At 37.0% G+C, this 72,089-nt stretch overlaps 4 protein-coding genes and 2 long non-coding RNA genes across 6 annotated transcripts; 2 read left to right on the top strand and 4 right to left on the bottom strand.

The window, feature by feature from the left end:
• Positions 1–17,375: 17,375 nt before the first annotated feature.
• Positions 17,376–17,969, bottom strand: LOC140182382 (uncharacterized). Its single transcript, XM_072228566.1, has one exon. It carries the CDS (start codon positions 17,967–17,969, stop codon positions 17,376–17,378), a length of 594 nt encoding a protein of 197 aa, XP_072084667.1.
• A 25,666-nt stretch (positions 17,970–43,635) lies between these two features.
• On the top strand, positions 43,636–46,352 carry LOC112776652 (copper transport protein ATX1). Its single transcript, XM_025820881.2, has 3 exons — positions 43,636–43,898; positions 44,761–44,836; positions 46,008–46,352. The coding sequence occupies exons 1-3, from the start codon at positions 43,890–43,892 to the stop codon at positions 46,145–46,147; spliced, it is 225 nt and encodes a 74-aa protein (XP_025676666.1). The 5' UTR covers positions 43,636–43,889; the 3' UTR covers positions 46,148–46,352.
• A 979-nt stretch (positions 46,353–47,331) lies between these two features.
• On the top strand, positions 47,332–50,720 carry LOC112780111 (exocyst complex component SEC15A-like). Its single transcript, XM_025824452.3, has 2 exons — positions 47,332–47,612; positions 48,162–50,720. Exon 2 carries the CDS (start codon positions 48,190–48,192, stop codon positions 50,560–50,562), a length of 2,373 nt encoding a protein of 790 aa, XP_025680237.1. The 5' UTR covers positions 47,332–47,612; positions 48,162–48,189; the 3' UTR covers positions 50,563–50,720.
• A 2,925-nt stretch (positions 50,721–53,645) lies between these two features.
• LOC140182381 (uncharacterized) lies at positions 53,646–59,103 on the bottom strand. Its single transcript, XM_072228565.1, has 12 exons — positions 59,007–59,103; positions 58,837–58,907; positions 58,686–58,713; positions 58,160–58,572; positions 57,912–58,018; positions 55,969–56,513; positions 55,775–55,885; positions 55,204–55,682; positions 54,857–55,156; positions 54,466–54,529; positions 53,886–54,352; positions 53,646–53,819 (listed from the first exon to the last, which is right to left on the bottom strand). The coding sequence occupies exons 1-12, from the start codon at positions 59,101–59,103 to the stop codon at positions 53,646–53,648; spliced, it is 2,856 nt and encodes a 951-aa protein (XP_072084666.1).
• A 286-nt stretch (positions 59,104–59,389) lies between these two features.
• LOC112779463 (uncharacterized) lies at positions 59,390–61,299 on the bottom strand. Its single transcript, XR_003190718.2, has 3 exons — positions 61,205–61,299; positions 60,997–61,125; positions 59,390–59,478 (listed from the first exon to the last, which is right to left on the bottom strand). It is a non-coding gene; the product is annotated as an uncharacterized lncRNA (long non-coding RNA).
• A 5,135-nt stretch (positions 61,300–66,434) lies between these two features.
• LOC112779346 (uncharacterized) lies at positions 66,435–69,598 on the bottom strand. Its single transcript, XR_003190664.2, has 4 exons — positions 68,755–69,598; positions 68,406–68,505; positions 68,198–68,326; positions 66,435–66,680 (listed from the first exon to the last, which is right to left on the bottom strand). It is a non-coding gene; the product is annotated as an uncharacterized lncRNA (long non-coding RNA).
• Positions 69,599–72,089: the final 2,491 nt, after the last annotated feature.

The raw sequence follows: 72,089 nt of genomic DNA, 5'->3' as shown, positions 1-72,089 counted from the left end.
GTTTGAAGCAATCTATGGTTATCTTGTAAATCTTAGTCAGGAAGTCAATTATGTTTATCAGTTGAATTGCAAATAAACAATAGAGCATGGATCAAAGGTTACTTGTTATGCAGTAATGGAGAATATGTTGGAGTTTTGGAGATGCTTTGTCTTCTGAATCTCTGCTTTCCACTGTCTTCTTGTTCACGCACGCACGTCCTCCTATGGCAAGCTGTGTGTTGGTGGATCACCGTTGTCAATGGCTACCTTCCTTCCTTCCAGTGAAAACTACGCTCACGCGCTCTGTCACAGCACGGCTAATCACCGGTTGGTTCTCGATCCGGTTGGAATAGGATTTACTATCCTTTTGCGTCTGTCACTAACGCCCAGCCTTCAGGAGTTTGAAACTCGTCACAGTCATTCAATCCTTTAATCCTACTCGGAATACCACAGACAAGGTTTAGACTTTCCGGATTCTCATGAATGCCGCCATCAGTTCTAGCTTATACCACGGAGATTCTGATTAAAGAATCTAAGAGATACTCATTCAATCGGATATAGAACGGAGGTGGTTGTCAGGCACACGTTCATGGTTTGAGGAAGGTGATGAATGTCACGGATCATCACCTTCATCACAGTTAAGCGCGAATGAACATCTTAGATAGGAACAAGCGTGTTTGAATGGAAAACAGAAATACTTGCATTAATTCATCGAGACACAGCAGAGCTCCTCACCCCCAACAATGGGGTTTAGAGACTCATGCCGTCAGAGAATATAAAGTTTAAATCTAAAATGTCATGAGATACAAAATAAGTCTCTAAAAGTTGTTTAAATACTAAACTAGTAGCCTAGGTTTACAAAAAATGAGTAGACTATGATGGATGATGCAGAGATCCACTTCTGGGGCCCACTTGGTGTGTGCTGGGGCTGAGATTTAAGTGAGTCACGTGCAGAGGCCATTTGTGGAGTTGAACGCCAGTTTTTGTGCCAGTTTGGGCGTTCAACTCCAGCTTTTGATCCTTTTCTGGCGCTGGACGCCAGAATTGGGCAGAGAACTGGAGTTGAACGCCAGTTTACGTCATCTATCCTTGTGCAAAGTATGGACTATTATATATTTCTGGAAAGCCCTGGATGTCTACTTTCCAACGCAATTGGAAGCATGCCATTTCGAGTTCTGTAGCTCCAGAAAATCCACTTTGAGTGCAAGGAGGTCAGAATCCAACAGCATCAGCAGTCCTTTTTCAGCCTGAATCAGATTTTTGCTCAGCTCCCTCAATTTCAGCCAGAAAAATATCTGAAATTACAGAAAAATACACAACTCATAGTAAAGTCCAGAAATATGAATTTTTCCTAAAAACTAATGAAAATAGACTAAAAACTAACTAAAACATACTCAAAACTATATGAAATTAACCTCAAAAAGCGTATAAAATATCCGTTCATCACATAACCACCCATTCATAAGTGCCTAATGCCCCAGGACAACGAAAAGCAGTTTTGGACACATCATCTTTCGCAATAAAGATTTGGTTATATCCTGAATAACCGTCCATAAAACTAAGGATTTCATTTCCCGTTGCAGAATCAATTAACATATCTGCAATTGGCATAAAATATTCATCTTTTGGAGTAGCATTATTCAAATCTCAAAAATCAATGCGTACTCTTAACATCCCATTTTTCTTCATTACAGGGACAATATTCGAAACCCACTCAACATAGCGTGCAGTTCGAATAAATTTTGCCTTAATCAAGCGTTCTATTTCTTCTTTAATTTTTTCATTGATTTCAAGAGCAAAACGTCTTGGAGTTTGCTTCACGGTTCTAGCATTCGATTTTGATGCTAATCGATGTTCCACCAATGAACGATCGAGACCAGGCATCTCATGATAATCCCAAGCAAAACAATCCTTAAACTCATGTAACAGATTAAAGAGTTCACTCCAAAAAGGATCAACAAGATCTTTGCAAATATATGTAATTTGAACATCATCAAGAGTCCCTAAATTAATTTCTTCTAAGGGATCTTGAGATTCAAACCCTTTATAATGATCATCATCTTTTACTGAATATTTTTCAAAACCCAATGGTTCCAAATTATAGATGCAATCAAAAGTGAAATCAATAATGTCATTAGAAATAGAAGGAACTTGATCATTTAACAAATTAATATTACTTTGATTTTCTACACAATGAGCCTCAGCTACCAGATCGGCAGTTTGGCTTGCATCATTACTTTCATTACATGAAGCAGTAGAACTATGAATAAACTCGATTGAAGATACCGAGTTGATACAATTATAATTAAAAGAACTACTAACCCTATGTGATTCTACTTCATCAGAAGAATCATCTTTATTTTCTACAAGATGAAAATTACTTAAATAATTACGTAATGTTACCAGGTAATCAGAAACTTCCTCAACCCGGTCCATAGAGCAACCTTTAGAAGATCTTCAAGACAGACAATCCCAACAAGTTGGAGCAAGTCCTAACTCTAGGTAGCGTAACTTCACTGACAATCCTTCTGAAGACAAATAGCAACCTTCACAATTATAAGAGGTTAGTGTCTGGTCAACATTCAGGGGTTTCAATTTAGGATTATACATCCTGAAATCAACATGCAGCTGTTCGACATAAAGGTTCGAATCTGCTTTGATGACTTCAGGTTTCCCTTCCTTCGACCAAAGAAGCACGCTTTGATGCACAGTAGAAGGCACAACCCCTACACCGTGGATCCAGTCTCGTCCCAGCAAAGCATTATAGCTCGCTCTCGATGGAACCACCACAAACACAGTGTTGCGCTCAGATGAGCCAACCTTCACAGTCAGAGTAACTAGCCCTTTTGCCGGGGTTGAAGTCCCACTGAAATCCATTACAGAAATGTTTGTGGGGACCAAATCATCAGGATGTTTTTCCACTTTCATTAACATCCTCTCAAGCAACAGACTGATCACTGCCCTACCATCAATCAAGACTTTGTTTACTTTGATCCCACTCAAGGTAGTGGTTATATGAAGTGGGCGGAGATGAGACATTTGTTTTTCAGTGGGCCGAAGGAAATACCCTGGCTCATCTTCGATTCGAATAAAGGAAAAAGCTTCCTCATCCTCCACATCATAATCTTCTTCTGGGTCACCTTCATATTCCCCCAGATATTCAGTTGGAATGATCGAAATCGTTCCAATCATGTCATCATCCCCTTCATCAAAATATTCTTTGTCGGCATCAACTTCTTCGTTTTTGTTGACCCCTGAGGATTGAGCTATTGCTTTGCCTTTTTCCATCTTTGCAGGAAATGGAATTCCTTTCGGACAAGTCTCTCCATCAGAAGGAAAGATAATACGAGAATGTACAGAGGGTGTTGCCCCCTTTCTTACTTCCACCTGAGGCTTCTTATTCTGATTAAAATTTCTTCTACCTCCTCTGCCTCTTGGATACCCTCGGACTCGACCACGATAGTAAGGGTATTGATTTTGAGGAGGTCTCCGATGTCCCCATTGTAGGTTACGTCGATAAAGGGGGTCTCGCTTCTGAAACTCTTGACAGTTTCGAATCCATTGAACACCAATAGCCTGAGATCAACTTAAAGGTGTAGCCATATTCTATTGAGGTATCTTAGAACTCTGACCTTCTATGCGCTGAATCGGCTGCCTCTGGCGTGCTTGTTCTTCCCTATGAGCCAGTTGTTTCTTCATTCTCTCCTTTTCGAAAATCACCGCTGCCTCAGCATCAAAAATGGCATTACACTGTGGACACAGAGATACGTCCTGGTCTTTAATCTTTTGCTGAACTAGAAAGTCCAATAAACCATCTCCCGCTCGGGGATATACTGATCGAACCTGTGACTCAAAATCATCAAGAGCCACATCAAAATCATAGGACATTCCAACCATGTTCACTCCGAAACATGGTTCAACAAATCTGGCATCCGCCTCGAAGGGATCAACATCAATCTTCATCTCCTTCTTGCCATCGTCGAATTTCAACCGTCCTTCCATTATTGCTTCCTGAATTAAGTCCTTGAAACAAACACAACTGTTAGTCGAATGACTTGTTGCTTGGTGAAACTTACAATAAGGTTTTCCTTTCAAATCTTTCACCGAAAGTAAAGTTCTATCCTCAGGCAGAATTAACTGTTTATCTTTAAGCAACACATTGAAAATCTGATCAAATTTCGAAATATCAAAACTGTATTTCTTTCCACTTTTTAGTTTTGAATCATTCGACTTTTCATTACTAGGAAGCTTTTTAAATAAGGAACAGACATATGGAGGGCCCTTCTTAAGTTCGGCCAAATCGACCTCTGTTTCGAAATCAAGTTCCTCTTCTGAGGTCTTCATTGTCACGTAAGCAACTTTTTTCTTCCGAGTAAAAGGTTTAATCTTTGATCGTTGCTCACTCCTATATTTCTCCTTCTCCTTTTTCATGAGTTCAGTTTGACGAACCTTTTCAGCCAAATGGGCTAAATCAGGGATATGCACATTAAGCAGCTTCCTGCGCATATAAAATCCTAGCCCTATAGTGGCTATATTCACTACTTCGCTCTCAGGTAATGAAACATAGCATCTACTTCTAGCATTCTTGAAACGTATCAAATAATCATCAATGGTTTTACCATCTTCACGTTTCAAGGCCACTATATCAGTAACTGCCACATTCATTTCCCCTCGATAAAATTGAGCGTGAAAAGCAGTTTCCAACTGACTCCATGTCATTATCGAATTTGGTCTAAGATTCAAAAACCAAGTAAATGCATTCTTCGTTAACGAAGAAGGAAAAAACTTCATTTTCAAATTTTCATCATTGACTACATTTCTAATCTCAACCAAATATCGAGTAACATGTTCAGTGGTTGATTCTCCAACTTCCCCAGCAAACTTTGTGATTATCTTTGGATTCTTCACCCCTCTTGGCACTTCAGCCATTTGATCAACTTGGGAAAATGCAGACACAAAGTGAGGTTGATTCATAAAACTGACATTCAAACCAACTCGATTAAGTACTTTTTTCATAATTCTGGTGACTTGATAACGTTCACCACCATGATTAGCGCGTAATTTGGCTAGAAAGTCATTAGCATTTTGATCCCGAGGAACTACATGAGGATTTTCTTGATTAAAAACACTATTTTCATTTTGAAATATATTTTCAAATCCTTCATTATTTCCCCTGACATTATGGCTTTCACCTTCCTCATAATCTACGATTCGAGCAATCCGCTCGACTTGTCTAGCAAGACGTTCGAATTTTGATTCGTGATCAGCCATCATTGGATTCAGAATTGTGGTCATCTGTTGAATCAGCAAGTTGACCAAGTCATGATGATTTTCTTCTACTTGTTGTCGATATACTGCCATCGAATTAGTAGCATTCGAAGTAGAGCCCACATATAATCACGAGAATACTCGAAATGATGTTGTGGGTTTTGGGAATTACTTCCTCCATTTACATTCCCAAATCAAACGGGAGGAACAAAACTACCCACTGGCGGAACATAACCAGGAGGAAGACCATAAGGAGGCCAACCAGTGGTTAATGGAGGCTGGGTTGGTGGTATAGTACCACGTGGACGAATATTACGTCCAACATTCCCAGTTTGCGCGGTAGTAACCGCTATACATTCACTTCCAGTTACACCTTTCGAACGTGAAGTCACGTCCGCTTGTTGCACAATTATTGGTAAACTATCATTGGTGGAGGAACCACCATTCACATTTGACACTTCATCAGTCATGTGAATGATTTTTTCACTTCTCAATCGCATACACCAAATGATATAAAAATTTTTTGACACACTTCAATTTTAAAACTGTCCCACTGGGCGTGCCAATTTTTTTTTTCGATTTTTAGCAAATCGATGGTGGCTATAAACATTTTGGTAACCGTTACCCCCTTTTGGTAACTGTTCCCCCCTTTTGGCTATAAACATTTTCCATGATTTCCTCGCGTGACGAAAGCCTCTAACTTCTCCATTACCATAACTGCTCGATCTACTTATTCGAATATCTTGTTCGATTGTCTGTCTCGAAAATCTTGTTCAATTCGGCCTATTCGATTTAGTAAAGTAAATGTAATCGAATCCGCATCGATTACCTCCAGCCCACGCTTGCGTGTATATCTTTTCGAAAACTGTTTGAATTCTTCGATTTCTTCATCACTTTGAATTACCTCGCCTTAATCGAAAAATATTTTTCGATCAACAATATAAAATAATTTTAGATATTATTTTTCTAACATTGTGATAATTTATTATATGTCGAGTAAAATTTGTTAGGAATTCATATTAAATTGAGGAGGGAAAATAGTAAAGACCACGCTTCACTTAAGATAATCCTAATTAAAATGTGTTTTTATAACTAAGTCTCTGATCAAGTTCACAAGAAATTACTGTTTTTGATTTATTTTTAATTTTAGTTTAATTCATATAACATTAAATTATGTAAAAATAATACAAAAATTTTGGAAGAGAATGAAAAAAAGAAAAAAAAAAAGATATCTTAGTAATTCGATTAGTTGAAAAAAAAGAGGGAAAAGCTTGAAAAAGGAAATTTAATTTTTTTTTTTTTTTGAAAAAGGAAATTTAATTTGTTGAAAAAATATTTGTTCAACGAACACTATTGATTGAGTAAACAACTAACAACCCCCTCCCCTCCCCCTCCCCCTCCCCCTCCCCGTCCCCCTCAACCGATACACGTCTGACGTACAGTCTTTAAGACCAATTCAAGTGAAGAAAACAAAATTAAAAAATGATCTCCCCAATTCGTTCATCTTCTTATTTGATTTTTCTATAAACTTGGTATTATACTGCATAATTGATATAAATATAATTTATTTTTATTTTAAAAAGAAAATATGTTGCGATATGTTGACATCCCATAACAGTACAAAAAAGATATTTTAAAGGGTAACAAACAAAAAGATAAAACAGAAATAAAAGTATTAATTAACACAATTTATGGAGTCCACGTCTAAATAAATTAGTAATGTATGGAACCATATTTAATGTACATGTTCATGATAAGTTTAAAAAATACTGAATTAAAACTACATTTTTTAATATAAAAACCAATTTATTAAAAATCATATTTTTTAGTTTTAGTTTGGTTTTAAAATTAGGTTTAATTACTCTGTTGATCTCTATAGTTTCGTGAAATTTTCAATTAAGTCCCTATATTTTTTTTCTTTTTAATTGGGTTCCTGTACTAAATTTTTTTTTTCAATTAAGTCCCTCTTAGTAGTAATTGGTTTAATTTTATAGGGATCCAACTAAAAAAAAAGAATTGGTACAGGGACCTAAATAAAAGGACAAAAAAGTGAAGGGACCCAATTAAAAAAAATTTTGGTGTAAAGACTCAAATAAAAAAAAAGTATAGGAACCTAACTAAAAATTTTGCGAAACTATAGGTGCAATGACTCAATTAATTTTGGTGCAAGGACTCAATTAATTGAGTCATATTTTTTGGTGCAAGGACTTTTTTTCAGAAAAAAATTTTGGTGCAATGACTCAATTAATTGAGTCATATTTTTTTCAAAATCGCTCCTATATATACAAGATATAACATACATAAAAATAAGCTTATTATATTGTTTTAAAAATTTATCTTGTACTAATTATTACATCAGAGAAAAAACAATAGCCATAGTATGCTTGAGAGATAGAATAAATATTGTTCTGTGGATTACCTGAAATCGAATGATGATTGGGCTTATTTGTGAGGCTCAAGCGCTCAAGAAAGGTGGTCTTCGACTTCTTCTAGTCAGGGAGTCGTCATCCGAGTTGTGTGTTTGAAATGATGGGGGTGGTACCTGCAAGACACTTCAATGCCTAAGTCAACAAGGGATTAGGCAGGTTTAAGTATATTGGGACTTAAATGTACCTGAGTGTGTCAGGGTATTTATAGGAGATGAGCCAATAACTACCACTGAAGTAGTTCCACTTCTAATGGTGGATAACCGCCCCTTTATCTTGGGATTGTTGAGATCTCTCTTCTAAAAGTGGGTGAGAGATTCGGAGAAGTAGATACTCTTGTGGGTAGGCATGGGTTGCATGTTTCCATCGAATCCGACCTCTTTAGGAGGTTGGATGAGTGTTAGAGGCCATCCTTGTAGTTGGGTCTTTCACCCTTATTGGGTCTGGCTTACGTTTTTTGGTTAGGGTATGAACAGTGCCCTTACTTGAATCCAGCCTCTTTAATACGAGTCGGATTCAAGTATAGAGTAAGTCAGAGATATTCGAGTCGGTTTCTTCCTTCAAGTCGGAAAACCGATGTGATTTTGATTTAAAAACTGACGTGATTTCAAGTTGCCAACCATCGCGTCCGTTGACTTTTCGCATTAACACGTCGGGGCAGTTACATTGGTAACGGCACACTCTTTAAATAAGTGGGGTTTTTACGGTTTTTCCCCTTGTGCCTTATAAATACTTTCCCCCTTTTTCTCCTTCTTGGTTTTCGTCTTCCTCTGTGAACTTCTTTCTCTCTTTCGCGCCTTCTTCGTCTTCATCCCATCCTTTCGTTTTTCAGCATTTGGTAGCTTAAGACGTTCGCTTCTCCTTCGTTAAAAACTCTCTTCCCTTCATCCTTTTCCAAAGAAAGGTTAGTTTCTTACTGCTATGCTTTTTACTGTGATCCCATTGTTATTGTGATCTCTGCTTGCTGGATTAGTAGTTTTTATGTACCTTTGTTGTTGTTTTGATGCTGTATGCATTAGGGACCTTTGCTTTTTCTATGAAAGATTATTTTTTTCTGGCTATGGGCTGCTTTTTTTTTTTTGAAAGAAACCGCCTCTGTTTCGAACTTGTTGTAATGATTCTTTTTCTTTTTGTGTAATGTAGGTATACCATCCTATATGTCTCGTCCATCTGTTTCCAAAATGTCTTCGAGGATTCCTGAGGATTTGTTGAGATGGGTAAATGCCTCAGTCCTTTGTAAATTTTCTTTAGTAGATAGTGTTTTTATGGATGAGTTTCGAAAGCACCATAGGCTTTGTATTTCTAGGGAGGACAAGGTGAAGTACGAGTTAGTTGTCCCTAACCCAGAGGACCGAGTCTGCTTCGGCAGAGTTGTAGATTCTGAATCCCCCTTTATTTTTATGTATGATTGTCTTTTCACCCGACTTGGGGTCACGTTTCCTTTTCCTGATTTTGAGACTAAAGTCCTTTCTTACTATAGAGTTGTTCCTTCCCAATTACACCCAAATTCTTGGGGTTTCATAAAAATCTATCATCTTGTCATTCGTGAGCTTGATTTTTCAATTTCTTTAAGGATATTTTTCTTTCTGTTTCATCTTACCAAGCCTTTTACCGCTGCTTCTAATAAAAATAAACAACAGTGGATTTTCTTCCGAGCCATTCAAGGTCGGAAAGTTTTTTCTATTTTTGACGAATCCTTCCATGATTTCAAGAATTTCTTTTTCAAAGTTCGAGCCGTAGAGGGTTACCATCCCTTTTTTCTAAACGAGAATAATGCCTCGCTTCCCACTATACTGGATAGAGGCAGCCTCTGTTGAAAAGTATAATTTGGTGGATTTGGATGAAGTCGAAGAGGTTATAGTCGAATTCTTCTGAGAGGCTTGAGGACGGGCTCCAAAAATTTCTGCTCGGGACTCCGAGCTTTGTCTGTACCGAGCTAGGTAGCCTTCTTTATTGTTACTATCTAGGCGATTACCCATTTTTCTGACTTGTTTGATGATACCTTTCTATTCTTTTTGTAGAAAAGATGAAAAACGGGTCTAAAGCATACCAGAAGGTCTAGGAGGTGAAGAGAAACGCCCGTGTCCGAGTTGCTCAGCTGCAGGAGATAACAAGTCGAATACATCCTCTCCGACCAAGTCTGATTCAGGGACATCTTCCTCTTAGAACAAGTCGGTAAACCCTCCTCTTCCTCCTCCTTCTTTAGTTCCTACTCCTCCAGTTGGGGATGGAAACGGGCCCCATGGGCGGGGACCCCACCTCCAAAATCTGTCCCCGTCCCCGTTCCACCCCGCGACGGTAATGGGGACTGATGAGCGGATAATTTATACGCTTTTTGGCATTGTTTTTAGTATATTTTTAGTATATTTTAATTAGTTTTTATTATATTTTTATTAGTTTTTAATTAAAAATCATAATTCTAGACTTTACTATGAGTTTGTGTGTTTTTCTGTGATTTCAAGTATTTTCAGGCTGAAATTGAGGGACCTGAGCAAAAATCTGATTCAGAGGCTGAAAAAGAACTGCAGATGCTGTTGCATTCTGACCTCCCTGCACTCAAAGTAGATTTTCTGGAGCTACAAAAGCCCAATTGGCACGCTCTCACTTGCGTTGGAAAGTAGACATCCTGGGCTTTCCAGCAATATATAATAGTCCATACTTTTCCTGAGATTTGATGGCCCAAACAGGCGTTCCAAGTCAGCTCAAGAATTCTGGCGTTTAACGCCGGAACTGGCACAAAAGCTGGAGTTAAATGCCCAAACTGGCACAAAAGCTAGCGTTTAACTCCAAGAAAAGTCTCTACACATGGAAGCTTCAATGCTCAGCCCAAGCACACACCAAGTGGGCCCGGAAGAAGATTTCTGCATTAATTACTGATTTCTGTAAACCCTAGGCTACTAGTTATCTATAAATAGGACCTTTTGCTATTGTATTTAAAATCTTTTGATCATCCTGGAATCATGTTTTGATGATTGAACCCTCTTTGGGAGGCTGGCCATGCCTAGATCTTTTGTTCTTATGTATTTTCAACGGTGGAGTTTCTACATACCATAGATTAAGGTGTGGAGCTCTGTTGTTCTTCATGAATTAATACAAAGTACTATTGTTTTTCTATTCAACTCAAGTCTATTTCTCCTCTAAGATGTTCATTCGCACCCAAGAACATGATGAATGTGATGATTATGTGACACTCATCACCATTCTCACCTATGAACGCGTGACTGACAACCACTTCCGTTCTACATGAACAAGCTTGAATGCATATCTCTTGGATTTCTGATCTAAGATTGGAACCTTCGTGGTATAGGCTAGAATTATTGGCGGCCATTCTTGAGATCCGGAACATCTAAACCTTGTCTGTGGTATTCTGAGTAGGATCTGGGAAAGGATGACTGTGACGAGCTTCAAACTCGCGATTGTTGGGCATGTGACAGACGCAAAAGGATCAATGGATCCTATTCCAACATGATCGAGAACCGAAAGATGATTAGCCGTGCGGTGACAGCGCATTTGGAACGTTTTCACTAAGAGGACGGGAAGTAGCCATTGACAACGGTGATGCCCAACATAAAGCTTGCCATGGAAAGGAGTATGAATGATTGGAAGAAGGCAATAGGAAAGTAGAGGTTCAGGAGGAACAAAACATCTTCATACGCTTATCTGAAATTCCAACCAAAGAATTACATAAGTATCTCTATCTTTATTTTATGTTTTATTTATCTTTTAATTATCAATTCTCCATCACCATCTGAATTCGCCTGACTGAGATTTACAAGGTGACCATAGCTTGCTTCAAGCTGACAGTCTCCGTGGGATCGACCCTTACTCACGTAAGGTATTACTTGGACGACCCAGTGCACTTGCTGGTTAGTTGTGCGGAATTGTGACAAAGTGTGATTCATGTTTAAGAGCTCCAAGTCCTTTGGCACCATTGTTGATGATCACAATTTCGTGCACCAGGGACCCTGTATCCACCGGGGACCGGGGTCTCCATGGATATCCACAGATTTTTATAAAAAATAATAAACATCGAAAAAAATGAAAAAAACAAAAAAAAATAGAAAAAAAAAGATCATTCCCAATTGTTATTACAAACATATTTTTTATTGTCTCCAAATACTTAAAAGAGCAATAAACAACAAACATCTCTACTAAAACATAATTCTCAAGCCTTCTTTTATCCTGTGATAGTAGTGATGTTAAATTCTGATTTATTTGAATCCTACATCAAACAAAAAAACACAAATCATAGGACTTATAAAACTTCAAAGAAATCACAAAAATTAAATCACATAAATCACAGAAATATAAATTGTAATGAACAGAATCAAAATGAGGAATAATCAGAGTCATAAATAATACTATATTAATTAACAAGCTCTTCAAAGTAAATTAAAATTAACAAGTTGTTCAAAGCATATTAAAATAAATCAGAACAAGTTCTTCAAAGCAAATTAACTAGTTCTTCAAAATAAATTAACATTAACAAGTTTTTCAAAGCAAATTAAGATAAATTAGAATAAGTTCTTCAAAGCAAAATCAAATTAACAAGTTCTTCAAAACAAATTAAGATAAATCAGAACAATTTCTTCAAAGCAAATTAAAATTAACAAGTTCTTCAAATCAAATTAAGATAAATCAGAACAAGTTCTTCAAAGCAAAATAAAATTAACAAATTCTTCAAAGCAAATTAAAATAAATCAGTACTAACTTTGCAAAGCAAATTAAAATTACAGAGATCATATGATAGATGAACCCTAAAACCACAACTGAATAAATTTAAATGGTAGTTCACAAAACTTACCGGGAGGAAGAGCAGCCGAGCTGACGGTGAAGATCAGCGACAAGGCGAAGAGGCAAAAATGTGAAGACGAGAAGAGGCGAAGAGGCGAAGATGCGAAGGTTGGCGAAGGAGCTCTGTAGCAACGCTGGCGCTGTTGCCTCGGCTGGGTCATGCGGCGACGAAGATGCTCTCCTCGACTGGGTCAGGCAGAGACGGCGATGTTCTCCTCGCTGGTCAGATGTGACGACGATGTTGCGAATGCGAATGGGATGACTAGTGAGACTCAGACGCGCGAGAAGAGGGTAGGAGCTTCATGTTGGCGGCAGTGAGGGGGTAGGAGATGGCGGACGGCAATGGTGAGTGGTAGTGGTAGAGGAGTGGAAAGGAGAGGGTGAACGAGTGTGAGTAACGGCTAGGGTTGAAATTTTGGAATTTTCAACTATATTGAAGGGGTATTATTGTCTTTTTATATATATGGGGATTATACAGGTCCCACGGGGCAAGGACCTCTATCCCCGCCTCCGCCCTGTATAATAAACGGGTCCCCGTCCCCCGTCCCTGCGGATACAAAATTCCCCTCGTATCTGCCCCCGGCGGATAAATCCTGCGGTACCCGCCCCGTTGGGGATTTTCACCATCCCTACCTCCAGTTCCTCCCTTCTCGGAGCCGACCTTTAAAAAGAGGAAGACTTCGAAATCCAGCATCGTTAGTATTGATGCTGGGTTCGATGGGGTGAAATTTTGTGATAGGCACTTGATGATGGCTCAAAGTGGGTTTGGAATTTTTCTCAAATTAGAATTCCTTCCGTTGCAAGTACAGTCCAAACCCAACAATTGACCATCGATCAAAGTTTAGAAGAACACAAATTGTCACTATTCAAACCAATTTAATTCCGAGAGTTTTAATTCTCGGGTCGTCTCCCAAGGACTAGTGGTCAATGAGTGCGCAATTTCGGTTGTGAAGGCGAAAGATATTTTCAATGAAGAGATAAAGAATTAAAGGAATGAAAGAACACTCAAAATTGCAAGTAATGAACTAATAAAGGAATTAAAGAACTAGCTATGTAATATGAACAAGTAAGATATAAAAGTGATTGATGTATGTATGTGTGTGTGTGATTCAAAGCATAAATGGAGTCTTGGTTTGGGATGAGCTAGGGATTCCCTTCCTTGTTGCAACCACAACTATAACAATTGTGATGGATTAATCTCATTTAGTGAACTCTTACATCGAAGAGTAAGTCAAGTAAGCATAGTTGTTCTTAATCCACAAATCCTAACTCACTTGCTAATTGCCTTAGCAACAAGTTAGTGTTAGTGGAAACAAGAATAATTAACAATCCAAGAATTATCACTAAATGTTGGACATTCCAACTCTAGGAACCCAATTGCTCATTTCTCCAAGCCAAGAGGTGGAAATTTAGCCCATAATCAAAATTGACATTTCCACAAACAGTTGGTGGGCATAAACACTAAACATGGAAAAATTGAGAAAATACTTGAAACTATGAGCAACAATTAATCAAAATCAACAATACTAACTCAAACAAGCATATAATAATCATCAATCATCAAAATCATCAATAAGAGATCAAAATTGTAAAAAGTATATATATTAACACTATGACTTTAACTACAAGAAAGAGTATCAAAATTGTAACTAAAAAGAGTAGTAATTAAGAGATACTTACAATGGAGACTAGCAAAATCCAAGATCAAAAATGGAAATGGCACTTGAAATGTAAAACCCTAATATAAACCCTAATGGTGTCGAGAGAAAACTTAAAGAGAAACTAAAACCTAAAGCCTCCTACTACTATCTAAAAACTATACTAATGATATGCTATCCTTCTCCAATGTTTGCCCTTTGCAATATGAGCTTTTGGCTTCAGAATTGGGCCTCCAAGCCCCTCAAAATGCGAGTCACGTGTGTTTTTAATGAAGGCATGCGCGGGTACTTGTGCGTACGCACAGACGTGTGCGCATGCACACTCGGCCGAAATCTCAGGGTGTGCGTATGCACAAGAGGCTGTGCACACGCATACTTCGCGATACTTTGAATGATCGTGCGACGCACAAGATGCTATGAGCTCGCACACTTGGCTCTGCTTTGCTGCCTGTGCGTACGCACAAGGGGCTGTGCGCACGCACACATCGCTTTGCTCTTCTCCTTTGTTTCTTCATGCTTCCTCCTCCTTGCATGCTCCTCTCCCATTCTCACCAAGTCATTCCTACCTTATACATCTGAAATCACTCACAAACAACATCAAGGTATCGAATAAAAGGTAAATGGAATAAAATTGACTAAATTAAGCACAAAAGAGCATGTTTTCATAATCAAGCATAATTTAGGAGGAAAGCTCAAAAGCATGCTATTTAATAGAATAAGTGTAGGTTTATATGATGAAATCCTCTCAATCCTAACAAAAAATTATCGTAAAATATGGATTCATCAAGCACGTTCTTCCTCATAGCTTTATTGCTATGGACGATGCTTCTATCAAAAATCACCTTAAAGTCTTAATTCAAGGGGGGATCCAGATTGCTATAGTATGCTCTGCCCTCCTTAAGGAATTTGAAAAGGCTCCTCTAAATGCTACACAGCATTCTTTGGAGGCCCTTCAGGCTGAGGTGGCCACTCTTAGGGAGGGTAAGAAGGGGCTGAAAAAGGAAAAAGTAAGTTTGGAGGATGAGCTTTCCAAAGCTCGGGATAGGGAGAGGGAGTCTGCCGCTTCCTGTGCTTTAGCTAAGGGGTTGCTGAAGAATTCTCAAGAAAATTATGCTAGGTTTTTAGGGAGAATCTGGAGCTAAAGAGACAAATAGAGCAACTTAGGGAGAGTTACATAGATTTGGAGGAATCGGTTGTGGAAGGGACGGAGGAGGTGTTTAGAGTGTTGAAGGACCAGGTTCGAGTTATTGCTCCTGACCTTGACTTGTCTCCCCTTCATCCTGATAAAGTCGTAATTGATGGGGAGATAGTCTTTTCTCCTCAGCCTTCTACCGACTCAGAGCTAAAAACTGCTGGGCAACGCTTGGTGGAGTCTCTTCCCCAAGAAGCCGCCACCTCTTTAGAAGTCCCTCCGAGTTCTTCAAGTCTGCCTGAGGTTGTTCCTTCCGAAGAGATTCTCCCGACCCCTCCAACTACTGCTGCTGATCCGACTTCTTCTTCAGTTGATGATCAAAACCCTCGTATTGGCCCTGTTTAATTTTTTTTATTAAGGCCCGACTTGTGGGACCCTTTTTTATGAACACTTTTATGTATGCGTTGAATGTTGTTGGTTTGTTTATTTCTGACTCTGACCCTTTGGAAGGGATCTTTAACAACTTTTACTATGAATGCTGATCCTTTTTCATAGGATTTTTCAACTATTCTTTGGCTTGCAGGTGTTTTAAAAAGATCTTTCAGCTATTGTTGAGCTATTTTGGTGGCTGTTGATGAGGCTTTTCACGAAGCCTTTTAACATTTTATCCTTTATTTTTAGGATGTTATTAATCTTATAAAAACTGATATATCTTCTATTTAAACTATTTGTGAGGCTTTTGACGCCAGCCTTCGTTGAGTATCTTAGATCTTTAAGACTTGAAGAAGTGAGCTCTTCCATTACTTAGCACGAACGTTCAATTTGTTTTGTTATTGAATCGTTTTCATAACTTAGGCTATTTTTGTGATGCATTTTGATTTGCTCGGGCATTTATCGACTTGTAAGTCGTTTACTCACGAGTTTTATATGATCGTCTTTTATACCCTCTTTACACCGACTTATACCTCGTCGCTTCATCTTGCCGACCACATAGGTCGGGCAACAGATTTTTGCGTTTTTTCGAGCTTAAGTTAATGTGTGTCGTAGAAATAATAATGGAACTTGAGAAAAGGAAATATTATCGTTAGTGAAACATGACTTTACAAAGATGCTTTGGCTACTAAGGGTATAAAATTCATGCCCCTTGCCCCGCTTTGATGCCTCGTTAAAACCCCCTTTAGGAAAACCCTTCTTAGAAAAAAACCGTGAAGTCGGAAAAAGAGTACATCAGAGAACGGAGCACGCTTCTAGATATAATTCTCTTTAAATTGCAAGCATGCCATGACCTGGGGAGCTCAGTTCCATTCAGGTCAGATACCTTGTAGTAACTTTTTCCCAAGACTTCAGTTATCTTGAAAGGTCCTTTCCAGTCGCAGCAAGTTTTCCTTCACTCGACTTGTTCACTCCGATGTCATTTCGTATCAGGACTAAGTCATTTGTGGCGAAGCTTCTTTGAATGACTTTTTGATTGTATCTACATGCCATCCTTTGCTTTAACGCTACTTGTCTTATTTGTGCTTGCTCTCGGACTTCTGGAAGTAGTTCGAGTTCTTCTTTTTGGGTTTGAACATTTCCGAATTGATCATAAAATTTCACCAGTGGACTTTGCTCATTTATCTCTACTGGGATCATGGCTTCTATTCCATATGCAAGTCGGAAGGGTGTTTCTCCAGTCATGGAGTGAGGTGTTGTTCTATTAGCCCATAGTACCTGAGGGAGCTCTCAACCCAAGTTCCCTTCGCCTCCTGCAACCTCTCTCTTAACCCTGCCAATATGACTTTATTGGCAGCTTCGGCCTACCCATTGGCTTGAGGATGCTCTACTGATGTGAATTGATGCTTGATCTTCATGCTGGCCACCAAATTTCTGAATATTCTGTCGGTGAACCGTGTGTCATTATCTGTAGTAATGGAGTGAGGGACTCCAAATCGGGTAATGATATTCTTGTACAGGAACCTCCGACTTCTTTGAGTTGTGATGGTGGCCAGCAGCTCTACTTCTATCCACTTGGTGAAATAATCCATTCACACAATCAGGTATTTGACCTGCCCAGGAGCTTGGGAAAAAGGTCTGAGTAGGTCCAATCCCCATTTCGCAAAAGACCAGGGAGAGGTCACGCTAATGAGCTCTTCGGGGTGAGCGACGTGGAAGTTCGCATGCATCTGACAGGGTTAGCACCTTTTTCACGAAGTCGATGGCGTCCTTTTGTAAAGTCGGCCAGAAGAACCCAGCTCGGATCACCTTCCTAGCTAAAGACCTTGCTATGAGGTGATTCCTACAAATACCGTTGTGCACTTCTTCTAAGACTTCCTCTATCTTAAAAGTCAGAACGTATTTTAACAATGGTGTAGATATCCTTCTTTTATAAAGGACGTTTTGTGCCAAAGTGTAGTTTTGTGCTTCCTTCAGAAGTTTCTTGGCTTCCTTCTGATCCTCGGGGAGGATGTCGAATTTCAAATACTCGACTATAGGGGTCATCCATCCAAGATTTAAGCCACAAACAGGTAGAACGTCCAATTTGTTATCCGTCTTCGTAACCGAGGGCTCCTGGAGAGTCTCTTGTTTCAAACTTCTGTTGTTTTCTCCAGGCTTGGTACTTGCTAACTTGGAGAAGGCATCGACTCTGCTGTTGAGTTCCCAAGTTATGTGCTTAACCTCGGTCTCCTGAAATTGCCTAAGATGCTCGAGTATTTTCTCCAAGTACCTTTTCATATTGGGATCCTTTGCCTGGTACTCTCCATTGATCTGAGAAGTTACTACTTAGGAGTCACTGAAGACTATTACCTTGGTCACACCGACTTCTTTGGCGAGTTTCAACCTTGCTATTAAGGCCTCATATTCAGTTTGGTTGTTGGAAGCAGCGAATTAGAACTTCAAGGAGACTTCTATTTGAGTCCCCTCTTCATTCACTAAGATTATACCAGCGCTGGTCCCGACTTTATTAGAGGATCCATCCACATAAAGGCTCCAAGTTGTAGAGGCTTCGCTTTTGTCGCCTGTGTATTCTGCTAGGAAGTCGGTAAGGCATTGGGCTTTAATTGTTGTCCGAGTTTCATATTTCAAGTCGAATTCGGATAGCTCTATAACCCATTGAACCATACGACCTGTAATGTCTATTTTTTGAAGGATTTGCTTCATGGGCTGGTTTGTTCGGACTCTTATAGTGTGAGCCTGAAAGTAAGGTCGGAGTCTTCTGGACGCCAGAATTAAGGCGTGTGTGAATTTTTGTATCTTTTGATACCTTAATTCGGGTCCTTGTAAGACTTTGCTGGTGAAATAAACTGGATGCTGTCTGACCTCATCTTCTCGAACTAAGGCTGATGCTACTGCTTTCTTAGCGACAGCTAGGTATAGTACGAGGTCATCTCCTGCCTTAGGCCGGGTAAGGACTGGTGGCTGGCTCAAGAACTTCTTGAATTCTTAGAAATCTTCTTCACACTCAGGGTCCATTCAAATTGGCACCTTTTTCTTAGTAGAGAAAAAAGTGCAAATACCTTAAGGCCGATCCTACCAGAAATCTGAACAGTGCTGCAAGTCGGCCGTTCAATTGTTGGACTTCTTTGACGCATGTCAGGCTTTTCATCTCTAAGATAGCTCTACACTTGTCAGGGTTAGCCTCAATCCCCCTTTGTGTGAGCATAATACCCAGAAATTTTCCCGCCTCCACTGCGAAAGTACATTTGGTGGGATTTAGTCTCATCCCATGTCTTCTTATGGTGTTAAAGACTTGTGAGAGGTCGACTAAAAGGCAGGTCTCATCCTTGGTTTTTACTAATATATCATCCACACAGACTTCCATTAAGCTTCCGAGATGGGGTGCGAACATCTGGTTCATCAGCCTTTGATATATGGCCCCTGCATTCTTTAATCCAAAAGGCATGACCACGTAGCAGTAGTTTACTCTGGGTGTGATGAACGATGTCTTTTCCTGGTCCGACTTATACATCAAGATTTGATTATATCCCGAGTACGCATCCATGAATGATAGGTACTGGTATCCTGAGGAAGAATCCACCAAAAAATCAATGTTGGGCAAGGGATATCGGTCCTTAGGACACGCTTCGTTGAGGTCGGTATAATCGACACACATCCTCCACTTCCCATTTTGCTTTTTTACCAGTACCACATTCGCTAACCATGTCGGGTACTTAACCTCCCTTGTGCGTACGCACATGCCCTGTTTTTCAACTAAAATCTTGTTTTTAACTGTTTCACTTTCCTAACAAGCTTGTAAACTTCTGTGACACCTATTTAAGACTTTTTGGCTTGTTTTGGATGTTAACCATAGAGAAGGTCTTGGGTGGATTTATTTGGGTATTACTTTGAAAAGTTAGAGAACGGAAGTTTATGTTTCTGGTGTATTAAGGATGAGTTTGGTTGAGAGAGAAGGAAGAGTAGTGCACTTGGTGAATACTGACAACAAATTGAGAAACTGATGAACTAATGAGTTCGGAATGGAAATTATGAATTGATGATGGTTGTGATGAGTCGAGGACTCAACAAGGAATGATGATCTTGATGAATGTTGAAAGTGTGCGAGGCCTATATCCCCAGCGTAGCAGATTTTTCTGCTGCATGACTAGTTGTTATTGAAAGTGTGCGGAGCCTATATCTTCGGCGTAGCAGATTTCTCTGCTGCATGATTTGTTGATGTTAAGAGTGTGCATGGCCTATATCCCTGGCGTAGCAGATTTCTCTGTTGCATGAGTGGTTGTTGTTGTTTCCTTCTCTGCTACATGAAGTGTGCGGGGCCTATATTCCTGGTGTAATAGACTCCCTACTGCATGAGTGTGTAGGGCACTATATCTCTGGCGTATTAGATTTGCTGCTGCATGAGTGTGCAGGGCACTATATCTCTGGCGTGACAGAAAAGGCTACATCTAGAAGGATGTGTCGGGTTGGCATTTACAGACCGACAAGTGATATCACGAGCCAATAGGACAGGCATTCATCATATGCATCTCTTATGTGCTTGTTTGCTTTGATTACTTGGGTTTGCATAATTGTATAATATGCCTACTTGCTTCTTGAATTACTTGTTATATATATGAATAATACCTGTGTTTTCCTTGCTTGCATTATCAATGTTTGTCTGGTGCTGAGGAGGTTAGGTAGGCGCTAGTGATGGGATCGCATAGAGGGTAGGTTGGTGAAGACTGTGGGACAGTGGTGACTAGTTTTAGTTAGAAATCCCCTAAGTTTAGATAACCATGCTGATGGTTTATGGTTTAATTTATTTATTTATGTTAAGCTTGAATATCTGTTTGGTGTGAAGTTTTAGGATTGCCTTGGCGTCTCGAAACCTTACATCTTACATTATTGGGCATTGTTACGATACTGAGAACCTCCGGTTCTCATTCCATACTTTGTTATTGTTTTTCAGATGCAGGTCGTAATTCACCTCGGTGAAATTGCGGACATAGTAACAGAGCGGAGTATGATTCTTTCCTTATTTATTTCTGTTTTACTTTGGTCGTAGTATTCTCTCACCTTTTGTATATTTAACTTTGTTGCCTTAGAAGCTTGATTTGAGAGGTAAGTTGTATAAGCTATTTTAAACTTCAAAAAACTCTTTGAATTTCAGTTTGACTATTCAGCCTAAACGCCGCAGGCTGTGATTAGTCCTCATTTGTATTTTATATTTATATATATCTTGTTTACTATAATTATTGTCTTGTGTATCCTGGAGCTATCTACAAGGTTTATATGTATTATGTCTTGTCCTGTTTGTGCTTACGCATTTAGTTATTGTATGTGGACGCTTCGCGTTTGGTATTTCCGCTTTACGTGACCTTGAGCTTTTATTCTTTCATCGGGCTTCTAGTAATATATATATATATATATATATATATATATATATATATATATATATATATATATATATATATATATATATTATATGAGCCTTAGAACTGTCGTGACACCTTGTTATCCCTTGCTTTACGGCGCGAGGTAAGGCTTAGGGTAACGGGGTGTTACATATTTAGTTTTAAGTTGTAGTTTAGCTTGCTTGATAATGTTTGGTATTGTTTTGGTAGCTTGTTAGGTGCTCAAGAAGCTTAATATGTTCAAAAGAGAGAGAGAAAGGGAGAGAGAGAGAGAGAGAAAGGTCACGCGTACGCGTGGCCCACACGTACGTGTCGCACCGTCAACTTTGATAATGCGTTTGCTATGCTGGAACTGTGCTACTGCATGGCCTGGACAGAGAGTTGTGTCGGGACCATGCGGGAACTGTGTAATGGGCACGACTTCATGTCACGCATACGCATGCCCCATGCGTACGTGCAGATCCTCATTTTCCCATGTCACGCGTACGCATGATATTCTGCGTACGCGTGACTCCCCACTTCACATACTTTTCTTTTCTTCTCTTCGTTCCATTTTTTATCTTCTTTTCTCTCTCTGACTCTTCTTTCCCTCCTTCAACCATCATCCATCACCACCATTCAGCATCTACCACCATCTCCATTTGTTAATTAGTTAGTTTAATTTTCTATTTTAGTAGACTAGGTTGTTAGTATAGGTTAGATTTTGGTGAAAAGTGCCGGATTATTAATCTGATTAGCTATTTTTTACTGCTGAATATTCATTGTTGGACTATAATTGAGGTTGTAATTTGTTGCTTGGTATTGAGTTTTGCTTGTTTGATACTAGTGCATACCAAGTACTTCTAAAATTGTCTTCAAAGCTTTCTAAAATTTTTGAATTGCATGTTTTAGTCACCATGTGATTTGATTTTATTATATATCATTAGGCAATTTAGTTCTATTTGATGCATTTGTTGTTAAGTGATGCTTGATTATATTGACTTTTATTTACATCACCAAGTTTGTGCATCGATATTGTGGAATTATGAAATTGGATTGTAAGCTCACCTAGGGACATCTCTTTGCTCTTTTCAAGCTATATAGACCATGCTTGCTATGTGATTGATTTCACCTTATATCTCTCTTTTCCTAAGTTGCATAGCACCCATGTTTCCCACTTTATGTCAATTAGGTGATGTGAAACCAAATTGCAAGTGTGGTATTGATTGATGTGTGAGTTCCATATGTTCTTTGGTTCATTGAATTCTCTTGCACATCAACCAATGGCCATTCATTATCTATTTCACAAATGCTTGATTCTTGCTTGAGTACTTTTATGCCCTTTTATTACTTGTTTGTTTATCTTAACCTACAAGTTTCTTTTAAAGTATCTAAAGCACACTAGAATGAGTGAAGTGTATACTTCTTTTGGGTAATTATGGCATAGCTTTCAATGCTACTGGGTGTTCTAAACTGCGCACAACTTAGAATTCACACACTTATTTTCATCAATGTCACACACTAATTCACTCACTTCATTTTAGTGATCATCACTTTATTCCAACACTCTATGCTTTCTTATCTTCAAATTCACTCATCTTACTATATTCTATTTCATATTCTCAGGATGAGTCTCCATAAGCAAAAAGAAAAGCAGAAGAAAGAACTTGCAGTAGCCGGATGATCCACCAGCTGAAGGTGGCGATCCGTGTAGTCGTTGTACCCCCTTGCTCATCTTTGAATGCACCGAGGACGGTGCAAACTTTTAAGTGTGAGGAGGTCGTCCGACCGATCGACCAATCTTGGGTGAAAAATTCTAATCCCAACACTTTCACATTTTAATTCTTCTGTTATTACCATGTCTTTTAGAAGTTTTAGTTGCATTTTCTTGGTTTTCATATATATAATAACTTAGTCAAAATAATAAAATTTTCCAAAGATTTTATATATAGGGCATTCCAAATTGATTTGAGTTAAGCTTTTTCATTGAAACTTGCTTGAATTATATATTGTGGAACATGTTTTTGAGCTAAAAACATATAAGCTTATGAGTTTTGAGCCTAATTGTGTGGTTGCATCATATAACCACTATTTTCCTTCTTATGTGTTATTCTCTCTCTATGATTGTAATATTTGACTTGTTTGATTCATTATATCCATTATTTTGTGTATAAATGCATTTATATGATTGAGGCCTTTATTTCATTTGAGCTTACTTACCCAAATGCCTTACCCTTTTATCCACCTTTGTTAACCAATTTTGAGCTTGTTTAATTCCTTTTGTTCTTAATTTTAGCACATCACTATCCCTAAGTGAAAAAAAATAAATGTCCTTAATTTAGATCTTTGATTAGCTTAGGCTAGGTGTGAGAAGTTTGGGAATATTGGTTGAGATAAAAATGTATTTTTGAATTTTTATTAAAAATCTAGGAAGTTGGGCACATACTCATGCATTGAATGTTAAACCACATGCATTAAACTTTTTGTATATATTATATTATTGAAAAAAAAAAGAATGGAAAAAAATAATATAAAAAGAAGGAAAATAAAAAAACAAAAAAAAGAGAGAAAAAGAAAAAAAAAGAGAGAAAAAGAAAAGCAATAAAAATGGGACAAAATGCCCCAAGAAAAATATTAATAACAATGCATATGTGTTATAGTTAAAAAAAGAATGCATGCGTATGTGAAAAAGTGAATAATGGGTAGTTAGGTTTGCATTTAAATTGTATAGGTTGTTATATGTGTTAGGTGAGAGTTTAAGCTAATAAAAAATTCAAATTTTAGTCCACTTGACCATTTAACTTGACCTTAGCCAGATTACAACCTTGTGAAAAGTCTTCATGATATTTGTATGCATGTATTGAATAACTGTTGATTGTTAGATGAAAAACAAATCTTAGAAAACCAGATTAGAAGAGAATTGAGTGAATTAACCCTAAACACTTGAGCGATTAGAGCATATACACATCCGGTGAGGGGTTCTATTGCTTAATTCTATGTTTCCACCTATGATCATCTCTTATCTTGCAAGTTTATAAATTCTTTTCTAGAACTCTAATGAATTGTTGGATTTGACTTGGGTGTGATTGCTTTAACTCTTATGTTCATATATGTATTCTTGGGAATTGATTTATTTTGACCAAGTAGTTGCATGCATGTAGATAGGTTGCATTTAGATAGTTTACAAACTTTACATTGAATAAATGTTGATACTCCTTTCTTGTCTTTCTTGAGTTTAGCATGAGGACATGCTATTGTTTAAGTGTGGGGAGGTTGATAAACCATAATTTGAAGGTTTATCTTGTGTTGAATTTAGTGAATTTTATCAACTAATCTCATATTTATTCAATGAAATAGCATAATTTTGTGAATTTCTCCTAGATTGTGCTTAAGATTAAAAATATGCTTTTTAGGCTCTTAAATTGCTAAATTTAATTTCTTTTAATTCCATTTGATGTCTTGATGTATTTGTTAAGTGATTTCAGGGTTAAAAGGCAAAGATTGGATTGAAAAAATGAAGAAAAAATATGTAAAAATAGAGAATTCATGAAGAAATAAAGTTTTAAAAATCTGCCGATTGCACGTACGCGTGACACGAAACACGTGACTCATTTAAAGAAAACGTGGCTGGCAATTTCTGGACTCCTTCAAATCCAAATCTAACTCATTTCTAAAGTATTTGAGGCCAAATTCAAGAAGGAACAAAGGGGGGAGCAATTATTGTAGCTTAGGAACCATGTTTTAGGCATTTTCTAGAGAGAAAAGCTCCTTCTTCTCTCTAGAATTAGGATAGATTTAGGTTAATTTCATCTTAGATTTATGTTTTAATCTTGTCTTGATTTAGTTTTTCTTGTAATTTCTTATTCTTACATCTTTGTTCTCTTAGTTTACATTGTTAATTTCCCTTTTATATCACATTTATGTTTATGAACTCTTGTCAAATTTGATTCCTTTAATGCAAATTGATGTTTCTATATTTATTGTTGCTTAATTAAGTTGTTATTGTTATTTTCTTGTATTTAGTAGCTTTAGATTTTATTATTATTACAATTTAATATGCTTTTCTTTTTATACACACCAAGTGTTTGATAAAATGCTTGACTTAGTTTTAGAGTAGATTTTTTAGCATTCTTAGCTTGGAAAGAAAAACTTGGTAATCTTGAGTCATTAATACCCAACTTATGTTGGTAATCTAGAGTTGTTAGTTAATCTTGTTTCCATTGATGCTACTTACGGATTGGGATTAACTAGGTCTATTTGACTTTATCTCAATACGGAGATAACGTAATAGGCTTAACTCTTGATAATTATTGTGTTATGATTAATGACTAGGGTAGAAAACCTTGATTCTCAATCCTTACCATGAATGCCACTTTAGTATTTGTTATCTTTAATTGTTTTCTTTATTTTATTTTTATTTAGATTATTGTCTTCTTATCTGCAAATCCCGTGAATCTCATAACTGATAATACGCACACCTCACTGCAATTCCTTTAAGAGATGACCCGAGATCTAATACTCTTAGTTTTCATTGGTTTGCACTCGTGACAAACAAATTAAACTCTGATGTGGGTTAATTGTTGGTTTGGAACTATACTTGCAACGAAGCGGTTCTTTTATTGAGAAGAAATTTCGAACCGACGTTTGGCTTGTATCAAAATGCAATAAAAAGACTCATTTTTAACCTAACCCAAAATACCCTGAGACACGAGAGGACGCAATTTTCCTAAGGAGCTGTGGGCAAGACGGTGATGCCACAAAAGAATGGTAGATAGAGAAGAAGCAGCACAGAGATTTAGCACCGGGGGAATATGAAGATTCTCGAGTTCAAACAACCTTCCGACCATATGTCCAATCCCGATAATTTGTCCTGTCCGACGATCCTATACACGACAACCAGAAAGGAAAAAAGTGACATCAAAACCGAGATCAACAAGTTGGCCAACAGAAATAAGATTGAAGTTCAATTTTGAAATATAATAAGTATCAATGAGATTAAGAGTTGACTGAGAGATAGAACCCTTGTGTGTTGCGTGCAAGAGGGAACTATTAGTAGTATTGACAGAAGGTGCATTTGTAATGGTAGGCAAAGACGAGAAAAGATTACGCAAAGGAGTGATGTGATTAAAGCAATCAGAGTTAAAACACCATTTAGAATTATCTGGAGGAGTCGAAAAATCAGCAGGAGTATTACTAGAAAGCGAGAGAAGGTGCTTAAGAAGAGACACAATATCAAAGAGAGAGACAGAAGACGGGTTGAGAAGAGAAGAGGTGGTAGATTCAGTAGTAGTAGCAACAGTAGAAGCAGACATATTCTTGGAGAAACTGGGATGAGAATGATACTCGAGGTGACCAAGACGTGGTGGGCGAGTAGGACAGGCAGTAATAAAATGTCCTGAAAATATGCAGTAATGGCAAAACGCTTGTGGACAATTGTACCTAATGTGACCTTTCTGTTGACATTTGTGACATTTATCAAAAGGACAGTTTGAGAATAGGTGCCCAAAACGGTTACAGTTTCAACAGAATTTACCCTTTCTATCTGTGACAGCAAAAATATCTGACTTTTCCATACTAGTAGAGACAAAGATCAAAGAGAGGAGAGAAAAACTACAAATTAGGGGGCAAAAACGAGAAACAGACTACAAAATTGAAAAGAGCTCACAAAAAATCTTAGGGAGGGTCCCACTGTCTGCCACGTCAGCGCCACATCAACAACCATGCCAGCAGATGGATGACACGTGGTGACGTCTGAGTGGATGAAGAAGACACGCTGGTGATGGAACGCGGGTCAACTAGCGGGTCGGACCGAGTCACGCGCGGGTTGCTGGGAGGCTTTGCGGCGTAACACGTGAAAGCTCTTAGACCGTGCGAACGTCACCAAGATCCAACGGATGCTGAAGCGTTTGGAGATTAGGAGAACCTGATCGGATACCGATCTTCAGGCGGCGCGTGAGAGCGCGTCCGGCGGTGGAAGACGGTGAGTCTGGAGGCATTGGAATCTTGATGAAGAGACAAACATGATGGTAGTGGCAATGACGAACCAAAGCGTCAGAAAAAGATCGAAAAACGAAGGCAAAGAGCACTAGCAAAAGAGAAAAAAGCAAAGGGACTATGAACGAATTTTCTTCAAAAAAAAAACATATGTTCTTGATACCATGTTAGAAACGAGAGATAAAACTGGAGAAAGGATGGTATATTATTGCGTGTGTCTCAAAGGTACAATACATAGGAGTATATATAGGTGTTAGAAGAATCAAAATAATAAAAACATACAATTCTATAATTAATATACAGATAGTCTATATAAATATAAATGATACTAATTGAGGATTTTTTATTTTTATAAATAAAATAAATGTAATATTTTCGAAAATATTTTTTAGAGAAATTACCGAAATAAATTCCCCTGCCATATCTCGTTCACACTGTAAACGAGATATGACACGTTAGCGTGACACATGTATATCTCGTTTGCAGTGTAAACGAGATACGTGTAATGCCATTTCGTTTACACTGTAAATGAGATATGGCCAGTACGCTCATATATATAAAAGTCGTTTACAGCTGACTTCTGGGCCCCAGTTTCACTTTCTCGACATCCTTTTCCTCTTTTTTAACCCTCTCTGACTATACTTTTGACCCGAGCAATGATGGCGCGCCAAGTGGGGAATGATTGGGACATAAACAGGCTGAATGAGACGACACATTACGCTGGGACGGCCGACTTCGAGGTTAGTTTCGTTATGGTTGTTAATTTTAATGATTTTGGCATTGTTAGGATAGTCATGTATATCTGGAACGTTGGTGTATGAGTTAAGAGTTAGGCTTGTAGACTTAATTTAGAACTCTATCTGCTTGTGTTAGGTTCGTATGACATAAATGTTATTTGTAGACTTAATTTAGAATTGTTTATGTTATTAAAGTTTTCTATTTTTATTTTATAAGAAATATAGGACTTTATTATGTTGTATTATGTTATTTAATTTGTAGTAAAATTAATAATAAAAATAATTGATCTTGAAATTTTTGGGAGATAAATATTATCAAAGGTAAAATTAAACGTTTTAAATGTTAAAAAAAATTATAAGTTATAATTAATTCTACATATTGTAAACATTATTTTTTTTTTGTAATTAATCAAAGGCCTCGCCTGCTACTGCCCCAGCGAGTGAGCCATACTTTACCTCCATCGGACGCCATCGTTCCGTATTTGGTCGAGGCCGAATTCGACAACACTGTGCCACTCAGGAATTTTACTTTTAACAACTCCCTGATTTCAACACTGGTGGAGTGATGGCGTCCAGAGACGCACACGTTTCATCTCCCGTGGGGTGAGGTCACTATCACCCTGCAGGATGTGGCGTACCACCTGGGCCTACGCGCCCACGGTAACCCCGTGGGGGGTGCCTCCGTAACTTTGGTAGATGGTACGATACGGAGACGTGGGCGTTGGTGGAGCAGCTACTCGGCGCGCAGGCCTCCCGTGGCAGCACAGCAGGCGGCTCAGAGGAAGGAGTCATTCACGCTGAAGCTTGTGTGGCTACGGGATCGTGTTCGCCAGATGTCCCAGACAGACAATCCCGAGACCCTCCGATACTATAAACGAGATATACACGTCTCTAACATACTTACCATATCTCGTTTACACAACAGGATTATTTAAAACGATAAATACTCATAAAAATATTTATTTTGGTAATTTTAGTATTTATTTAATTTATAAAAATAAAACATCCTACTAATTGATCTAAATTGATTCTAATTATTCTCTAATAGTTATAGTTTTAATTTAGTTTATAAAAAAATTGAACTATAAACAAATCTTTCTAAACATATGTAGTATTGATCTATTAGTAAAAATATTTAATTTTAACTAAGAATTAAATTTTGGACGATTTTTTAATTAACGTTAATTAATTTTTTAATTTTAGATTTGAAAATTTAAATAAAAATATTATGTATATACGAAGAACAATAATTAAATTAACCATAATATATTTTATAAATACACGTGCTATTTTATTTTTTTAATATATTTTATAAATTAACATATATTTTATATAAATAACTGATTTGTTAATAAATTTTTTTATATAATAATATAATTAATTTTAAATTTTAAATTCTAGTACTAAATTTTAAATTTTAAAAATTGATTTCTTATATTTATTCTTTAACTAATTATTATTGTTTTAAAAGTCTTATATATTATTATATAATTTTGTTGAGTAAAGATAAATTAACATGAAGCTTAGAAATAGGGTAAAAAACCATAATAAGCCAATGCCAGGCCGAATTTACGTAAATAAGCCAAAATCAAAATCGTTTCAGTAATGAGCCAAAGCATATATTAATATAATTCGAACCATAGTGGTTCAAACTGCATTCATGAATAATTCGAACCAAAGCAGTTCGAATTACAGAGAGAGAAGCTGGTTCAAGTAAATCGAACAAGGTTGGTTCGAACTAGCAACGCTAGTAATTCGAACCAGGCTGGTTCGAATTATAGAGAGAGAAGCTGCATCAAGTAATTCGAACCAGGCTGGTTCGAATTACACAATCCCTAATTCGATGAAGGCTGGTTCGATTTAGTGGGAGACAGAGCAGTATATATATGGTTGTAAACGTGAGTTGCTCTCATTAGAGGGTGTAAGATGGCTAGTGAGGAGAGTTTTGTTGTTTTGGTTTACCACAGAGGATCCATTAAAAGGAAAACTCGTTCCGGTGTGAAGTTCACAGATAAGGATCCTCTTTGTATTGTCGTAAGTCTAACGACGAGCTATGATGACCTTGTTAGATCTGTGTTGATAAAACTTGGTCTGGAAGGTGCGAAGCGGGTTAAGAAGTTTTTCTATCGCATTCCAATCACGGTCCTCCAGGATACCGTGAAGTATGATTGTTTCACGATTGGTAGTGATGAGGACTTGAAAGTCATGTTTCTTTGTCGGCGGCAGTTTTCGGAGGTGAGGACACCAGAATTGTTGGCAAAGCTGGTTGATGTGGTATCCAGCTCAGGAGGTTCGAACCGGAATACCACCACTGTAGCCACGACAGCCGGTTCCAGTTCCAGGCCTGCCGTTGCTTCTTCCTCCGTTCTTGTGTACGAGCCAGCGGTCCAACCTGTCGCCTCCCCGTCTTTTGATGTTGATCTCAATGACAGCGTAGGCGACGAGGTAGGATCATTTGATATTCTGCCGAATGCTTTACAGGGCGTTCCACCGGTTGGCGTCGGAGACGGATTGTTGGGTGATGCAGAAGAGGATGACGTCGAGGCAGATATGATTGAGGATGACAGCGGCGATGATATTGGAGCGACTGAGCCTGCATTGGTGGTCGGTGGTTCTAGTTCTGGCACACAGCAGTATCCACCACATTTTTCCTCTTTGGACCTGGATGCCATGAGGCAGGAGGGGGTTTCTGGGCACTCTGTTGGATTCAGAGCTAGAGATGCGAAAGGGACTGCTGGTCTGACAGAGTTCCAGGTGCTTCATTTCCCGTGTCAGCATGCACTAGCATGTTGTGCCTACTCACGGGTTACCTAAACCGCTTATGTTCACAGCGTGTATCGGATTAGTTTGGTATTCAGTGTGTATCGGATGGATTTCACCCCTCCGATTCCGCAGGGTTTCTGGCCACCATACGACGGGCCCACTGTTATACCGGACCCTGACAAGAGGCATGCGAGAAAGGGTCGTCCGAGGTCCACTAGGATACGGATAAATATGGACGAGGCAGATCTGAACCGGCCAAAAAGATGTGGCCTATGTCGCCAACTTGGACACACACGTCGGAGTTGCCCACAGTTCGGAGGGGGCCATTAGTAGCCATGTTCTTAGTGTTGGTAGTTATTTTATTTAAGTTTCATTGTTCGATGTTGTAATTGTGCACTCATTTAATTTGTTGATCATTCTGCGTTGTATTGTGCATGCTGTGTTAACTAATGAATATGCTATGTTTCGGTTTGCGTATAACTACAAGTCCCCCAAATGGAAAGGCTAAAAAAAGAAATCTACATGTTAAAGTAAACATGGCTAAAATAACAACAAAAGTACATGAATGAACTAACACCCATTTCCAAAGTACAATATGATGAAGTAACAATAAAAGTAAACATGGCTAAAATAAGAGTAAACACCCAACCTGGTCCCTGTCCATTACTAATAAGGACAACGCGATCCCTCACCAAAAAACTAACCCACGCCGGTCCCTGTCTATGCAAAAAATCACTCATCACGCCCCCTCCCATTTATCCCCCGTCCATAGTTGACGGAAAAAGCTGATGTGTCACTTACCGGCGCTGATTTGGCAGTTAGGCCAAAGTTAAGTGCCAAGGTGGATAAGTGGAAATGGACAGGGGTCGATTTGTCCCCCTGTCACATTAAAAAACGGCGTCGTTGCTAGGTTAATAAGAAGCAAATGTCTCCTTCATCATTTCATTTCCCAACCTCTGCACAAAGTATTCATAGTCTAAAGAAGAAACCCTAGGGGACCATGGTTGGAAGTGGAGAACGTTGTGCATCCTCCAACCTGCGAGATGGTGATAGTTGGAGTTATAGCATGAACTCTAATGAGAGTATTGTAGGTAGAAGGAAGAAGAGATGGGTCTCCCCAAAATGCTATTGCGGGTCTGATGTTGTTCTGTTCATGTCTGGGACCAAAAGTAATCCGAATAGGTTATTCTTACGGTGCCCTAAATTCAAGGTATGTTCATGTAAAATTTTGTGTTGAATGTACAAAAATTATATATTTAGTTCCAGGTCTGTTCATGGTTTTAACCTTTTTGTATCTGTCTATATGTAGACTGCAGAAGGATGTTGCTCATTTTTTGTATGGCTAGATGATTATGTCTCTTCCTTTAATGAGCATTTTTCGAAGACAACATCAAAAGGGGTATTGCAGAAGAACCAGCAGCGATTTGAAGGCCTTAGTGATGCGGTGGATGACAAAGTGGAAGAGTTAGAAATGAGGTTGATTGAATTAGAAAATCAATTGGGAAAGAGCAGGAAAAAAATGGGTGAAAGTAGATGCTTGGGGTTAGGTTGTAGTATTTTTGCATTTTTAATTGGGGTTCTGGTTGCCTATTTATTTAGGACAACTATGTATGCAACCTAATGAATTACTTTAGGGTATCTAAGAACTGTGTGGCAAGATGAGATTGAAAATGTAAACATTTTGGATGTAAGTTATATGAAGATGAATTATTATGATGAGTGTTTAAAGTTAGTTCCCTGATCTTAATGCAAATTAGAGAAGCAAATATTTGTGCATGTAACATAGATTGAAGTAAACCTTGTAAAGCATAGCAAAAAGTACTATTATATTCATATTGTCAAGAAAGATGTAACTCATATGTTCACAGTGATAATATCATTGCAGAGGCAAAATGACCCTAATCAAAACTTAGACATTTGTAAATACCAAAATACCAAAATAACAGCAAAACATTTGCTGACATAATTGTATCCTTCAAACTAAAGTATCAAAATACCAAAATAACAGTATCACATATCTCAGTATCACAAATCTAAATTTCTATTACAAGTGTCACCCCTGCTTAGGAGGCCTAAGTCCAGGAGGCCGGTAGCCGGGTGTTGGCACAAATTTTAGAAGTCGTGATGCTGTAGTTGAAGTTGCAGCTGCCATCGTCTCTTCAGAAATCGCATCATGACTGGTTCCTGGAGTAGTCTTCCCAGCTATTGAGTCATTTGATTGGAGCTGTGAGCTGTGAGGCATCAAGTTTGGGGCTTGGGAAGGTTGAGATTTGAACCATAAGGTTGGTCCCGGTGCTGGTATGGGTGGAAGGTTGTCATTGGAGTTTTTTCCTGCAGCCTGTAACAATGTATGTTTAGCAGCTATATGAATGAAAACTTTAAGGGATTGAGATTTAATAATTTGTTGGATGAAACAGGTTTTGTTTTTTTAAACAATAGGAAAAAAATTACCTCCTCAGCTGGTGGTGCAGATTGCGAAACTGAAATTTCTTCTCTCTGATTTTTGGGTAGTTTCTTCTTAGCTTTTCTGGCTTTGCTCTGTGACAAAATTCAATTTATTATAGAAAGCAAGCAACAAAAGGCAATTCTCAAACACATCCATTGTACATAACACAGCCATTCTCAATCAAGCAACATTTAAACCTAATCAGTACATAACACAGCATTTCTCAAGCAAGCAACAAATAAACCTAATCAGTACATAACATAGCCATACTCAACCAAGCAACATATAAACCTAATCAGTACATAACACAGCCATTGTACCTCAATTCTCAAACATAGAGTAAAAAAGTTATTGTTTATAACAAGTCAATTCTTAAAGCTAACACATTGTACCTGATCAGTATTTGTGGCTGGAGCAGTGTTTGTTGCTGGATCAGTGCTTGTTGTTGGATCAGTTGATGATTTGTGAGTTGTTGTCTTCTTCTGTGCTCGTCTCTCCTTTTTAGTCATAGGCTTCCAGTTGGGATCTTGTGCTGCATTCGGACATGTCTTGTAGTAATGGCCTGTTTGGCCACACTTAGAGCAAGTAACAACAAATGTCTTCTTCGCCTTGGTGGTGCTCATCTCTCTCTCAACTAGATCGGCTCTTCTCTTCATCTTAGGTCTATGAGCAGCTCTCTTGATAGTGGGAGGCATTGGCCTTGGTGCATTAGTAGGTGTCCAGTACTCTTCACTGTTGACTGGTTTAATACAATGTGAATAAGTTGCTCTGATGACTTCCATAGTTAGCCACTTATGCACGAAATCCTCAGCCTTAAGACCCATTTTAGCTAGTGCTGCAACGGCATGTCTACAAGGCATTCCTATGTACAATAACGAATTGATGTAGAATCAGAAAAATCCAATGAAAATATAATGATAAACCAAAAATTATAACAACTAAATAATTATCCAATGACTATATAACCAGACTTACCAGTCAACTGCCATACATTGCATGTACATGTCCTCTTGTGAAGATTCACACCCACTTTATGGTTTTGAGAATGAACCTCAAAGAGGACTCTTTTCGAATCACCAGCCCATATAGCTCTCCATTTATGACTCTTAGGCTTGATAAATTGATCCAACTTCTTATGTTGGACTGGTGCAAGTGGTCCAATGTGAGCCTCCAACTTCTTCTTGTGCGTTGCCATCTTTCTCATTATGTAGCACCGCAGCCCTTCACACATGCTTAGAATAGGCTTTTCCCTATGCTCCACAATCTTTGCATTCCATACTTCACACATATTATTAGTTATGTTGTCCACTTTCGGCCCATGAATAAAGTACGCCTTACACCACACAGCCGGATCAAATTTTTGCATATACTCCCATGCTGGTGCGCTTACTCGCTTTAACTTCTCCATCGCAGCAGCTAATTCAGTGTGTGTGGTGCACCTTGCACATTCCCAAACCAATTGCTTTGTCTCTTCATCTTTGAAGTGCTTGATGAAGTTCTTCCAAATATGTAGTACACAATTCCTATGGTGAGCTCTCGGAAATATCTCCTTCAAAGCCAATGCTAACCCCTGTATCAGTCCAAGGACATGATATAATTAGAAAATTCTAATTAGCAATGATGGAAAATATTAAATTTCTAATGCTTCATTCATTTCATTTGAAATCTAAAAATTGTCATATCAATCTGTTTCATAAAATGATATATATCACTTTGGACTATTGTATTGCTTAAGCGCTAAAAATGTTTTGAGATCATTTTTTCTTTTACTTATTTGAAGCCACTCAAAAGGCAATGGTGTATGCTATTTAATGAGTCATGACTCTACTTTGAAAGAGACTAACTAAAATGGCTTCAAAGTACATAAAAATTAATTCATCAACTAATAAACTGAAAAATAAAAAAGTTTTATCTCAATGAATGCTAATAAAACATCTAAATCCATATGACAGGACACAGAGTGCCATTTAGGACTTCACAGAGTGCCATCTTTCAAACAAAAATTTCAGTACATTTTATCTGGTTTACTACTTCTAAATTTGCGGGGTGATATACTCCAAACTTGGCTCTTGACCAAAGTAATATAACCATAGTAATATAATAATAAACCTATTTGGCAAGGAGTAAAGAGATGAATAAAGGCACAGCATCTCATGATAGCTAAATTTTGCAAGAACATGTAACCATAGTAATATAATAATAAACCTATTTGGCAAGTGATGCATGACTTCTCCCTTATCAGTATAAATGATAACAAGAAATACTTAGCTAATCATTAAAACTAAGAAATAGGCTGTTTGTTGCAGTTAGCTATTGATACATGTTTAATAAAATTTATGATAATAAATAACTGTAAATCCAATTAAAATGTCACAGTAATGTTTTATAATGATGGTTCCATTTTAGTCACATGGCCAGGAAGAACAAATCTCATAATCACTCAAATTCTTAATTGAACCATTCATGTAGATATAGCCAAGCAGTTTCACTCCGTTTTCATGACACATGTATCATATTGTAAATTTTTTAAGGTTTCATTTGATTTCATTGAGGTCTTCTCAGAGACTTATCACATGTAGAAACTGAAGACAAACCAACCAATCACCATATTCTTATCTATCACAGTGGTGTCCTAAATTTAATACACAATCAAATCTGTTTAAGAAAAAATTCTGGTGTGAACCCCTTTAGACCATGCTAACGAATTGCAAAGGCCAATAATAATTGTATAGATTAAAAAAAAAAATCAATTAACCTTTTCACCAAAAAAATAAGAGTAGCTTCTAAATAAAATTATTTCCAGTTTCTGAAATCAAGTTGTCAAAACAATTTTTTGATAATTAGCAACAAACATACCCATAACTTTCTTTTTCCACAACTAAGTAATGCAGCAAAGTTTGTGAAAATGTAATATTCTATTTTAACATATCACCTAACTACTTCTACAACTTTCAAATCACAGAAGAATAAACAAACATGCAAAAAGTCTCTCATAAGAATTAATTTTTCAACTAATAAATGAAAAATAAAAAAATTTTATCTCAATGAAATAGAGATTACCAACCAAATCAGAGCGTAGATCATACATAATTATTCAACACAAGTAACTAATTAGCAGGGTTTAGAGCTGACCTTTTGTTGATCGGAGATAAAATTCAGTCCCAACTCAGTGAAATCCCCCAGATCCTGCTTCAATACTGACAAAAACCAGCCCCAAGTGTCTTTGCATTCGTTCGGAACCACAGCATACGCAATTACAAAAAAGTGGTTGTTGGCATCTTGCCCCACTGCAGATAATAGCTGTCCACCATAGTAACCTTTGAGAAAGCACCCATCCAACCCGATTAGAGGCCTGCACCCAACTATAAAACCCCTTTTACATGCATCCAAACTTATATACAATTTGTCGAACAGTGGCAGCGACTCTGGCTGAGGTATGACATCAATCATAGCTGTGCTCCCTGGATTACTCCTGTGTAGTTCCATCAGATAGTCACGAAACTTTCCATACTGAGCTTGTTCGTTGCCTATAACTACCTCTCTGGCAACCTTCAGTCCCCTGCTTATCATTTTCTCACTAAGATGTACATTGTACTCCTCAATCATATAATCCCTTGCCTGTTTAGGCTTTAAATCAGGCTGAGTCAGTATCCTTTTCACCAACTTTGATGTCACCCACTCTCTGCTAGCTAGATTACTGCCAAAATCTCTAGCACAGTTGTGCTCATTAACCAGTGTCTTCACCTGATAACACCCCCAGCACTGTTCCAAGAGGTTAGAATCAACCAAGGACAATTCTCTCCTGCACATGCAGCCCTCACCCTCTTCTTTTCATTCTTTAGATACATCACATCCTTCCCTTCATACACAAAGTAGTCCTTTAGTGCATTCTTAAAACTTTCCATTGTGATAAATGTTTGCCCCACCTTAAATTCAACTTCCCCATATTCTGTCTCCTCATTGAAAGCATCAAATGCAGTCCTGTTTTCATCATCGTCAGACACCGGACTGTTAAATGCTTCACTCTCATATTCATAAGGATTTTCATAATCTGAGTCTAGCTCTTCCCCAACAATATCAGAACTTGATGCCATTGTATCCCCAGCCAGTCCATGTCTAGCCTCCACACCACCACCTACTTCAGGCCCATCAACTACTGCACCTTCTGCCCCAGTTTTTCCATCCCTCAGAATATGTTTCCTCCTCCTACCAGAATACCTCTTGGAAGCCCGTTTCTTGGCTGTCTTTGGAGAATAACATGGACCACCTTTACTTGGTCCAGGCTTATCCCTATTTTTTGTTGGGCCATCCTTGCTTAAATCCCTATTTGGGCCAGACTTAACCTCACCATCTGGTCCATCCTTCACCTCCCCAGCTGGACCCTGAGCTCTCTTCCTTGGTGACACCATTTTCTTCTTCTTTTTCTTCAGTCTCTCCTTCCTTTTCTGTACCTCACTATCGTCACTGCTATGAGTCTCTTCATATTCTGGAGGAGGTGGCTTATATGGCTCGTCCTCAGTTGTTTCATACCCATCACCTGAGGAAGATGAGTCACTCATAATAATCTCCTCAGCTTGCATCTCCTCATCCACAACTTCTGGCACACTAACCGGGTGATCAAAGTAGATATGAATCTCGTTTGTCCCCTTGTTTTTAATCTTGTTAGACCTCATGTCATTTATCTTAGTATCACCCCTCATTACATGTAAGCCAGATTCCAAATCAGGTGCCATGCAATCAAACCAAAACATAGTCTTGTACTCCCTATAACCCAACTCCTTCAGTAACGTTTCAAAATCAAAGAAGTTTACCAAATCAATATCTAAAGGTGGCCACTTCTTGACTTTTCCATCAACATATTCTAATTTGCCCTGTGCATTCCTCTTAAAAATTCCTCCATGATGAAAAACAGGAATTACTTCAAGCTCATCCATCTGGAAATTATTTTTACTAATCAAAATCCAATTCATGACAGTTTAACATCACTGTGCCAATCATCTAAAATACTGACAATTAACATGAATAATTTAACAAATTAACTAATAACTTCAAAATCCATTCAGTATCACAACATTTACAATAATAAACAATCAGACAACCCATTTCAACCTACTGAACACTAAGACACCCACATGCAATTTAAGAACAGATATTGGATTAGAATGATGTTTTTGATGCCTAGAATCATTACTAACCTGAATGCCGACTCAAGCTGCCTCCACTGCACGACGTCAGTCACTCCGTCAACTGCGGCGTTAGAGGAGTCCTCCGAGTGCGGCCTTGTCAGCACCCTTGTCAGCACCAACAATTGCTACTTTCACCACTCTCTGTCCTATCGCGCGAAGAAGGTTGAGGGGTTTTGGTTATTCTGTAAATTTGAGTTAGGGCTTAGGGGGTTATGAAATGATGAAGGAGACGTTTGCTTCTTATTAACCTAGCAACGACGCCGTTTTTTAATGTGACAGGGGGACAAATCGACCCCTGTCCATTTCCACTTATCCACCTTGGCACTTAACTTTGGCCTAACTGCCAGATCAGCGTCGGTAAGTGACACATCAGCTTTTTCCGTCAACTATGGACGGGGGATAAACGGGAGAGGGCGCGATGAGTGATTTTTTGCATAGACAGGGACCGGCATGGGTTAGTTTTTTGGTGAGGGATCGCGTTGTCCTTATTAGAAATGGACAGGGACCGGGTTGGGTGTTTACTCCTAAAATAACAACAAAAGTACACACGTCTATCATACATGAATGAACTCGAAGATCCAACATACACTAAACATGAATCATCTAAACAGATGTGAGCCCATAAAGCACCGACGGGGTACCCGTGTCCTATGACCTCTGCGGATAAGCGGCTCCTCGTCCTCGATCTCATCCTCCTCATCATCCGGGGCAGGCTGTTGCCGGTGGCGTAGGATGAACCGGTGCCGCAGACGGACCGGCAACAGAAACTGATGCAGCAGTGTAGGAAGATGGTGGGGTACCTCCCAAAGCAAAATGGTCAGCAACTGATGTCGTAGGAGGCTCGTTTAGATCAACATCTAAAGGTGCCTGTGTGCCGGAGGTCTGACCACGCCTGCGGGCCGACACGTCCTCCTGCATGATGGCAGTAATCTTGTCTAGAAAGTGTGAACCCCCAAAGTCTGCATCAAGCGTATCTGAGGCAAGGAAGTCTGCCCACTGTGATCCCAGACTAACCCATGGGGTACTCTCCTGCAGAGTCTGGTCATGGGCGGGTACACCAACGAAGTAATCTCCAAGAGGCCCTGACCCAAGTCCAGCGTCACCAGTATCAGCCCCGTCACCCATACCTGACCCATACCACTCACCACCCTGTCCACCACCATGGCCACTAACACCAGCAACTGCAACAGCTCCTGCACCATCCCCGCCAACGGGCCCATGCTGATCGTCATCATGGTCGTCCCCCGCAGCACACCCTCTGCGTCTCGCTCCCTGGTCTCGTTGTCCGCCTCCAGCGGGACTGGCATCCTCATCCTCCTCCATAGCCTGATCAAGCCACCTCCAATCTCGCTGGCTCCGTCGTGTCCCCACACGAGCTCTCCTCTCAACCCGACGCCTGTCTGGCACGTCCTCAACACGATCCATGTCAGGAACTCGCCCAGCACCCCTCTGTGACGCAGCAACCGGAATAGGAACGGCTCTCGGATCCCCCAAGAACATCTCCGGAGACAAGAATCTCTTCCCATGCTGACTCCACCACTCCAGGTACTCATGCGACGGTCCAGGGTCAGCAACAACATCAAACCTCAGCACGGTCTCCGCACGGGACTCCTAATGGAGATGCCATTGCTGCAAGTGGTACGGGAACCATCGATTGCCGCCTCTGCCGTCCTTCGACATCAGAAAGTCGATGTTCAGGGCGAGATGCGGTCGGGGCTGGACCCCGCCGAACTGTGGAAGAACCCTATCGACATGATGCCACTCTATGACGGCAAAGTATATCAGTGACGTCACAGACCGCCACAACACCATATGTCGAGGCTCCAAAGCCTCTGGATGCACAACCTGAAGTACGTCGGGGCTGCTATACGGCATCCAGATAAACTGCATAGAGAAAGTCAACATTGTCATGGCAACTCATGGACGCAATTCATAAAGTGTGGTTAATTAAGGCATCTTAGTAAGTTGCGTTCTCACCTCCGTGTCCTGTAACCTGTCTATCCTCAGCCTCCACATCTGTACTCTAGGACCCTTCTCGCTAGCGGAAGGGTTATAACCTGACCACCTGCATCTCACATGGGTCATATGGCTAATTAAATGTCTGAGAGATTTTTAATAGAGTATTAATGAACATGGAACTATGTATATTAAATTGAAGTACAGAATGCTAAATAGAGTACCTCGAGGCCAATGGCCAGCTGAACGTCTCATACCCTTTAGGCCTAAACCGAGGAAATCGCCAGAAGATCCAAGACTGAAGTAGCTATAGTGGGCCCGCTAACTTGACCACATGTCTGTTCGCCACTCGGCACATGCACCGGTACAACCATGCCAGTGCTGCAGACCCCCAACTGTAGGTACCCATCTCCTCAAGCCTGGCTACGTAGGGAATCCATCTGATGTGAATGCAGTTGCCGCTCTTGTCGGCAAACAGCTGCGTACCCAACAACATCATGATGTACGCACGGGCATATCTCCGCACAGTCTCGTCATCGGCTCCCTCGGGGCACTCTCCAAAAGTCTCCTGGAACCAGCTGCAGTTTACTGCGTACTTCTGAACCTGGCTGGGAGGAGGAATCACTCCAAGCAACTCCTGAAACCACACCCAAGCTGGACGGCCACCCTGGATGTATATCTGGAATTCTGATAGGTAGCCACTCACGTAACGCCCGTCCACTGGCAAACCCAACTGGTACGCCACGTCCTGAAGTGTGATCGTGCACTCTCTGAACGGCATATGAAACGTGTACGTCTCTGGACGCCATCGCTCGACAAAGGCACTAACAAGGGCCTCATCTAACCGGAACCATCTGTCGTTCAGCCTGGCAAGATGGTATAATCCGGCCATCTGCAAGTAAGGAACGTATCTGTCATCGAGTCGCATGCCCTGCTGCCGCCTCATGCTCCTGATGCATCGCTGTGGCTGCGCATTACATGCACCACATTGTTAGAACCAGCTTCACAACCAATGACAAAAATACCCCAGACGATAAATTATCAACAAAAAATCATACCAAAATAAAACCGCATAAAATTCCATTAACGAGAACCACATGCAAAACAACTACCATAAACCACACAACTAAACCACTAACATGAAACAGTTAAACTTAAACCATTAATATAAAACAGCTAACATAAAACAACTAACACAAACCACTAACATAAAATGACTAACATAAACCACTAACATAAAATGACTAACATAAACCACCAACATAAAACAACCAACCTAAACCACTAACATAAAACAACTAACGTAAACCACTAACATAAAACAGCTAACATAAAACAACTAACATAAACCACTAACTAAAACCAACTAACAAAAACCACCTACTAAACCACCAACATAAAACAACCAGAATAATCCACTAACATAAAACAGGTAACATAAAACAGGTAACATAAACCACTAACATAAACCACCAACTAAACCACCATCTAACTTGCATGCAAAACCTCTCTACTAAACCACTAGCAATACCACTACGATTAACCGCTAACATAAACCGCCACTAAAACCGCATGCAAAACCACTAACTCAGATAAACCGCTAGCATGAAGTTTTTATTGTACTAACCTCGTCGTTGATGACCCCGGCTATATGAGCAACTCCGTCCAACCGATATAACCTTGCCGGATCGTCCCCCATCGGCTGAGTATTCCGTTCAGGTCTTTGTCGGATCGAACCTGGGTCGTTTTCTCTGGGATTTGGTGGAGTAGGGAAGAGTAACAATAGTTCGAATGAGACTGATTCGAACTCCTTATATAGCCAAATAATGAGTAATTCGAACCAGGTTGGTTCGAATTACTATTGGAGCCAAATATTGAGTAATTCGAACCAGGGTGGTTCGAATTACTTGGTTCGCATTTACATGGATAATTCGAACAAGGCTGGTTCGAATTATGAGCAAGTGAAGTTCGAACCACCTTGGTTCGAATTATGTTCAACTCTTTCTTGGTAATTCGAACTGCCCTGGTTCGATTTAAGCTAAATGCAGTTTGAACCAGCCTGATTCGAATTACATTAAAATACAGTTTGACTTATTACTGAAACGATTTTCATTTTAGCTGATATACGTAAATATGAAGTGATGTTGGCTTATTAGCGTTTTTTGTCCTTAGAAATATGTTTTTTAAATTTGAATAACTAGAAAAGAATAAGATATCTAATTATATTTCTTTTGAAAACGTGAAAAAAAACAAAACAAAGGTGACGTAAGACGATAGCAAAATTTTCTTGGTGTGAGCTGGCACAACAACCTAAACGGTTGTGCTTGTTCGACCCTTCCCTTTCTCTCTACGTTGTTTCTGTTAATCTGTTCAGTTTGACTTTCACCGCCTATATAAAAAATTAAAAACCGATGTATTAGAAACTAGTTTTTTTTAGTTTTAGTTTGGTATAAAATCTAACAAAATTTGTCTTTTTAGTTAGTGTCTATTTTCTTAAATCGCTCTTATATATATATAAGATAACATACATAAAAATATATTTGTTATAATTTTTGAAAATTTATCTTGTACTATTGCATAAGAGAAAAACAAAACAATAGACAAAATATATTTAGAAGATAAAATAAATACTTATAATTTGAGTTATTTATTATGAAGAAAGAATGAGTACATTAATAAAATATATACTTTTTACTTTTTTTAGTTTATTTTATTTATTTATTTATTTAATTTGATAAATTTTGGATCACTTTTTTAAAATTTGGCCGTTATCATTGTATGTAAACTACTTAAAACCAATATTTTATATATTAAAACTTTATTTTTTTTATATAAATCAGTTTAAACTAATACCCCATATTATAAACTGATAAACTAATTGTAGAAAAATAGTTTATGCAATTTATAAATTATTTAAAATAATTTTCTGTAATTTTAATTTAGTTTATAAAAAAACTGAACTATAAACAAATCTTTCTAAGCATATGCAATATTGATCTATCAGTCAAATATTTAATTTTAACAAAGAATTAAATTTTGGATGAATTTTTAATTAATGTTAAATAATTTTTAATTTTAAAATTTAAATAAAAATATTATGTATACACAAAAAAATAACTAAATTAACCTTAATATATTTTATAAATATATGTGCTATTTTATTTTTTTAATATATTTTATATATTAACATATATTTTATATAAATAACTAATTTGGTAATAATTATTTTTACAGTAACACGATTAATTTAAAATTTTAAATTCTAATACTAAATTTTAAAAATTAATTTCTTGTATTTATTGTTTAACTAATTATTGTTGTTTTAAAAGTCTTATATATAATTATATAATTTTGTTGAGTAAAGACAACTTAACATGAAAAGAAACATGATTTTTAAATTTTAATAATTAAAACGATAATTAAAAAAAGAATAAGATAGATTTTTTAATTATATTTCTTTTAAAGATATGAAAAAAAAAATAAAAAACTAAAGAAAGATGACGTAAGATAATAACACAATCTTCTTGGTGTGAACTGGCCCAACAACCTAAACGGTTGCACTTTTTCGACCCTTCCCTTTCTCTATCCGTCATCCCCATCTCTCCGCTTCTGTTCAGTTTGACTTTCACCGCCTATAAAAAATAAGTTACATAATTCGTCATTCATAATCATCATATCTTCTTTCTATTATTTCGTTTCTCTTTTCTTCACCTTTTTTTTTCAATCTATCCAGAATCGCAGCCATGTCTCAGGTGCACCTCTCCCTACAGCTTTGTTTATTTACTTTTGGATTGGCTTGTTTACTTGTTTTGATTTGCCGATTTGTTGATCAAGTTGTTTGGAACGGATAAAAACCCTAATTTTGGAAGTAAAAAAATTTGAACTTGTAGTAACATGTATGGATTTCTGTTAATTCTAATGGGTTTGCAGATGAATTATGTTCTGATCATTGCTACATGTATGTTCATCTATTCAATTTCTTTGCTTCTCAAATATTTTAGTATTTTGACTTGTTCAGCTGCCAAGAGGATTAGGCTGTTTTTATGATTCTTGGTATACTCTAGAATAGCTGAAACATGTGAAACAATGATTGGTCCTTCCTTGTTTGTTTTAGAGTGTTTAGGATTTTTTTATTGTACAGTTTTTGTGAGGTTTTACAAGGTATACAGGTCATAGAGGATCTATCTGATGGTGATCTCAAAATTGTTTTGCAATTGCAATAAACTTTTATTAAAAGCTCTTATAAGTTTGCAGTGTCTAGATATGAATCTGCATGGTTAATTCCTTTTGTTCATGTCAAACTCTAAAATCTTCGCATTTAATACATGTTAGATACACCGTACACGAGATTGTCACTGTTATTCACGTTCAACAGTAATGATAAACAGAAGATGATTGTAATTTGCTGTCATGATTCTCGATGGTCAATAATTGTTGTTTGTTGTTTATGACTTTGCCTGATTCCTTGGTTTTGCTCTCCACATCCTTTTAGAATTGATTTCTGTAATTTTTTTTTGTTCGAAGTAATGTTTGGTTCTTTTGTTTAAAGATTTGAAGATATTACTTTCTTTTTGCCTAATGTAACTCTGAATATTTTCACCTTATGAATTGTAGACCGTGGTCCTCAAAGTTGGTATGACATGTGAAGGATGTGTTGGAGCAGTGAAGAGGGTTTTGGGGAAATTGGATGGTAAATTTCACCCCTTGGATTCAAAATGTCATTATATTGTTTTCAGATGACCATGATCTTAACTAATTAATGCAGTTCTTCTTTGCTAACCGATATTATCATTCCAACATGCAAACTTGAAAAGTGGTTTAGTTGTTTAATGATTTAATGTCTTACTGTAGCCACTTTAGTTAGTAGCTCTTTGCTTATTTGTCAATTTCAATCAATCATGATACGGTTTCCAATCTGGGTGAGCTGTTCTGTTTCTGAAACTTCCTTCCTGATCGTTATTTCCTTCCTTTTTGTTTGTAACTTGCTTCAGTGCTATGTTCTGTGTGGTATACGGCGTTGTGACATGAGGTTAGTAGAATATTGAGGGTCGTTTGTTATGTTAGAAGGGGAACTCTTATGAATGCTCTTCTATCTTAAAAGTTGTTTCTCTTGCTTGTTGGACTGGGTCCTGTCATCAAAGAAACCATATGCAACAATATACTATATTACTATTAACTTCTCTAACATACCAAATTTTACTACTTTAGTTATAATATTCTTGTTTCCAATTTTTACTCTTAATTTGTTGTTATGGAAACTTCTTGCTCTATTACATTTGGAATCTCTTTAATTTTGAAGTTCTCGGAGATTGCGAGTTCACTATACCTAATTATTTAGGGTGTTTTGTCTATTAAGGGAGAAGGTATCTTTGCGTATCTTCACCTAAATACTTTTGTTTTGAGTCTGGTGGTTTCTAATTTAGATATCCAATATGATATGTATTTTCGAAATTGGCTATAATCATTTAATGCTGCATGCTTGTATTTGCGGGTGTGGATCGAAGGAAATAATCAAGTCCTTAAAGCCAATTAATTTCTCCATTTTTTTTATTCCATGATAAAACGAACATGACAGAAGCAACTGAGCTGAGACGGAATCTTAATATTGTTTGAAGTGGTTGCAAAGATAATTTTATATGCGAAATGTTTTATGTATTCATATAGCCTCGTGCACTGATGCAACATACATCTTTCCACCATTAGATGGGGTGTGGTGCTCATCTCGTGTAGATCTCACACTCCATTTAATGGAGGACAGGTCTATGTTGTCTCGATATACAAGGCAATAGTGAGTGCGTATATTGACGGACATATTTTCGTCTTGCAAATTCGAACTATAATAATACTGCTGATATTTGCAGGTGTGGAATCATATGACGTTGACTTGAAGGAACAGAAGGTGGTAGTGAAAGGAAACGTTGAACCGGAAAAAGTTCTGCAAACTGTTTCCAAGACTGGGAAGAAGACTACTTTCTGGGATGCCGAAAAACCGGCTCAGTAACTGTTGCCTAAAATAATTTGGTTCTGTAGACATTGCTCTGTGAATCAGATACTACTTTATGGATCTTGCAAGATCTATATAACATGTATTCTATTTTTATCTGAGTAAGCTATAATAAACTCTTGGTACAAAACTATTATTTACAGTTGCGAATTGTGATATTTTATTAGTGTTGTTTATTGAGATATTTAATTTCCCTTGTTCACTCGTCCTTGTTCATTCTCAGTCCCATCATTTTCTTTCCCTCCATTTTAACCTAACTCTTTATCCACTTATCTTTAGAACCGAGCCAATACAAAAGACAAGAAACTCTTCATAAAAGCATGGCAGATTAAGCATGAAGTGAGTAGTTTAGATGGCTCACACGGTATGCCAATGAATTGACATGCTTCGTGAAAGCATTCACGTCCAAGAGGCCTAGAGTAATATGGATTTCAAAGATTTGTAGATTCCCCAAAGGTCAAAACATCCACTAAAAGAATGAAAGAAAATGAATCATAAAAACATTGCCTCGAAAGAATCAATCCAAAATAATTTGATAAATGAAAAAGTTTAGGGGCAGCAATTTTTTTAAATTCTGGCCAGCATATAAGCAAAGATAAGTGAACTATTAGATGAAATCTCACACCAATCTCACACCATTAAAACTATTATTGATGACTATTTGATGGCTACAAATTACAAAAGTTGCTGGCCCTCTAGTATTTCTCTTGATAAATTTTTTGCCTAGCTTAAAATCATCACTTAAAATCACGTGATGAATATTTTCGAAACAAGTAAAGATCTAATCTAGTCTTTGTCTATTTTTATGAAAGACCATGCAATTCCTTACCAAAGAAAAGGACATTTACTCAAAAAATTGATTTTGTGGAGATGGATTTATTTGTAATGAATAAGTGTCACATTGTCTTTGCGGAGGAGAAAATATTAATTATTCTATTGTATTTTCACTTACCAATAATGCCATTTTAAGCTGCCATTATCCAAAAAACACAAATCATTATACTAGTTAATTATAGGTAATTTGATATCGCTGTCAAGTATAATTAATCAGCATATAAGCATATAGATAATCCTATTTTCTTTTGGGTCCAATAATTTACTATGAGGAAAGATTTATTCTGAAAAAAATAAGAGAATTATAGTATGGTAAATAAAGGACCTCGGTGAAATGAGGCTCAGTTGCCTTGTTCATTTGTTTTGCACCAAAACCGCGAAAATAGCCTCTCTCTGTTTCGGCATTTTTGTCCACCTGACGAGACTGAGAGAAATCACCAACAGAAGAAAATCTGAACCCTCAGAATCTATCTTCACGAAGAAGAAAATTCCCATGTGATCAATCATGAAAAGCTCCCCTTTTTGCCACCGAATTCTTGCCACGGACATCCATGGCGGATTTTGTCATTTCACCAGCTTCGTGCTTTCTGCGTCGTTCCTTCTGAGATTTCGTCGCTGACCCATTTCCGTACGCATTCTCTTCTTTCATGGGCTCCCATAAAAATGAAAAATCGTTTTCTTATTTTCTTTTGTGGCCATCTCTGATTAGATATTTTTTGTTTGGTTTTGTTCCTTCTTAACATGGGACATTGCACTGTTGATAATATGTTTTGCATGTTAAAGAATGAGGATGTGTGATTTATAACACTTCTAGAGCCTTGCTTGGTGTAAGTTTTAATATGGAAAGAAAATATTGATTTTCTGTTTGTTGACCAATTAAAGGCATTGATATTATGCCAGTAACTAACTCTTCTGAGTTGTTAAAACCTTTATTTGGTGTTTAGTAACACTTATTAATGCGTACTATATGTAAATACTTGTATATGTAACATGTGTATATGTATACTGTATGTCAGTATGTTTGTGTATATGCATAAAATATTGTTGTCTTAAACTTATTAAATTTGTAATTGTTCTTTTTAATAAAATTCCCATATTTACATGTTGTTCTGTATTATATTTAATACTCATATATGTATTTGTCCAGCATAGGTTCTAACAAGTAGTGTGTTTCCAGGTTTCAAGGAATTGATTTAAGTGTGACAATGGCTACAAAAACAAAAACGAAAGCTAATGCGGAGATTGGTGATGAAGGAGAGGACTTGGTTTTGGCAACAATGGTTGCCAATGGAGATGATATTAGTCCTCTTGTCCGGCATGCCTTCGAAATGGGGAGGCCGGAGGGCCTCCTTCGCCAACTGAATTATGTGGTGAAGAAGAAAGAAGCAGAAATAGAAGACATGTGCAAGACACACTATGAAGAATTCATCAAGGCTGTTGACGAACTTCGTGGTGTGTTGGTGGATGCTGAAGAGCTCAAAAGCGATCTCCAAAGTGGCAATTTCAAGTTGCAGCAGGTTGGTACCAACCTTCTTGTCAACCTTGAGGAGCTTTTTGAATCCTATTCGATCAAGCAGAACGTGACAGAGGCTATAATAATGTCAAAGAACTGTATAGAAGTGTTGGAGCTTTGTGTCAAGTGCAATAATCATATCACAGACGGGCAATTTTATCCTGCAATTAAAACTCTGGATTTGATTCAGAGGAGTTACATGAAGAACATTCCTGCTAGGGCTCTCAAACTGGTTATAGAGAAAAGAATTCCTATCATTAAATGGCACATTGAGAAGAGAGTAAACAGTCAGGTTAACGAATGGATGGTCCACATACGGAGTTCTTGTAAAAACATTGGACAAACAGCAATCAGCCGTGCGGTTTCAGATCGTCAGAGAGATGAGGAACTGATGGAGAGGCAGAGAAAGGCAGAGGATCAAAATGTTGTGGGGGTTGAGGAGAGAGTTTACACTTTGGATGTTGACGAAGATGATGAAGATTCTGCCATGAAGTTTGACCTCACGCCTCTTTACCGTGCTTGTCACATTTATGGTTGTTTGGGGATTCTTGAGCAGTTTCATGTATACTACTTCACGAATAGATCGGCACAATTGAAATCGGATTTGGAGATATCTTCGTCACAATCTTTTGTTGAATCATACCAAACGTTTTTGGCTCAGATTGTTGGGTACTTCATAGTGGAGGATAGGGTCCTTAGGACCGGTGGGGGACTTCTGGTCCCCGATCAAGTCGATAACATGTGGGAAACTGCTATAACTAGATTGACTTTGCTGTTAAATGCCCAATTTTCCCAAATGAAATCTGCCACCAACCATCTCAAGGTTAAGGAATACGTCACTCTTCTTTCGTGGTCTCTCCTGCAATATGGTTATGATATAGAATCTCTTCTTGATGTGGTTGATAACAATCGCGACAAATTTCATCTGCTTCTTATGGCTGAATGCAGAGAACAAACAATTGAGGCTCTGAATCATGATACATATGAGCTGATGGTGATAAAAAAGGAAAGTGATTATGAGAGTAATGTTTTGTCATTTGGTCTCCAAACTACAGACATCATGCCTGCTTTCCCCTATGTTGCACCATTCTCCTCCATGGTACCCGAGATGTGTCAAATTGTGAAATCCTTCATCAAAAGTTGTGTTGATTATTTGTCTTATGGTGCGCGCGATTATTTCTTTGATGTCGTGATCAGGTACTTGAACAACTTTCTGATTGAAGTAATAAATGAAACATTACTCAATACAATCAATAGCAGCAATATCAGTGTTTCCCATGCCATGCAGATAGCTGCTAACTTTACTAGTCTGGAAAGAGCTTGTGATTTTTTCCTTAAGAATGCGGCGCAACAAAGTGGCATCCCACTCCGTTTTATTGACAAGTCTCAAATGACTTTATCTGCGAAAGCAGTACTGCAGACTTCTAGAGACGCGACCTACATTACTTTACTCGGTTTGGTAAATGCGAAAATAGACGAGTATATGAATCTTACAGAAAGTGTTACTTTATGGACTACAGAGGAGACAAAGCAGAATGGAAATGAATACATAAGTGAATTGATCTTGTACCTTGATTCTCTTATGTCGACGGCGCAACAAGTTCTGCCTTTGGATGCCATGTACAAAGTTGGGATCGGTGCGCTTGAGCATATTAACAATACCATTATCTCTGCTTTCCTTAGCGATAGCGTTAAAAGGTTTAATGCGACGTCTGTGATGAATATCGGCGTTGATCTCAAGTTGCTGGAGAATTTTGCAGATGAGAGGTTCTACTCTTCAGGGTTAGAAGGAATGTACAAAGCAAGTAGTTTTAGAGATTGCTTGGTAGAGTCAAAGCAATTGATTAATCTTCTCTCAAGTAGTCAACCTGAGAACTTCATGAATCCTGTGATAAGGGAGAAAAACTACTATGCACTTGATTATAAGAAGGTGTCTACCATTTGTGACAAATTCAAGGATTCTGCAGATGGTATCTTTGGAAGCCTTTCAAACAAAAATACAAAGCAAACTGCTAAAAAGAAATCAATGGAAGTGCTCAAAAAGAGACTTAAGGATTTCAATTGAAGATTCTTCCTTCATTTCAAATAGGGTATAGTTGTAGTGCACTTCTTTTTCTGGAACCTCCCCACTTTAGAATGAATAGTGTATTTCTATATTATTTTCACCTATTCTTATAGAATAAAGAATTATTTTTGCATTGTTCTATTTATTGAACAAACAAATGTTAACTCAGAGTAGCATGGCAATACAGATAGTTTGCATTTCAAATTAGGGAATAACGACTTAGTATACCTAAGGAAGAGGTCTTCTTAGAAAAAAAAAAAAATTATATTTGATTAGGTTTCAGGAAAGAATAGAAAATTTAAACAATGACCTTGATGTTCTATTTACTAAGACATAACTTCTGTTTATCTAATTTTTGTTCATTGTGCATCCAAGTTTATTCATTTCTCAACATTAAGAAAAGGTTGATCTAGCGTTTAATCTAACCATTTCTAGTACCATTCTGCTAGGAAGACAAATGAGAAATCTAAATAATGTAAATAATGGGTTCTGAATTTGGCCCAATACAAGAAAAAAAAAAATAAGAAAACTCTTTAAATTACCTAAGTTAAAAAATCCAAACAGTTATTTCAAAAAACTAATCATTCAAATTCTAATTTACCAAAGGAATTCACCCAAATACCCTCTTTCCCCCAAACCGTCTGTCACCCCACCCTCATCAATTATCCCACCTCTCCGGCGTTAGAAGCTCTCTCACCGGCCATCATCGTCCACCCCTGTAGCCCACTTGCCCATCACCGTCGCGGGATCATCATCAAACAACCATCCACGTAGTTATTAAAATAATCATCCGGCTACCTAGTGAAATGACCATCCAACATTTGTTAATTGTATATACTTAAACTGAATCGAACAAAATAACCATCCAATTAAGAATTAAAATAACCATCTACATACCTAGTGAATTGAACATCCACCACATTTGCGGGGTAGAGAGAGTCAACGGCGATGCATGGAGGTAGGGGAGGAGATCCGGCGATGGAGCAGCCACGCAATGACAACTTCGGCTAGGCGAGGTTGCGAATCTACTCCGTGGGCTTCCAACCCGAACGTGCAGCGGCCTTAGATGGAAGAGGAGGAGGAGTCAAATTGATGGGAGGAAGCGCGGCGTCGATGAGGTGTGGCACAGCAGCAACAACGGCACGACAGAGAGGACAGGCGACGGGGATAACGTGCGTCTCGAACGGCGCGACGGGAGGCGGCCTGTAGTGGGGCCTGCACGGCCGGCGACGAGTAGGCAGCGGTAACGAGGACGCACAGGGTTGTTGCGGCGTGATCTCCCATTGCTACGGCGCGCAAGCAGAACGCAGAGAGGCTGGGCGGCGTCGGCGGGAGGATGGGCGGTGTCGGACCGGACCGTGGGGAAGTGCAGCGGCGCCAGGGTAATTTTGCGGACCGAATATCACAAATGGAGAATGGGAGGTTAACATAATATTGGGAGTAATTGTGCCAATTGTGATTTGGTTTAATTAATTGTAAATTCTTATTTTTCAAATTTTAAAATTTGAAATTAAAAATAATTAATTTATAATTTGATTTATGATTTTAATTTTTTTTCTACTTTATTATACACATTATTTAGTATTCTCATGGTCTCCCTATACTTTTCTTTAATCTAATAATAATAAAATTTGTGTCTAAATAAAACATTTTTTTATTGTTTCAGAACATTTTTTAATTTTTTGACATGTTAGTTTGTGTTTGGTAATTGGTAAGAGTAGCATGATATTTCTTTTGTGTATATAACAACGATTTTTTTTTTTATGTCCTCGGTCTTTTAATTATTTATTTTTAACTCTTTCTTATTTTTTGTATTACATGACTTAAGTATAGTCATTAATTAATTAATAATAAAAATTAGTCATAAATAAATGATATTGTTTCTTGAATAAGTTTTTTTTTTAAAAATAAAAAAATTAGGATACTTTTGATTTTAAGTTAAAACAAATGTGAAAATAATAACCTTTTGAATTAATAACTAGGAAAGGACCCATGCTACGCACGAAAAGAAATCAACAAAAGAAGCTGAAGAAGAAAACAATATAGAGGGATGCGAATTATTTTACAACATCAAATATAGCACTTTTCACTAAAATCGTTGCATGAAGCAACCAGAATATGATATACCATTCAAGTTACATTGTTAACAACTTCCCTAAATACAAACTACCCCTAGGCATGGAACCATTGTTCTGAATTAGAACTCTAAGACATTTCTTTGATTTTACTCTAAATAGAGCAACATAGAGTTGGCAGTGAGTAAATACGGATTTTGGTAATACAACCCAACCACGCCCAGTGTTTGACCCTATGACTTGTTTATGGTCATTGCAAAATATACAATTAACAGAAACTGCCTCCTTTGGAATCTAAAAGGCAGAATGTCATACTGTCATTGTTTGGTATCATGTTCATGCGTGGAATAAGCACAACTCTACCTTCTTTGTCTCCAGTCAATACAATGCACTCAATTACATGATTACCTAAACGACATACCTGCAAGCTGGTACCACTACACAAACCATTGGATTAGTCAATATTCCTTAGCAACATGACTGGTACACCTTCTTTTAGGCATATTTGTGATTAGGTAATCCTAAACAATTAATAGCGTTCAACACCTTAGGTGAAAAGGTGTCTAACTGAGACTCCATGTTACCTTCTTCAACACACAAAGAGTCAGAACTAAGATAAACCCTTTGATTGCCAGGTAAAAGACTCATTATACTGTTATTCACCTCGTTAACAACTTCTAGAGTGGGAGCAAGAATCGATCGTTCCTTGAAATAATCTGTGTTAGTCAAGTTATATATCAACATGGAATAGACAAACTGTATCAACTCTTCAAAACCAGTGTCAGTATCACCAATGAGAATCTCATCCGAGATCAAAACTTCAGACTCACCATCTATAGAATCACCAGCCAATCCATCTCCAATATGAATAAGCCAATTAGCAAAATCCATAATTTCGCAATTGTCTTGAGAACATGATGAAGAAGATAAACGCAGATTCCTGTTTAGCTTTACTACATTACAATAATCTCATAGATATGATGAATTAATAGAAGACTGCACAATATCCTATCGTGATCCCATAGGTATGACTGGAAGGATCTGCCTAAAGTCACCACCTAGGACAATAACCTTTCTTCCAAATGGCATGTCAGGTTTGTAGGATTTCTCAAATCTAAGAATATCCTTCAATGACTTGTTTAAAGCCTTGTAACAGTGTTTGTTAAGCATCGAAGCTTCATCCTATATAATCAAATTGGCTCTAACAAAAAGCCTAGCAAGGGAAGAACCTTGCTTAATGTTACAAACCAAATCCTCATTTATGTTTAGTGGAATCTTGAATCTAGAATGAGCAGTACGTCCATTAGGGAGTAATAGTGAAGCAATACCACTTGATGCAACATTTAGCACAATTTTGCCGTTACACCTTAATGATGCAGATAACGTGCGATAAAGGAAAGTCTTCCCAGTACCACCGTAACCATAAACAAAGTAAAATCCACCAAGGTCCATGGAGACAGCATTCAATATCCAATCATATGCATTCCTCTGTTCGTGAGTCATAGATTTCAAAGAATCCTTAAACTCCTCATGTAGAAATTCCCTATCAAAATTCATCTCATCCATTAAGAATCGATCAACAACACCATCAATGTTTTGCATATCGGGATACGACAGTGTAGAGAATTCTCTAAGAGATCTTCCATTTTCTTGTAGTCTTTCCTCAATCTTAACCAATGTCAAATTCAATATTTGCTCATCTGATAATTGTAGCTCTAAGAACAACAAATAAAACAACTAAGTAATGGACGTTACTTAAAATGAAATAAGAAATGCAAGAGCATAAAAATAATTATGCACTTTTTAGTGAGAGAAATATGACAACAACCTTCACAGCGGTGATTTCTTCTATGAATATATAGGATGTCTTCAGATAATTGCTGGTAACATGACTGCCAAACAAATTCAGAACGAGAAATGTTATTTGATAGAAGAAGAATAACAAAGAGGTCACGAATATAAGATCCTGATGCCCATGAACTTGCTTCCAATATAGCATTAACAATTTCCTTGTCATCTTAGAGAATTCCTAGTGCATAACATGCTTCCTTGAATGTATTATAGACAACATCATGAACATTTCTAAGGTTAACAAAACTCGTGCATCCTTTCTGTATGTTAAGCAAAAGTCTCAAGTAATAATCTTCTCCATTTCCCCGCGGGACGTGAGTCAATCGACCAATAGAAAAGCCTTAATTTCGTGGCACCCACATACAAACATCATCCTTCCATACAAACTTGTTAGGGAACTCACTATAAGTCAACGACCTGAAGAAAGGATATAAACTATTAGCAAGGAACCATGCTAATAATTTTGTCAACTTGCCATCTACTCGATTGAGAACATCTTGAATATTGTCATTATCTCTAAAGATAACAGCATGCTCTTCAGGAAGGCGAAAGGGTAACTTAATAACTACAGGTTCCTTTATCTGAATATCATAACCAAATATCCTCCAATCTACCTCACATGATGATATATAACGGCAATCATAATAATTTTGTATCTTATCCACAACCTGTCCAGTCAATGGTCAGCAGAAGACTGATAGAAAGAAGCAGTTACTCGATCATTACCCTTGTGCATATATTTAAATAAATACTTGATGGCAGAAGTTTGGCATGTTTGCTCAACATTTATATAACAGCCATATGTCAACAATAAATACAGATTGTATGGAACAATAAAGGAATTATCAATGGTAACATTCCTCTTAGTTATCGTGCGACCATTGTCTGGTCTCTTGTACTTTGGAAATCTAGCTTCATCAATAACAGTACGTGACCTAAATTTCTTAGGAAAATATTTTGAACAATGACCATCTACCATGCACGGACTATTTTTGTTATGTCGACCACAAGGCCCATGAACCATGAATCTCTCTACGGCAGCATATAACCTTGGTCTATGGAGCCTATCAGGTATCTCAGCAGAAATAAACCTGTCAATATCTGATGGAGACTTTGGCTTGTTTGTTGGATGCATGAATAACAATATGTGTGCATGAGGTAATCCCCTATTCTGAAATTCAACAGTGCAAACATCTACAGAAATATGAAAAATATATTACAGATTCAAGAAGCATGAATATTACCCAATGAATAACCAAAACATATAAAAGATAAAATATACTTACATCCAACAATTTTTCCAAAAGGAATGCCACTTTTAAATTCGCTGATTAGATTATTAAGCTTGATTTTGAATGTCCTTGAAACAACATCAGGACGATCTTGAGGTGATAATCCTGTCCCACAAAGCAATATCTTGACCTCATCCCATTCAAGATTGCTAGTAATTGTTATAAAAAAGTTAGGATATCCGGCATACTTGCAAATAGCAAATGCATCAGCTTACCAAATGCATCAGAATTGCTAGTAATTGTTATAATACGCTGGTCAGTTGCAACAGCATCAGCTTGTCCACTTACCAAAGACTCATGAAGGACTTTATACCTTTCAACACTTAACTTTGGTTGGTTAAATCTTATAAAGTTCAATCGTTCGGCCTCAACCATCGTATATGCATCCACCAAGAATTGTTGAAACAGTCTACTAGAATGCAACAAAATAGGAGAACCGGGAAACCGCATTTGTAGCCGATATGAAAAAAACTCCCTCATGCTGATAATTTTTCTCTTCTTCGAACCATTAGTATTATATTGATTGGAAGTTTCAATTCCAATTCTGTATCCTTCTTCCGCATACGAAAACAGTAAAGGATACTGCAATGCAAGGTACTGCGAATGAAAAACATCAATTCTTTTAAGCTGGCTAGAGCGTGACTCAATTATTATATCCCTATCCAAACAGGACTCATCAATATCACCAATGACTATTACCGCAACCTCAGATGCAGTTGGCAGATTATAACGCCTGCCATCAGTATTGGTGCAGAATTTATAACCACAAACTAACTGGCAAGTGCACCGGGTCGTACCAAGTAATACCTCAGGTGAGTGAGGGTCGATCCCACGAGGATTGATGGATCAGGCAACAATGGTTGAGTGATTAACTTAGTCAGACAAACAGAAAAGAGTGTTTTGGTTTTCAAAAGAATTAAGCAGTAATTTAGAAATTAAAACAGCAAGCAGTAAATTGATGAGAATAATATATGGAAAAACAGTTAAGGCTTCAAAGTTATCTATTTTCCAGATTGACTTTTCTTTTTAATTTATTTTAATCATGCAAGATTTAATTCATGGCAAACTATATGTGACTAGACCCTAATTCCTTAGACCTTTCTAGTCTCCTCTAATTTTCATCAACCGCCAATTCCTTGGTCAATTAATTCCAATTAGGGGGTGAAGTTTTATTCTAGTTATTATGCCACAAAAATCCTAATTATCCAAATATAAGAGGATTATATGTCACGTATCCCGTTATGTCCAGATAATTAGAATTTAGGAGAAGTTGTTTTCAAGCTGTTGTTCAAGTAAAGAGCTTTTCCAAGTCATACAAGAACTCAATTAGAAGGAGGGTTATACTTCCGTTCCACCCAAATTCATAAGATAAAGAACGAAAATAATTCTTAAATTATAAATCAGTATATGAATTAAAATAGAAAAACAATATAATCAATCCATACAAATAGACAGAGCTCCTAACCTTAACAGTGGAGGTTTAGTTGCTCATGGAAAAGAGTGAAAACTAGGATTCTGGTAAACTGTAAATTGGGCTGAGGTGGAATGGAATCATTGGAAGAGAAGTTTCTTTTCTCTTTTATATCTAATCTTAATTAATTTAAAGTCTATTTTTCTAAAACTAATATAATATCTTTTCCTATTTATAAAAATTAAAGTTTAAATCAGAATTAATTTTAGCAATCAGCGTTTTCTGCGTTTTCTGCAAGTGGCGCATGTCACGCGTACGCGTCAGTCACGCGTACGCGTCGATCGTCTTCTTCGCGTGTCACACGTACGCGTCAGGTACGCGCACGCGTCGCTCCTCGCTGGTCATCTCCTTTAATTCTTGTGCTCCTTCCATTTGTGCAAGCTTCCTCTCCATCCTCTAAGCTATTCCTGTCCTATATGACCTTCTTCTCTTTTTCTGCAGAAACTCTATCAAATCCAACCAAATGCTACCTAAAATAAACAGAATTGCACAAGACTCAAAGTAGCATCCATAGTGGCTGAAAGATAATTAATTCTTGATTAAACTCAATCAAATTAAATGCAAATTCACTAGGAAAAGATAGGAAAGATGCTCACGCATCAAGTATCTCTTCTCCTAATCAACTTTATTCTTATGTCAGGGGAATTGCATTCTTTAAACCGTTCTCGAGCATATCGAAATGTACTGGCCAAGGGATTGTGGAGATCAAGCATACTCTTTCGCTCAGCAACAATGACCCTTTCAAGACCATTGCTAGAATTAGATTGCTTGTTTAAAAAATATTTCAACAAAGATAAAAAATTAACAACGAACCAAAACAAAAATGTTTGTGGCGTAAGCCTCCAAATTTTAATTTAAAATAAAATGAAAAAGCAAACTTACCGAACAACATTAATTCAATTTTCTACTTCATTATCTGTATCATAAATATATAGCTGTGCAAACTTTGGGCTATTATTCACTGAAGGGAGTAAACTCCCGACGCAATGGTTATTCTGACCACTTAGTAAGAGTGTAAGTGGTGCAGTTCCATTATTTATGTTGTTGTTTATTCTACCAACCATAGATGTGAACGAAAACATAGAGTTAAATAATCGAATGTTCTTCTTAAAGTATCGTGACATGTCATCATCCTTAAAGTGAAAATCTTGTAAAATCTTAGGTGCTAACTTTAGAACAGGCAATTCAACATTTCCATCCATACAACACAGACCAAAATACGGTCTAGCATGGCCATTAGTCCTACTAAGCCTCTCTTTATCCCACATATTGGTATTGCAAAATACACATGTATAAATAGGATCACTAGTATCCCAGTATTCTATACCAACATAGAATAGAAATTTCACAAAAAAAAAATACAAATTAATACAAAAAAAATGTAATACGTGCCACGCATAACTGTTAAAAAATTCTAAGGGTTAATCTTCATACCTTCCTCATGCACGGCAACAACATCATGCTCAAAATGTTGGTAAAAATGATTTGTCAAATAAATAGGTAGATAGATTAAACTATATAAGAACAAAATTAAATTGAAACATATAATACAATAATAAATGCCACTAATGAAACCATCACTTACCATTGACACTATCTCTTCTGATTCTGTGGCGAAATCCTCATCTAAGGCAATATCATCATAACCATCAATTACTGCATATGAAAAAAAAAAGAATTTTCACTAATATGTAAAATGTCCAAAAAGAAATACCATATATGTAAATAAAAAAATAAAGAAAAACAATGTATAACCTTCATATTCTTCACCGTTAGAATATTCTTGAATAGAAGAAATATCCACTGAATTAGATGATGAATGATGAATATTTAATTGAAATTCATTAAACATGTTGTGTAACACCCTCACTACCAGAATGTCACGCTTCCGGCTGCGCCACTCTGATAGCAAGAAGTATTACGACTACTTTATATACTAAATATTAAAATAGGAGCCTGTGACTCGAAACCGTATCGCTGATTTCTTTGAAAACCGGAAATAAATACTTCATCTTAAGAAAAGCACATGCAGGCATAGATTCATAGACTATACTCCTTACATAATATCTCATAATATAATACACATAGAAAACATACCACTCCTATCCCTCTTACAAAACTTGAAATAACAAAGGTGAGGGAAGAAAATAATCTAATTAATACAACGTATAAATCAAACCCAGCATTACTCTTCATAATGCATCATCCGATTCCTGAAACGATAAAGCTGTAGGGGGGTGAGAACCTAACCACATGGTCTCACCACGGAGTTTCAAAGTTGTCATAAGAAGATATTTAATAAGAAAACTATTTTTAAGCTCAGTGATTATCATTGCCTTATGAATCTTTTAAAAAACCAATAGATAATTGTTCAAAACCTTTTTCAAAGAAATGATGTTTAATCTTTCAGAAATCCAAACATTTCCTTTCTTATAAGAAAAACCCATTCAGAAACCCAACCACGCAATCAAACAACACAATCATTCAGTACCAAAGTTCATTCTGAAATGTAGCACGCCAGGACAAACACAAGCAAGACAGACAAGGAAAACACAGGTTTAGGTAGCAGTTACAGCAAGTAGTTCAAGTAGCAGTTAAGAACAGTTTAGCAATTAGGCAAACCAAAACAAGATCAAACCCAAGCAAAGCATACAAATGCATATGATGCATGCCTGTCCTATGGCTGATGAGGCTCATCTGTCGGTTATCCAGCCAACCCGACAAGTCTGAATTGTCCTTAGACTGTCCCCCGACGTGCATCCCCAAGAGTCTATGCATAGCTTTTTCTCAAATAATCAATATTGCTCAATGGGGGTAACATTCCCGGGAATTTATATAGTGCCCGGTCACACTTACGTCGTAGGGTCAACAGAGTATCGAGTTTTCAACCTGGTACACGTGGTGGCAAGCCACGGCACTTAATCCAGGGAACCTCGTATCTCAGATATTTCAAATTCATAAGCCATATAAATAATTCAAAGATCATATTTCAACATTCTCAACATCATAATCATTCGTCAATCCAAATCTCATTTCCAAATTCATTCAAAAACCATATTTCAAGGAAAATCCTCATCAATCCTCATCATCCTTCTTTCCATCCCGTTCATTATAAATCTCAAAACATATAATGTTTAAAAACAAATCTTTTTAAATAGTTACTTCAAATGAAACTTCCAATCTTATAAAATTTTGACAGCATCTCCTCTAAAACTCGGACTTTGCCACCCTTTCTGGGTCCCAACAAAACCATTTCTCAAACTCCTTTCAACTCAATTTCAAAATCAGAACAATTTTAATATCTCAAACCATTTTCAATTTAAATTCATTTTTCTACAAATCAAGCTCATTTCCAACATTATAACCCTTTCCAGATTCCAATTCATTTCCAACAAAGTCAACTAACATTTTCTCAAACACTTTTCATCATTTTCAAACCCAAGTCATTCACAAATCTCAAATCGTTTTCCGAAGTCAAACTAATTCTAACATCAAATCCTTTTTCAATTCTCAAATTATACTTAATAAACATTCGAATCAGAATTTCAAATTAATCTTTTATTCACTATCTCAATATCAACTCAATATCCAGAACTAGCCACAGACAAGTAAGCAATCACATTCATTCAAGGCAGTTCAGTTCAACCCATAAGACTCCATAATCACCAAAAATATTTACTTGCCTAAATATCAATTTATAACAACTCTTAAAAAGAAAAATGAGTTTTAATAAAAACGCCCCTACCTCGCAAAACCACTAACCAAACGCGTTGGAGAATTCCTTTTTCCTCATTCCGAAATCGAACAGCATTGACTCCGACTATTTCCCGCAGCCGTATAGCCCAAAAAGCACCCTTCACAACAAAACTCGACCCTGAGACATTAAAGTCGCGTAAAACTCAGAAACATATAATTGAATACTAACGCGAGGGTTTCAAGACAGAAACACTTACTGTACTAAGAGAATGAAACAACGGCAGTGGCATTAGCTACACTGAAAACTCTCCGCAACAACACCATCAAACACGACTCTATAGTTACAATGGTTTAACCCTGAAACGTGAATACCCAAAACCCTCAACAAGCATATAACAACACTAACAATAAGGATTTTAGTTAGGAATTCACTACAGTTATGGAAAAACAGAAGGATGGGGCGGCATCACCCATAACTCTAGTAGCAGCAACAGCAACTTTGGGAGGAAATTCAATAGAAGTTGAAGCAAATGCAAGGATAAAATAGAACACATCATCAAAGGAGCAATAATCAGAATGTTGGTTGTAGAACAAAACTAATCTTACCAAAAGAATTACGGGAAGGGAGCAGCATTAATCAGGACAAGAGCAACGTCAATTCCAATGATACTCCAGTAACAGCGACATTAGTAATCCTCACAGCGATAATCAAGGTTGCAACAAAATAGAGAGTTCAAATTCAATGGAATCGGAAATGGAAATGAATTCAATGGAATTGGAAATAGAGATAGCTTACAATAAAATAATGAAGCAGCAACAACAGGGTTTTCGAGCAGCCCCAGTGGCCACTTTTAGTGACGACGACAGCAGTTAGAACAACGGTGGCAATAGCAAGAATTTGGCGGTGGCGGCTCTGACAACGACAACAAGGTGCGGCGGTGACTGCATAACCAAGCAGACCTAGGCTTTAGTGGCGGATTCCGGTGGCGGCGGCGGCGTTCTCCGGCGGTAAAGGTGTGGCCAGAAGCTTCAGAGGCGGTGGATCTGACAAGGATGACGACGACGACAAGGCTCGGGCTAGGCGGGCCGGCGGCGACGGGTCAGACACGCGTCTCCTCTCCTTGCGGTTCTGGCGGTGGTGACGGCTTGGTGACGACGAAAGCTACTTCCACCTCGCGCTCAGCCATCTCAACGGCGACTGGGCAAGGCGCGGCGACGGCGGCGGTCTTCACGCCTGCAACCGTGACGACGATGGTGACACTCCTCTCTCTCCTGAGCTCTCTCTCTCTCTCTCTCTCTCTCTCTCTCTCTCTCTCTCTCTCTCTCTCTCTCTCTCTCTCTTCGCGGCTTCGATTCCTTCGGCGACGCGACGGCGGCAACCGTGGGCTCCTCGCCGACGCTGTTCCTCCCCCACTCTCCTCTTCTTCTCCCTGTCCGCTTCTCTTTCTCTCTTCTTCACCCCCTTTCCCTTCCTTTCTTGTTTCGCCGTTCCTTATTTTCCTTTCTGAAAGGTGTGTGTGTTTAGATTAGGTTAGGTTTAGGAATTGTATAATTAGGGTAAAATTAGGTTTAGATAGAATTAGGATTAGGTTAGATATTTTTATTAAAATTTTAGGTATAGTAATGTAATTTTATAAAATAAATAAAAGGTAGGATAATAATAAGAATCAAATTAAATATAAAGTATTTATCTTTAAAAATATCTTCTAATTAATAATCTTTAAATAATTTTCGGTTAAATACCAATTTAGTGAAAATTAGAGATAAGTAAATTAATCCTCCTTTGTTTATAAAATAAGGTTAAAATCTACATATTAAAATTAAGGCATATGAATTGCTCATTATTTTTCAATTATGAAAATTCTAAGTAATAAATAAGAGTTTATTCAATTTTTATATAAAAATATCTAAACTGTAGTCTTAAATAAATATAATACATCATAATAATTTATTAATAACTTTTAAAAATTTATGGATCTTACATCCTACCCCACTTATAAAAATTTTCGTCCTTGAAAATTAAAGTAATATATAAGGTAATATATAATCTTTGCACTCTACTTTTTAAACACTTTATAGAAAAGTATGAAATCTTATTATGCATATATAATTGTTCAAAACTTTACAAAAGTTTGGAGGAACAAAATAGGGTGCAACTTAAGATAGGTGTTCACAAAACAAAACAGTAGCTAGTGTGGCAAAAAGGGCCACAAAACAGGCTGGTATAAAACAACGGGTATAACGCTCGCTCACAGATCTCTTACCCATTTCAAAACTTCAGTTCCCCAATTCCATCAATCATTTCACAACTCCATAACCCGTCACAATCCTAACATCCGCAAACTTTTACGAGATACAAACTGCTATACTCCTCATAACGTTGCATACTTACCAATCCATCTTTCATGTTTATAAACAGCATTTTTAAAGTTTCATTTGCTACCCTTAAAAGTTATACATGATTCTAAGGCAATTCTCGAGTTTATTCAAAAGAATACAAGACATTGGAAAAAGACAAGCGACAAAATCCACCAGGGTTTGAAAGGATTGTTGAAATCACAAGTAATCAGGAATGCATAAGAAATGAAGAGTGTCAGACAGAAAATTAGTTTGGTAATCTCAAGAGTGATTCCCGAATTAACAAAACCCGATAGGAATAACAAATGAAAAAGTAATGCAGTAGTTTGAAGCAAAATTAAGTCGAGTCAAAAAAATTTGAGATTTATAGAAAAAGAATGTCTAAGATCAAAGACAAAGTTCATAAGTCGCGAGTAGAATTAAGAATATCTTCAAATGAATTATTCACAGAGAATGAAAAATATTTTAAAAACTATTTCACATTTTTAAAGGGAAGGTGCGCATCAAACACTTTGTAAAAGAAATAACAAAAGTATATTTGTGGCTTTACGTTAATACAATTCCATGTTGAAATAGGTTATGTAGAGTTTTAAAACAAAATAAATACCGATTTGGCTAAGAACAAAAATATTCCTTCAAATATTTGAGAAAAATAATTAGGTGCACCACTTAACCAAAAGTAGGTATAAAGCTCGGAAGGAAATCAAATTGCCTTTTGTTAAAATAATTCACACAAAATAGGTGAGGTTTGAAAAGAAAAAGTCAATTGGGTTAAGGCCAAAATAATTTTCCGAAAGTCTTAATTGATATTTAGGTATTTAGTCAAATAAATGTATATAGTGAAATCGTGCAAGGTTATAAAAAAAATCAAACGTTTGTTTAAAAATTCTCAAAGTTTATATTCAATCAAGCGTGTATAAAAATTATAGCAAATATGGAAGAGGAAGAAGTGAAACTTTATTTAGAAAAGAATTCCGAAGTAAAAATTTGCTTATAAGTCGATTTCAAAACTTTATTTAAAACAGTGCATGCCAATTCCAAAATAACTTTGTCAATTTAAAGAATAACTATGGATGTAATTCAAGCGAGAAAAATTGATTTAACTTTCTTAAGAGGAGAATCCAAAACTTGTTTTAAAAGTTCATATCAAAACGAAATTGCCATCACATAAAGAATATTCAAGAATATTAAGATGTATTTAAAAAGAAATCAAACCAGATCTTAAATCAAGGGAGTTCAAACAAGATCAACTAGGCATAAAACATCGAACAAGCTTTCAATCGAGCTACTGAAAACTTAAACTTTCTCTTCTATCAGTCATTCCCTAAAAAGCTAACACATCAGTTTTCACCTTTAAAGACCACGTGTGACACTGAGATAAATACAAGTACGTTCAAAGAGATACAATTCGCAGGAAGAGAAGAATAAGCGACAAAATTATGTTTCTCATAAATTTGGAAGGAGGTGTAAGATTGCAACTAAGCAATGATGTACAGGCACGAGAAAACGTTTTGGAAAGAGTCATTTCGCATCATGACAAGAAATATTTAATTTAGGAACTCTAAGAGGTACAAGAGAAGGGTAGTAGTAAATTAGATCAAAATAAACTAAAACCAAATCAGAGGAGTACAAGGTTCATAAAAATATGAAGGAATGATTGAAATGACCAACAAATAAGAATGGTTAAAAGTCATAAAGTATGTCGGAAGGGAGAATCAAAATGCAAATGAAAAATAATTTTTATTTCAAAGAACTCAAATAGGAACTATAGAAAAGAGGGTAATTGCTTTACAAAATTCAAGAGAATCATTAAAACGTAAATATTGTGTCATGTTAAAACAAATTCAAGTCGAACTAAATTATGCAAAATTTGTGAAAATGAAAATCAGTTAGACTAAGGATGAAATGTTTTCTCGACAACCTTGAAAGGTACTTTACATAATCAATTAAGAATTTACATAAAAACAAAGCGAGGTTGTTAGGAAATCAAATTATTTTGTTTTTTTTTTTTTTGCCAAAACTATTTCTAAGGTAAAGACAAAATATGTGAAATTTGAAAGATAGAGTCTAATTGGACTAAGAACCAAAAATAATTCTTTAAAAATCTCAAAAGGTACTCAAGCATTTAATCAATTAGGAATATATAGAGAAATTACGGTAAAATTGAAAGAAATTTCAAATTCTGTTTGAAAAAGAAAATTTGAGGTATAGTTTCAAAAATACATATAAATAAAGACATGTCAAATTCAAAATACCTTTATCAAAATTTAAAAAATGATTATAGGTAAAAGATTGAGTTGAAATTTCTTCTTAAAAAAAATCGAAAATCTCTTTTAAAAAAAAATTAAAACTAAAATTCCAAGTTTTTTTTTTTAAATCATAATCTCATAAAGATATTTAAGAAGATTGAGAGATGTAAGGAAGGAAACTCACTCACATTTTGAGAAAGAAATTTAAATCAAAGAACTTGAACAGAATTCACAAGACATGACAAAAAACAAATCCTCCAAAGAATTTAAGTAAACATAGACAGTTAGGATTAAATGAGAATGCATTTCAACAAGAGATAAGGTTGAAAAATAATCAAATACTTTTCAAAAAGAAATCTCAAGTAAAGATTTTCAAGGCACACTATGGAAGAACATGTTACAAGTCATCAATAGAATTTTTAAAACACATAAAAGAATATCCTCGAGAATTAACTGCAAACGTTCCCAAGCCGGGCGGTAAGCGTTATCTATTTCTTATTAATTCCAATTCGCCTATAATAACCTATTAACTTCCTGTTCACATAAGCCATCAACATTAAGTTGGCCAGACTTAACATCAACAGATATGCAACGGTAAGCTAACAGTATTAATTAATAGGCAGTCATGTGCATAAGATTCTAATTCTTGTTACTTGGACAAGACCTACAACATAACAGACACTTAGAGAATGCAATGAAGCATGGACAGTCCATCCCCAAGGCTCTAATTAGGATGAACTGCTCTGATACCATAATGTAACACCCTCACTACCAGAATGTCACGCTTCCGGCTGCGCCACTCTGATAGCAAGAAGTATTACGACTACTTTATATACTAAATATTAAAATAGGAGCCTGTGACTCGAAACCGTATCGCTGATTTCTTTGAAAACCGGAAATAAATACTTCATCTTAAGAAAAGCACATGCAGGCATAGATTCATAGACTATACTCCTTACATAATATCTCATAATATAATACACATAGAAAACATACAACTCCTATCCCTCTTACAAAACTTGAAATAACAAAGGTGAGGGAAGAAAATAATCTAATTAATACAACGTATAAATCAAACCCAGCATAACTCTTCATAATGCATCATCCGATTCCTGAAACGATAAAGCTGTAGGGGGTGAGAACCTAACCACATGGTCTCACCACGGAGTTTCAAAGTTGTCATAAGAAGATATTTAATAAGAAAACTGTTTTTAAGCTCAGTGATTATCATTGCCTTATGAATCTTTTAAAAAACCAATAGATAATTATTCAAAACCTTTTTCAAAGAAATGATGTTTAATCTTTCAGAAATCCAAACATTTCCTTTCTTATAAGAAAAACCCATTCAGAAACCCAACCACGCAATCAAACAACACAATCATTCAGTACCAAAGTTCATTCTGAAATGTAGCACGCCAGGACAAACACAAGCAAGACAGACAAGGAAAACACAGGTTTAGGTAGCAGTTACAGCAAGTAGTTCAAGTAGCAGTTAAGAACAGTTTAGCAATTAGGCAAACCAAAACAAGATCAAACCCAAGCAAAGCATACAAATGCATATGATGCATGCCTGTCCTATGGCTGATGAGGCTCATCTGTCGGTTATCCAGCCAACCCGACAAGTCTGAATTGTCCTTAGACTGTCCCCCGACGTGCATCCCCAAGAGTCTATGCATAGCTTTTTCTCAAATAATCAATATTGCTCAATGGGGGTAACATTCCCGGGAATTTATATAGTGCCCGGTCACACTTACGTCGTAGGGTCAACAGAGTATCGAGTTTTCAACCTGGTACACGTGGTGGCAAGCCACGGCACTTAATCCAGGGAACCTCGTATCTCAGATATTTCAAATTCATAAGCCATATAAATAATTCAAAGATCATATTTCAACATTCTCAACATCATAATAATTCGTCAATCCAAATCTCATTTCCAAATTCATTCAAAAACCATATTTCAAGGAAAATCCTCATCAATCCTCATCATCCTTCTTTCCATCCCGTTCATTATAAATCTCAAAACATATAATGTTTAAAAACAAATCTTTTTAAATAGTTACTTCAAATGAAACTTCCAATCTTATAAAATTTTGACAGCATCTCCTCTAAAACTCGGACTTTGCCACCCTTTCTGGGTCCCAACAAAACCATTTCTCAAACTCCTTTCAACTCAATTTCAAAATCAGAACAATTTTAATATCTCAAACTATTTTCAATTTAAATTCATTTTTCTACAAATCAAGCTCATTTCCAACATTATAACCCTTTCCAGATTCCAATTCATTTCCAACAAAGTCAACTAACATTTTCTCAAACACTTTTCATCATTTTCAAACCCAAGTCATTCACAAATCTCAAATCGTTTTCCGAAGTCAAACTAATTCTAACATCAAATCCTTTTTCAATTCTCAAATTATACTTAATAAACATTCGAATCAGAATTTCAAATTAATCTTTTATTCACTATCTCAATATCAACTCAATATCCAGAACTAGCCACAGACAAGTAAGCAATCACATTCATTCAAGGCAGTTCAGTTCAACCCATAAGACTCCATAATCACCAAAAATATTTACTTGCCTAAATATCAATTTATAACAACTCTTAAAAAGAAAAATGAGTTTTAATAAAAACGCCCCTACCTCGCAAAACCACTAACCAAACGCGTTGGAGAATTCCTTTTTCCTCATTCCGAAATCGAACAGCATTGACTCCGACTATTTCCCGCAGCCGTATAGCCCAAAAAGCACCCTTCACAACAAAACTCGACCCTGAGACATTAAAGTCGCGTAAAACTCAGAAACATATAATTGAATACTAACGCGAGGGTTTCAAGACAGAAACACTTACTGTACTAAGAGAATGAAACAACGGCAGTGGCATTAGCTACACTGAAAACTCTCCGCAACAACACCATCAAACACGACTCTATAGTTACAATGGTTTAACCCTGAAACGTGAATACCCAAAACCCTCAACAAGCATATAACAACACTAACAATAAGGATTTTAGTTAGGAATTCACTACAGTTATGGAAAAACAGAAGGATGGGGCGGCATCACCCATAACTCTAGTAGCAGCAACAGCAACTTTGGGAGGAAATTCAATAGAAGTTGAAGCAAATGCAAGGATAAAATAGAGCACATCATCAAAGGAGCAATAATCAGAATGTTGGTTGTAGAACAAAACTAATCTTACCAAAAGAATTACGGGAAGGGAGCAGCATTAATCAGGACAAGAGCAACGTCAATTCCAATGATACTCCAGTAACAGCGACATTAGTAATCCTCACAGCGATAATCAAGGTTGCAACAAAATAGAGAGTTCAAATTCAATGGAATCGGAAATGGAAATGAATTCAATGGAATTGGAAATAGAGATAGCTTACAATAAAATAATGAAGCAGCAACAACAGGGTTTTCGAGTAGCCCCAGTGGCCACTTTTAGTGACGACGACAGCAGTTAGAACAACGGTGGCAATAGCAAGAATTTGGCGGTGGCGGCTCTGACAACGACAACAAGGTGCGGCGGTGACTGCATAACCAAGCAGACCTAGGCTTTAGTGGCGGATTCCGGTGGCGGCGGCGGCGTTCTCCGGCGGTAAAGGTGTGGCCAGAAGCTTCAGAGGCGGTGGATCTGACAAGGATGACGACGACGACAAGGCTCGGGCTAGGCGGGCCGGCGGCGACGGGTCAGACACGCGTCTCCTCTCGTTGCGGTTCTGGCGGTGGTGACGGCTTGGTGACGACGAAAGCTACTTCCACCTCGCGCTCAGCCATCTCAACGGCGACTGGGCAAGGCGCGGCGACGGCGGCGGTCTTCACGCCTGCAACCGTGACGACGATGATGACACTCCTCTCTCTCCTGAGCTCTCTCTCTCTCTCTCTCTTCGCGGCTTCGATTCCTTCGGCGACGCGACGGCGGCAACCGTGGGCTCCTCGCCGACGCCGTTCCTCCCCCACTCTCCTCTTCTTCTCCCTGTCCGCTTCTCTTTCTCTCTTCTTCACCCCCTTTCCCTTCCTTTCTTGTTTCCCCGTTCCTTATTTTCCCTTTCTGAAAGGTGTGTGTGTTTAGATTAGGTTAGGTTTAGGAATTGTATAATTAGGGTAAAATTAGGTTTAGATAGAATTAGGATTAGGTTAGATATTTTTATTAAAATTTTAGGTATAGTAATGTAATTTTATAAAATAAATAAAAAGTAGGATAATAATAAGAATCAAATTAAATATAAAGTATTTATCTTTAAAAATATCTTCTAATTAATAATCTTTAAATAATTTTCGGTTAAATACCAATTTAGTAAAAATTAGAGATAAGTAAATTAATCCTCCTTTGTTTATAAAATAAGGTTAAAATCTACATATTAAAATTAAGGCATATGAATTGCTCATTATTTTTCAATTATGAAAATTCTAAGTAATAAATAAGAGTTTATTCAATTTTTATATAAAAATATCTAAACTGTAGTCTTAAATAAATATAATACATCATAATAATTTATTAATAACTTTTAAAAATTTATGGATCTTACATGTTGCTTGTACTACGCACAACAGAGTTCAAAGTTTCTCTCGAGGGGTTCAACGGACGCTTGTTCCTATTAAATTAAAGCATAAATAGAAACATGAATCATAAATCAATAGCGTTGTGAATGAAATGCAAGAAAAAAAAATACAAATTTAAAAAAGAACGTGGCAGTAAAAGCATAAAAGAACTAAGAAAAAAACAAACCAGATTTAATAAAAATACCTATAACATGGTTCTGCATTGGTTCCATAATTAAATTTAGAGGAAGATTTAAAACAACATATCTCTGAAACTGGATCACTGCTAGATGGTTTTGAAATAAGCTTCGTCTTTTCTCTATCATTAGAAACAACAATCTGGTCCAACATAGTATTCTCCTTTTCATGAACTTGAACATCAGATCTCTTGTTCGATAGATAAATTTGTTGAGCTAGCAAAATGTATACATGTAAAAAGGTAATAAAAATTAAATGCATTAAAAACTTGATCTAAAATAAAATGAGACCTTAATTAAAAATCACTTAAATGGAAGTTTAAAGAGGCTGACCATTAGATATATCAGATAGTGGTGTTCTATAGTATTGATCAGAAACCACAAGACCATGAGATGTTGTTGCATTTTGAAAATTTGAACTTGATGCATTGGCACATACATTACTCATTTGTAGAATATTTTCATTTTGGGACATTATAGATCCATTTCTATTGACAGAAGGTCTCTTGAATGGTAACATACCTCTATCTAAAACTTCTATACATTAAAAAAATAGCATTCAATGGATATATTATTTGGACAATATATAAAATATCAAATTACTATGCAGTTTTGTGATACATTTCATACGATGTAGATTATATAACCTTGAAATACCACATTTGAACTCCTCTTCTACCTTCTTATAAGAATTCTATTTGCCTTTGCAACCTTTGGTGATATCTGGTAATCTCCTTCTTCCATTCCTAATGAGATTGAATGTAGATTTATGCATGAAGAAGTAAATTAATACAGATAACTCTTATGAATTATAAATTTAACTAGCTTCAACATTATATATCAATATAGTTGGGAAAGTTAAGCAGGAAGACAACTAAAGAAGATGATAAATTGAAAATCTTAAAATCAACAACAATCATAAGATACGTGAATAAAAGAAAAATACACATGTTATTGGACTATAGAGCTAAAAAAAAGAGATATATGGTGTATCATTTCATTAAAATAAGAAGTAAAATAACACCAATATGAGGACGTTGCATCGGCCTAAGCAACAGAGTATTTGCTAATGAAGTTAAATTAAATAAGAGCAAATAAAACTCTTTTTTCTCATGGCTATGCTTTATAAATAAATATTTTTTAATATTATTGTTAATATTCTTTGTTAAATTTTTTTTATCAATTTTTATTTATTTTTCTTGTTAACAGTATGAATATTTTTTTAGAGTCTTTTTTTTATGTCCACTGATGTATATTATTGTATTATTTTAATATAATTTTTAGTACTCATTATTCATATAATTTTTTTAGTCATTTTTATTAATACATATTTTTTTATATATAGAACCTTATTTTTTATTTGACTTTGTATATTTTTTACTGTGTTATTAAATTAGTATATATTTTATTTACTATTGTTAATTTTTATAATATAAATTCTATTAAAAAGATATAATTAAATACAAAAAGAGTACTAAAGAAGAGTACTAAAAAATTATAACCGAAAGATTACTAAATTTTAATACATAAATTTAAATTCTTTTCAAAAGAAATTATAATCAAATAGTGTTAAAATAATATAGTTTTGAATGATATAAATACACTACAAGAAAAATATGTTTTAGCGACAAATTTTTAGTGGCAATAATATAATAGTCACTAATTCTTTAATTTAAGTTATGTTTTTACGGCAATTATATATTTGCCATTGTTACTATATATTATAATGGAAATTGTCATAATTGCCACTACTAAATATATAAAAAAAAAAAGCTTTTTTTAATGAAAAATT

The sequence above is a fragment of the Arachis hypogaea genome, chromosome 19 (genome assembly GCF_003086295.3).
Source record: "Arachis hypogaea cultivar Tifrunner chromosome 19, arahy.Tifrunner.gnm2.J5K5, whole genome shotgun sequence".
In the NCBI taxonomy this organism is placed as follows: domain Eukaryota; kingdom Viridiplantae; phylum Streptophyta; class Magnoliopsida; order Fabales; family Fabaceae; genus Arachis; species Arachis hypogaea.
The sequence above is the reverse complement of the archived record's forward strand: the minus strand, read 5'-3'. Positions and strand labels throughout refer to the sequence as shown.

Excerpts from the sequence above, each read along its gene's own strand:
- LOC112776652 (XM_025820881.2), top strand. Across the intron at positions 44,837-46,007 it reads GGTTTTGGGGAAATTGGATG|GTGTGGAATCATATGACGTT; the intron begins GTAAATTTCACC and ends TGATATTTGCAG.
- LOC140182381 (XM_072228565.1), bottom strand. The coding sequence starts at position 59,103 with ATGTTTAATGAATTTCAATTAAATATTCATCATTCATCATCTAATTCA. Across the intron at positions 58,714-58,836 it reads CAGAAGAGATAGTGTCAATG|CATGATGTTGTTGCCGTGCA; the intron begins GTAAGTGATGGT and ends CAACATTTTGAG. Across the intron at positions 55,683-55,774 it reads TTTTGGAAAAATTGTTGGAT|ATGTTTGCACTGTTGAATTT; the intron begins GTAAGTATATTT and ends ATATTTCTGTAG.
- LOC140182382 (XM_072228566.1), bottom strand. The coding sequence starts at position 17,969 with ATGAAAAGGTACTTGGAGAAAATACTCGAGCATCTTAGGCAATTTCAG.
- LOC112780111 (XM_025824452.3), top strand. The coding sequence starts at position 48,190 with ATGGCTACAAAAACAAAAACGAAAGCTAATGCGGAGATTGGTGATGAA.